Raw genomic sequence first — 72,089 nt, 5'->3', positions numbered from 1 at the left:
ACCCGGTGAGTAGTGTGGAGTTTGTGTTGAGGGGGGGTGTCTCCACATGCTGGTAAGTATGGTCAGAGCTGTCAGTCCTCCTTCCCACCTGGCCAGACATCCCACCATGAAGCGTGCTTCCATTGGAGGGCGTGCAAGTTGTCTTTCAGGATGTCAGTCCGTGGTGTCCTGCTTCTGATTTGCGCACATGCCCTACCAGGGCCTTGTGCTCCCCACAGCAGGACCCAGTGTCAGCCATCTTGTCAGTCATTTTCCATTCCCTGTGATGTGGGCATGTTTCAGAGAGGTCTTGATGGGCCAATCAGGAGGGGGATCATTATCTGTGACTACAAACCCCATCATGCTTTTGGATACACTCACTTCACCTGCATCCCCACTATTCCTTCCTGTCAGTCAGCTGCACTGTGAGGTAGTGTGTTTGTGGTGGCAAACTGTCTGGCAGTGTTTATTTAGCTTTGTGCCACAGCCTTGCTCTATTTGTTTGTAGGTTGGTGCATGTCATGACACAGTTCCAAGTCACTATGAGATGGCAGGTATTGTGTTTGTCTGACTGGCATACACATCTTGGGATGATTATCTATTGGTTACTGTAGCTTTGCTTGCGGTGCATGGTTTCACTGTCCCCTTGCCACACAATCTTGGGTATGTTGTTTGTGTACTCACCAGGCTCTGGTATGACTGTTAGACCATGGACGCTCTCTGGTGGTAGGATGTCCTGCACCTTCTCCTCCCAGGTCCAGAAATAGACTGGTTTGGCAGGAGGGCCACCACCGGTGCACTGACTCAGGGCGTGATCTTTTTCAATGAGTTTCTTGACCCTCCTGCGCACATCATACCACCTGTTCTGGATATCGTCCTTTGTGCACCTTGCTGGTGCTTGAGCGTTCACCTTGTCCACAATCCTCGCCCACATCTTGGTTTTCTGTGACATGGGGGTCCTTTGGACCAATGTACCAAACAAAAGTGGCTCTACTCTGATGATCTTGTCTACCAGCACTTCTAACTCACTATCTGTGAACTTTGGATTCTTCTTTGGGGGCATGGTGATGGGTCGTGGTGGTGAGGGATGTGTCTGTGAGGGTGCAAGTGAGGGTGGGTTGGTGTTTGTTTTACTGGCTGTATGTGTGTGTGCTTTTGGATGAGGTGCTGATGGTGTGTGAGATGTGTGATGGGTGAGTTGTGAGTGTGTCTGTGGTTGCTGTGTAATAGTGTTTGCTGCTGGCTGTGTCTCCTGTTTGCAAGGGATCATGGTAGTGATTGTAGTCCTTTATATATTTGGAGTTATGGGTGTGTCTTTGTCCTGGTTTTTTTTTATTTGATATTTATTGGCTTTGTCATTGCTTGTTTGGTCCTTTTATTGTCTTTTTTCCTTTGGGCTTTGTAGGCATGAAGGAGACGTTCTTCTGACAGAAACGGACGCTGATGTTGGCTCGTGTGGACTTCCCCACCTCGTTCACGCTGCCTATCTTCTGTGTTTCATACGCGTCGGTCGCGGAGATCTCTATTACTTGTGGGCCCGGTTTTCTATGCGTGTCGGTCGTGCGGCTTGGTCTCCGTGCGAGTCGGTCTGGGTTTACAGACATTGCATCGTACTGCGCGGATCGGACATCGCGGGTACGGGTCGGTCGGGTTCAGTCCGGGTTCATGTCGGTCGGTGAAAATCGCGTCGGATTTCTGTCCGGTTCACTATTTTTCCTACGGCTCGGTCGTACAGCTTGTATTCCGTACGTGTCGGTTGTAATTCACACGCTTTGCATCGTACTGCACAGGTCGTATGGCGCTGGTCCGTGTCGGTCGGTATCCGGTCCGGGTCCATGTCGGTCGTTACGATTTGCGACCGGAATCGGAATCGGCCCCTTAATAGTATAAAGTCATCTGCATACAACAAATTGGAGATCTGCTTGTTAGCTAACTTAGGTGGATGTGCATTTACTTCAATCAGCATAGTTGAAAGATCTGCTAAAAACAAATTAAAAAGCAATGGGGCCAAAACGCACCCTTGCTTTAATTCTCCACTCATAGGTATTTCTTTTGTTTGTGTCCGACCATCTCCAATCCTCACCCTGATCCAAGTATCTGTATGCAAAAGTTGAATCAACTATAATAACCAGTCTGGAATTTCTTTCTCTTTTAGTTTTCTCCACAAACGGTGTCTATTCACACAATCGAAAGCTGATTTAAAATCGACAAAACAAAGATACAAGGGCTGTTTTGCTAAAATTGCCTTATCCATTAATACCGATAGGACTAATATATCTGTAGAAGTTCCTAGACCTTTTATAAATCCTGTTTGATTCAGGGGCAATATCTGCTTATCCTTTACTCATCTGTTAAGCTAGACAGTAAAATCCCTGCAAATAATTTTGCATCAGTATCTTGCAGGTTTATCAGACGATAATTATCCGGCAATTGCCAATTTCCTTTCTTAAAAGAGATATTAATGACCCTCTCCAGGATTTTGGAGTCAACCCAGTCTGTACAACTTCATTAAAAACCTCCGTTAGATATACTGACCAAAAGTCCAGTTCTTCTTTAGAGAGTGCAAACGTGATGCCATTAGGACCTGTTGCACCGTCTTTTTGTTTCTTTATTAATTTGGAAACTTGAGTTTTTGTTATGTAAATTTCAATATCACTTTCTGGGGCTGTTTTTACAATCCCTATTTGTTTTCCGTCCTGAATATTTGATTTCGCAACTGGGTTTAAATGTTTTATGAGGAATGTAAACCATTCATCTTCTGTTAGGACGGAAGTTACCACAGATTTGTCAGGCCTTACTAAACCGTTAATTATTTTCCAAAACTCCCTTGAGTTTACTTTATTGCTAGCATAGAAAATGTTTGTCCACAGGTCCTGCCTGGCTTTGTTTTTTTCATTCCCGATCAGTTTCCTCAAATTATGATTTATATTTTTTAATTTTATTAGTATATCTTCATTGTTTGGAAACTTAGTTAACTGTTTCCTGAGGTTATTACAGGACCGTCTAGTTTTCCTAACCGTATATGATAGGTTGATATTATTTTCCCTTCTTTTCTTTTTTGTCACTTGTTTTTTCTTTACGCTTGGAATGGAATAATATGGTTTAACTATTTTCTGTTCAAAGTATTCCCATTGCTCCAGGTCTTGTACATTTTCCTTATTTTCGTCCGTATTATGTGATTTCCATATAAGTTTTCTATAATTGATGGTACCCGTCTGACCTTGCATTGTCAAATACATTAGATGTTTCAAACATGACAACTTTATGTTGGTTATTTGCTGGCTATGGTCGCTGTCAGGCACCTTCCTTGAAGTTATTAAATATATTTAATGATACCAACGTGTAATCAATTCGTGACTTGGAGTTATGTGAGTGAAAGGACCATGCCGGTGGTGTATCCAATGCAAATCTTTCATTTAGTATTCTAAGTCCCAAAGCTTCCATTTCCATCACAAAGTTTCTTCCCATTGAACTTTGTTTGGCGTTTATTAACGGATCCAACATCTGCTCAGGAATTGACCATTCATGGTTTTGAGACTGTATAAATTTGTCTTGTAAGAAAGGTATTAGTAGATTTAAGTTAAAATCACCCGTTAGTATGAAATCTGCAAAAGGTTCATCCATCATTTGCTCCAATAAGAAACTAGTAAGAGCAGCACACATGTCCTTCCTTGAACTCTGCTTTGGTGGAATATATGTATTAATCAGCATTAGAACTTTTGATTTTTCTTGTTCGCTCGATGTATATCTCAACTTTACCATTTGGAAGTTAGAATTATTCGTAGCTAACTGCTCATGTTCAACTTTCAGGTCAATAGATAAGAATATCGCTAGCCCACCACAGGGACGACCAAATTTGTGGTATTTAATTGCCGGCTTAAAATATCCTTTGTATCCATGCAACATAAAAGGGACCATTGCCCACGTTTCCTGTAATATAATAATTTGAAAGGAATTTGATAAAGTATCTATTTGGGCATTATTTATCTTTTTACATATTCCATTTATATTCCATCAGCACATCCTAATTGTTGTACTGTCCATAGTCAATTCTTTTGTTTTATTTTGAATCCGTCATTGTTCTTCATTACCATGTAATGCTGTCAAAATCCATTTTTCGTTTACTCCTTTTACTTTTTCTATTTTTATTTTATTAGAAGCCTTTTCTTCATCGTGATCAGTTTTCCCCAGGGGATTTTTTAATATAGAGAAGACTGAATCATTTTTTTCCCTTTTTCCTTTTTTTATTGGACTATCTTCTTTTATGAGCGGAGTTGGGTAAACCTTTGGGGCTGGTTGACTAATTATTATCCCCAACTAAGAAAGATTTCTTGTTCCTGCATAATCTGTTCCGCTATAGAAGCAGTAGCTACAGTTAATAAGGTTATTAGATGTCTACCTTCAGGATTTTGTAAGAAATCTACACATTCGATATCTTCAGTTGTCACTTTTTCTAATGATGGAACTGATTTCAACAGGCGAAGGATATTTCCTCTGTTCAGAATATCATGATTGCCACGTGAATCATATATTGGTTTAAGAATTATTTGTGCAGTCCTTTTTGGAAACAGTTCTTCTCTCTTTTTTCCTCACCGTTTTGCTGTTCCTTATATATAATTTGTTTATCCTGACAACTTTTTACAATAACTAGCTGATCCCATTCTGGTTTATTCCGCATTTCCTCTTTTTGTTCTAACTTTTCACTTGATATTGTAGCTTTTTTCTTAGGTTCCTCAATCCATTGATCTAAATATTGTATGGTTTGATAATCTATTTGTTGTGGCAAATTTCGGCCTAATCCTGGTGCAGCAGAATAATCACTAACCCTGGGCGTAGTGGGCGTAGTGGGGCTACATGGAGCATCACATAGTGTGGCCAAATCTACGCACACTTGTGCGCTCCGCGTAGCCCCACTACGCGCCGCCCACCTCCCGCCCGCCCTCCTTTTAAAATAAGTTAAACTATGCGAGAAATGCGCAAGCGGGGAGTCCGCGCATGCGCATTTGTGAAAAGAAGTTGTCGTCAACGAGGAAGAGGGAGCCCCGGGACGCCGCGCTGCAGGTAAGGCATTTTATTTTATTTTTTTATCATAGTTTACCTTATTTTAAAAGGAGGGTGGGCGGGAGGCGGGAGACGGGCGGCGGGCGGCAGGCAGCTCTGCTTCGCCCTGGCATGTGCGTAGCGCTGCCTGCTACGCCTACTTCAAAAACCGCAAAGCAGGCAGTGCTACGTACACTCCATGGGCGAAGCAGAGTACTACGCCCGGGGTTAATAATCACCTTGAATTGACCTCTGAACAACCGTACCAATATACATTTGTTCCTTCTTATGGTTGCATAGCGGAGGTTTAAGTTTAAGGGGAGTTAAGGGCCTCTTTACTTGGTCCATATTTTTAATTTGATCACTTTGGATATCTTCAATAAACTCTTCTTTTATTACGCAGCCATTTCCTTGCAGCCTATTTTTTTCTTCTCTTACTAATGGTATATTACCCTCCAGTTCTAATGCGATAGGCATTCGGCCGGTATTATATGTAGTTGAGATTGTCGGGAGAGGTTTTTTGTCAGTAGGATGTTTCCCAGTTTTTGTAAATATATCATAGTATTTTTCGTTCTCATGCAATATTTTTACAGACTGATCCCCAGGTAAGTCACTTTCTTGTTTTACTATTGGTACTTTCTTTTGTTTCTTTCCTTCATTTATCATATCAGTAGCTGTTTCCAATTGGGAATGTGTTGTTACTATATTTTCCTTTTTCGCCTTATTTCTTGCCTTACGTAGTTTTTTTCTTTGTCTTTTTGTTGTTTCAAAGGCTATTGTATCTTCCTTAACCTCTCCTTCTTTATTCAGCTGGGTCGGGAAATCAAGCAATATTTATTTTCCTGTTAACTTATTTTTCTCTTGCTTTGTGCTCTGCGGTATCACCGAGTTAAGTTTACTCTGGACATCACATCGGAATCTATTATGTCACTAAGTTGCACCACCTTTCCTTTTTCTGCCAAAACAGATGTCTTTTTTACTGTATTACACGTTTCCTCTTCTTGCTTAAAGTGTTTGCGCACGATCTCTAGTATGGTATTCACAACATCCGGAATAGTTATCAGTTTATTTATTATAGGTGCACATGTACAATCAAAGTAGGTTGAGGCTGCTTCATTTTGTCCTTTAATTATTAAACTGTTTAACTCAGCTAATTTGTGATCTATTCCAGCGACAGCATTTGCCATTACCCCAAGAATTTCAATTTGAGTGTCCATTTTCTTCGACTGGTATGTCAGTGCTTCAAGAGTTAGTGCTGAAGTTTGATAAAATATATCCCATATGGATCCCAAGTTCTGATTATCTATATCTTTAACTTTTTGTTCAAAATGAGTTTCCCTGTTACAAGTGGGACTTTTAGTATCAGCCTTATGAGTTTCTTGGTTTTCTGGCAGTTTTTTCAAATTATCCATATTGATGTTGTTGTCACTATAGTTGATTTTAAATACAGTTTGTTCAACGGTTTCTAAAGTTTTTTAGTTGTTAACCAATGTTTTTAACTGATTGGGAGTATCACCTTCACGCTCTTTATGAGTCAATTCCATGTTTGTATCTCTACTCGTTCTTATTGGCATCATTGTCTCCAATGTGGAGTTAATATTACCAGTGAGTCTAACTTGGTTTACTTGTGTGAATTCCGCCATATTATTTACACTTTCGTCGCAGTCAAGTTGTTTTATATGAGTTATAAAGTCATTAGTTGTTTCCTTGTTTTTCCTTAGTTCAACCTTAACTTCTAAAGGTAAAGGAGCCCCTGCAGATGTTATACTCATAACCATATAATCCTGTAACATCTCATCCGTTGTTATTTCCATCACATTTATCTCGATGTCTCTTTTTTCCTTTTGAATAGGAAATATTGGGTTTAATAGGTCCAAATCTGTTCTTTGATCAATCGTTTGTCCTCTAGCTATTTCAACACAACTTTTACAAAGCAAACTCTATTACAACGCATGCTATTACAACGCATGCCATCACAACGCTTATGTAATTATACCGCATGCCATTACAACTCTGTATTATTTAATTATACTTTTTAGATTATTAATTGATGTCGTTTTTAAAAAAAAGTTATTGAAAAGCATGTATTAGTATAATTATTTTGGTTTTTTATTTAAAATTAATACAATTAATTTTTAAGAGATTTAACATTTATTGAAAGTTATTAAAAAGCATGTATTAGTAATATTACTTTGGTATGTTAGTTAATGTTAAATAACTTTAATATATAAATATAAAATCATTTGGAAAAAATACTTGGGTATTAATAATAATACTCATTATTTTTTAAATATAGTGGTTGACTTATAAAATTACTCATTTTTATTCATTTGTAAAAATAAATACTCAGGAAAGTTTTTAAAAAGATTTAAAAATCTACATTTCTAACTTAAAAAAATATATATTCTTGGGTATTAAAAATAATACTCTATTTTTAAAATGACGTTAATGAATTTTAATATTACTCATTTTTATTAATGTGTAAAAATTAATACTCAGGAATTTTGTAAAAAAGTTTTAAAAGTTAACATATGTAAATTAATGTTAGAATAGTAATTAGTACCCCTACAGTATCCTGCATTTACTCTACTCTTGTACCCCCATGTAAATACAATAGTAATTTGTACCCTTACACTATACAGCACTTACCCCACTTTTGCTCCCCCCTGGAGTTAGAATAGTAATTAGTACCCCTACACTGTCCAGCACTTACCCAAAACTCTTGCTTCCCGCTGGAGTTAGATTAGTAATTAGTACCCCTACACTATCCTGCACTTAGCCTACTGTTGCACCCCCATGGAGTAAGAATAGTAATAAGTACCCCTACACTATCCAGCACTTACCCTACTCTTGCTCCCCCCTGGAGTTAGAATAGTAATCTTAACACAAAAACACTATCCAGAACTTACCCTACTCATGCACCCCCCTGGAGTTAGAATAGTAAATAGTACCCCTACACTATCCAGCACTTACCCTACTGTTGCACCCACTTGGAGTTAGAATAGTAATTAGTACCCCAACACTATCCAGCACTTAGCCTACTCTTGTACCTCCCTGGAGTTAGAATAGTAGTTACTACCCCAACACTATCCAGCACTTACGCTATTGTTGCACCCTCCCTGGAGTTAGAACAGTAATTACTACCCCAATACTATCCAGCACTTAGCCTACTGTTGCACCCCCCAGGAGTAAGAATAGTAATTAGTACCCCTACACTATCCCGCACTTACCCTACTGTTCCACCCCCCTGAAGTAAGAATAGTAATTTTAACTCCTACACTATCCAGCACTTACTCTAATGTTGCACCCCCCTGGTGTTAGAATAGTAATTAGTACCCCTACACTATCCAGCACTTACCCTACTCTTGCTCCCCCTGGAGTTAGAATAGTAATCTTAACTCAAACACTATCCAGCACTTACCCTACTCATGCACCCCCCTCGAGTCACAATAGCAATTAGTACCCCTACACTGTCCAGCACTTAACCTACTGTTGCACCCCCCTGGAGTAAGAATAGTAATTAGTAAACCCAACACTATCCAGCACTTACCCTACTGTTGCATCCACCTGGAGTTAGAATAGTAATTAGTACCCCAACACTATCCAGCACTTACCCTATTGTTGCACCCCCATTGAGTAAGAATAGTAATTAGTACCTCTACACTATCCTCCACTTACCCTACTGTTGTACCCCCCTGGAGTAGAATAGTAATTGTAACTCCTACACTATCCAGCACTTACCCTAATGTTGCACCCCCCTGGTGTTAGAATAGTAATTAGTACCGCTACACTATCCAGCACTTACCCTACTGTTGCACCCCCCTGGAGTTAGAATACTAATTTTAACTCCTAAACTATCCAACACTTACCCTAATGTTGCACCTCCCTGCTGTTAGAATAGTAATTAGTACCCCTACACTATCCAGCACTTACCCTACTGTTGCACCCCCCTGTAGATACAGTAGTAATTAGTACCCCTAGACTATCTAGCACGTACCCTACTGTTGCACCCCCCTGGAGTTAGAATAGTAATTAGTACCCCTACACTATACAGCACTTACCCTACTCTTGCTCCCCCCTGGAGTTAGAATAGTAATCTTAACCCCTACACTATCCAGCACTTACCCTACTCATGCACCCCCCTGGAGTTAGAATAGTAATTAGGACACCTACACTATACAACACTTACCAAAAACTCTTGCTTCCCCCTTGAGTTAGATTAGTAATTAGTACCCCTACACTATCCTGCACTTAGCCTACTGTTGCACCCCCATGGAGTAAGAATAGTAATTAGTACACCTACACTATCCAGCACTTACCCTACTCTTGCTCCCCCCTGGAGTTAGAATAGTAATCTAAACACAAAAACACTATCCAGAACTCACCCTACTCATGCACCCCCCTGGATTTAGAATGGTAAATAGTACCCCTACACTATCCAGCACTTACCCTGCTGTTGCACATCCCTGGAGTTAGCATAGTAATTTTAAGTCCCACACTATCCCGCACTTACCCTACTCTTGCACCCCCCTGGAGTAAGAATAGTAATTAGTACTCCTACACTATACAGCATTTACCCTACTGGTGCACCCACCTGGAGTTAGAATAGTAACTCTTTAACACCTACACTATACAGCACTAAACCTACTATTGCATTAACCTGGAGTTAGAATAGTAATTAGTACCCCTAAACTTTGCAGCACTTACCCTAATGTAGAACCCCCAAGGAGTTACAATAGCAATTATTACCCCTACACTATCCTACACTTACCCTACTCTTGCAACCCCCTGGTGTTAGAAATCTAATTTTAATCCCTACACTATCCAGCACTTACACTACTATTGAACCATAAAGGATTTCTAAAAGTAATTCAAACAGCTACATTATTTTACACTTACATTACAATACCGGTAATTTAGTGCATGACAAATTTTATGAATTGGATAGTTTTAAATTACAAATATATTGTTAAAAAATTAAAAATATGTATTTAAATATAAAAATATAATAATCCAATAATTATTCAGTCTTATTTTCTTAACAAAAAATATGTTTAAAAAATATATAAATTAATAATTTGCAGATTAAAAGCATTTTAATTTTTATATTAAAATTATTAAGGAAAAAAATGTTTAATTAAAAAGAAATTGAACACATAACATGCTTTTTAATCCTAAAATATTTATAATAATTTGTTTGGTTAATTTAAACAATGATTCAATTTATTTTTAATATTTTTGAATTTAGTTTATTATTAGAAACTGTACTAAAGATATATTTTCCCACGCTTTAACATTGTAGTGAATTGGGAAAAATGTCCTTCATTTATATCTACACTACCCACGGACGATGCCGCATCCACTTCATTCCTGTTAATTTTTTGGGGATCGCGGGACAGAATACAGGTCTGTTGGAGCAGCTAAAAGGTAAGAAATGTTATTAAAGAAATGTAACCTGTAAAAAAAGATTTAGTTTTAATTTAAAATATATTTAACTAATGAGTAAAAAATCAAGCGTATTGCTTTTTTTAAAATTTCAATTTCTTAAACATATCCGTCAAAAATATTGAAATTAAATTTTGCAAATGTACAGAATGCATTATTTTATTTTATTTACATATTAATATTTACAGTTAGGTATATTTTAAGTAGAAAGTAATTGTTCGTTTTTCTTTTTTGTGGCTCCAGGTGACGTCGACGCGTAAACGCGAAACTTGAAGTCAGCCATTTTGAGGATCGTCACCGGACAGAGCAGAAGCAAGGGAGACCTGCGTTCAGGTAAGATACTTTTAAATACAGAAAAACTATAGTGCATGAGTGACATTTATTGCAAGGAGAGACGAGGGAGGTTGATAGATGTTATAAATGTGTTTTATGTGTTTTATGTAATTTTTCACCAACCATGTTGATAGTGTATGCCCCCGTCGGGTCACGTGTTTACCTATTAAAAAGGTGAAAGTAAAAGAAATAGGCTGTAGAAAGGTTATCTATTTGTTATCAATAATATTCTTTTTACAAAATGTATGATTCTTTCAATGCCATGAATGGAAAAGATCGATTTTCGTCACTTGGATTGTTTTTGGATACCGGATGGACATTGTGGATTTTTTTGGATGAGTACATTGCTTTTTTGGAATACTCTTTTTTTGTTTTGGATTATGGTTTCTGAAACTTTGCAATTTTAGCAAAACATTGGAGAACTTTCGTTATCTGGGAACTTTTGGGATTACATCAAATCGATGATGGAGAACAATTACTTATGGATTGTGATTATGGATTTTGACCTTTTACTTTTCTATGGACTTCATTTGGAATGCTTTTTTAAATGGACGTGGTTGATACGAAAAAAAAGACTTATTTTTTTTGAAGTATCAGAGTTTTGGAAAATGGGTAGCTTTGTTTTCACAACTTATTTTGGGGAATTTCGCTTGTGGATTTGTTCTTGGAAAAAGACAGTCTTGGAGTACATATTTTTGGGATCAATCAATCAATCAATCAACGAATTTGTAAAGTGCACTACATACCCGTGAGGGTCTCAAGGTGCAGGGGGGAGGAGCTGCTACTGATCGAAGAGCCAGGTCTTGAGAAGTCTTCTGAAGGCCAGTAGGTCTTGGGTCTGTCGTAGGTTGGTAGGGAGGATGTTCCAGGTCTTGGCGGCAAGGTGGGAGAAGGATCTGCTGCCGGCGGTCGTTTTACGGATGCGGGGGACTGTGGCGAGGGCGAGGCTGGCTGAGCGAGTGGGGGTGTAGAAGTTGAGTCGTCTGTTGAGGTATGCTGGTCCGGTGTTGTGTAGGGCTTTGTGTGTGTGGATGAGGAGTTTGAAGGTTATCCTCCTGTTGACGGGGAGCCAGTGTAGGTCTCTCAGGTGGGGGGTGAAGTGGCTGCATCGGGGGATGTCGAGGATCAGTCGTGCCGAGGCGTTCTGGATGTGTTGCAGCCGTGTCAGGAGCTTGGCTGTTGTTCCTGCATAGAGGGCATTTCCGTAGTCCAGCCTGCTGGTGACGAGGGCCTGGGTGACGGTTTTTCTCATTTCGGAGGGGATCCACTTGAAGATCCTGCGGAGCATTCGGAGGGTGTTGAAGCAGGATGCGGAGACGGCGTTTATCTGCTTGGTCATGGAGAGGGTGGCGTCGAGGATGACCCCCAGGTTGCGTGCATGGTCGGTGGGTGCTGGAGCTGCTTCCAGGGAGGTAGGCCACCAGGAGTCGTCCCAGGCTGAGGGGGTGGAGCCAAGGATGAGGAGCTCCGTCTTGTCAGAGTTTAGCTTCAGCCTGCTGTCCTTCATCCATTTGGCTACGGCCTTCATTCCCCTGTGGAGGTTGGCTTTGGCGGTGAGAGGGTCTTTGATGAGGGAGATGATCAGCTGGGTGTCATCGGCATAGGAGATGATGTTGAGGCTGTGCTGTCGGGCGACGTGGGCGAGTGGTGCCATGTAGATATTGAACAACGTCGGGCTGAGTGAGGATCCTTGTGGTATGCCGCAGATGATCTCGGTGGTCTTGGAGCGGAAGGGTGGGAGGCGGACGCTCTGGGTTCTGCCAGAGAGCAAGGATGTGGTCCAGGCCAGAGCCTTCTCTTGGATTCCGGCGTCGTGGAGGGTGCAGTGGCAGACCATATCGAAGGTGGCTGATAGGTCCAGAAGGAGGAGGGCAGCTGTTTCTCCTTTGTCCACCAGGGTCCTGATGTCGTCAGTGGCGGCGATGAGGGCGGTTTCGGTGCTGTGGTTGCTGCGGAAGCCAGACTGGGATGGTCCAGGATATTGTTGTCTTCGAGGTATCGGGTCAGTTGTCTGTTGTCTGTTGTCTGTTGATGATTTTCTCTGTGGCTTTCGCAGGGAACGGGAGCAGGGAGATAGGACGGAAGTTCTTGAGGTCCTTGGGGTCCGCCTTGGGTTTCTGAAGTAAGGCGTTGATCTCGGCGTGCTTCCAGCTCTCCTGTAAGGTTGCTGTCTCGAAGGAGATGTTGATCGCTTTCCGGAGATGGGGGGCGATGACTGTGCTGGCTGTGTTGAATATGTGGTGTGGGCATGGGTCAGACGGGGATCCGGAGGGGATGGAGTTCATGGTCTTGATGGTGTCTTCGTCTCTGACGTTGGACCAGGAGATCAAGCGGCTGGTGCGGATGGTGGTCGCAGGGGTGGTGGGATCGGCAGTGGATGTGGGGGTCGTGGTGTTGAAGCTGTCGTGGATGTCGGCAATCTTGCGGTGGAAGAAGGTGGCCAGCGAGTCGCACAGGTCTTGAGATGGGGAATGTCGTTGGTGTTGGAGCTGGGGTTGGAGAGTTCTTTCACAATGCTGAAGAGCTCTTTGCTGTTGTGTGCGTTGTTATCCAGGCGGTCCTTGAATGCGGTCCTCTTGGCGGTCCTGATGAGTTGGTGGTGTCTGCGGGTGGCGTTCTTGTGGGCTGTGTAGCTGTCTGGTGATCGTTCGCGGAGCCAGTTCTTCTCCAGTTTTCGACAGGTGCGCTTGGAGGCCTGGAGGTCTTCGGTGAACCATGTGGCTTTCTTGCTGGAGTGGTTGGTGGCGGGGATCCTGAGTGGAGCGAGGGTGTCAGCGCAGTTGTTGATCTACTGTTTGAGGTTGAGGGCGGCGGTGTCGTGGTCGGTGGGGCTGGCGGGTGGTCTCAGGGCGAGGGTGGTGGTCAGCTGGTCTTCGGTGACCTTGCCCCAGCAGCGTCGTGGCATCTGTTGGGTGCTTTGGTGCGTGGTGGGTTTCCTGAAGGTGAAGTGGACGCATCTGTGGTCGGTCCAGTGGGGTTCGGTGGTGTGGTTGAAGGAGATCTGGGGACTTGCGGAGAAGATGGGGTCAAGCGTGTGTCCAGCAGCGTGGGTGGGTGTTGTCACGAGCTGTCTGAGTCCAAGGTTGGCGAGGTTGTCGATCAGGGCGGTGGAGTTGGCATCGTTGTTGTTCTTGAGGTGCAAGTTCAGGTCCCCGAGGAGGATGTAGTCCGTGGAGGCGAGGGCGTGGGTGCTGATGAAGTCGGCGATGGAGTCGCTGAACTGTGGTCGGGGTCCGGGCGGTCTGTAGATGAGGGTTCCTCTGAGGGTGGTGTTGGGGTCAGTGTGGATCTGAAAGTGCAGGTGCTCGGCGGTGTTGAGGGGGTCGTCGGTGTTGGTCGAGACTCTGATGGTGTTCTTGTGGACGATGGCGATTCCACCTCCCACTCCGTTGGTGCGGTCTCTGCGGGAGATCTTGTAGCCTTCTGGGATGGCTATGGCGATGTCTGGTGCTGAGGTGGTGTTCAGCCAGTTCTCCGTCAGGAAGGCGACGTCGGGGGCGGTTGAGTCGAGGAGGTCCCAGAGTTCGATGGCGTGTTTGCAAGCGGAGCGGGTGTTGAGGAGGATGCATCGGAGGAGGTTGGGTTTGATGGTCGACGATTTGGCGGGCTGGATGCTGGTGAAGCTGCAGTTCTGGCAGGTGAAGGGCCCTCGGGTGCGCTTCGCGGTGGCCCGGTAGCAGGTGTGTTCTCGTCCTGGGTTGAGTGCGTGGAGGGTGCTGGCATCGTAGTGCAGTCGGGTGTCGTGGCGTCTCTGGGGTCCAGGGGTTCTGGTGCTGGGCGCGGTCCAGGCGCGGATGGGCGCAGAGGGGCTTGCCAGCGGCGCTGCCGCGCAGCGGCGGACATAAGAAGGGGAGGTGGGAGGGTGGAGCAGCTGAGTGGGAGGAGCGGTCCAATGGGGGTGGGCCGCAGGGGGTGCAGCGGCAGGAAGAGGGATCGGCAAGGGAACGGGCACAAATGAAGGAACAAGCAGAGGCAAAGGCAATAGGCAGCCAAAAACAAGCACTGAAACAGAAAAACAGTCACAAGTAATACAAAAATCACAGTTACAAGGAGAAACAAACCTAAGGCCTACCACTGGCCACCAGGGATGAGGCGCAGGTGGTAGCCTGTGGGTGGAGGCGGGCCTCGAACACCCTTAGAGCAGAGACAGCAGCTGGGCAAGGAGCACAGGCGCAGTCAGGTGGAGCTGCACGGCGTGACGAGCGACCTGCCTGGAAACAGGGTCAAGGGTCGCTCTCACTGCCACGCAGCGGCTGCCATAAGAAGAGGAAGTGGGAGGGAGGAGCAGCTGGGTGGGGGGAGCGGTCCAATGGGGACGGGGGGGCGGGCCACAGGGGACGCAGCGGCGGGAAGAGGGATCGGCGAGGGAACGGGCACAAAGGAAGGAACAAGCACAGGCAAAGGCAACAGGCAGCCAAAAACAAGCACTGAAACAGAAAAACAGTCACAAGTAATACAAAAATCACAGTTACAAGGAGAAATGCGAGCGGGCAACAAACAAACCTAAGGCCTACCACTGGCCACCAGGGATGAGGCGCAGGTGGTAGCCTGCGGGTGGAGGCGGGCCTCGAACACCCTCAGAGCAGAGGCAGCAGCTGGGCAAGGAGCACGGGCGCAGTCAGGTGGAGCTGCGCGGTGTGGGGAACGACCTTCCTGGAAACAGGGTCAAGGGTCGCTCTCACTGCCGCGCAGCGGCCGCCATAAGAAGGGGTGGTGGGAGGGAGGAGCAGCTGGGTGGGGGGAGCGGTCCAATGGGGGCGGGGCCACAGGGGACGCAGCAACAGGAAGAGGGATCGGTGAGGGAACGGGCAGAAAGGAAGGAACAAGCACAGGCAAAGGAAGCCAAAAACAAGTACTGAAACAGAAAAACAGTCACAAGTAATACAAAAATCACAGTTACAAGGAGAAATGCGAGCGGGCAACAAACAAACCTAAGGCCTACCACTGGCCACCAGGGATGAGGCGCAGGTGGTAGCCTGCGGGTGGAGGCGGGCCTCAAACACCCTCAGAGCACTGACAGCAGCTGGGCAAGGGGCACGGGCGCAGTCAGGTGGAGCTGCACGGCGTGGGGAGCGACCTGCCTGGAAACAGGGTCAAGGGTCGCTCCCTATGGAAAGACCAATGCTAGAAAAAAGAAAACATCTAAAGGTAAGGTGACCCGACTTTTACATTTTCAAATGTAAATAAATGCCAAATTCATAAAGTTATACTTTTTTGGGCAAAAAAGGAAAGTAAAAGTGTAGTGTCTATTAGTAATGTAGGATGTGTGCAACATTATCCAGGTAGTCTGAAGCCACACACAATGAAAATTGTTGTAAAGTTCCCAATAGTCTTTCTGACATTTCCTTTGATTTTTTACTAATTTGTGGGTTCAGACTACCTGTTAATGCTTGTGACATTCTCAAAGTTTCCAAAAAATTATAGAAGTTGGGGTGATGTTTGCCAATTGAATGATTGAAGGAGTTGTGCCATACCTCTATGGCATTGTTTGTGTTTGCGCCTCCTTCTAAGCAGCTCGAGTAGCAGTTCCTCTGGCTTCCTCCTGCAACCCGACCTGCTTAGATGCCCAATCCATGTGTCTTCAAAATAATTTAGTAAGAGTGCCAATTTTTCCTCGTTTGTGGCAAAAAAGTCAGAATCTGTAATTGCAGTGTAGTACTCGTCTACACTATCAGGAGGTACAAAGCAAAGTGCAGTTAGTTTTTTTAAGCTCGAATTACAGTTTGCTATTCGATACGTAATCCACAACTAAGGATGTTTTTTTATCTTACGCCAAAATGCCTGGGAAAAGTGGAAAAAACATCCTTGAATTTGGGAATCCGTGTACGTTTTGGTAATAACATTAATCATTGCAAATTCAAAATCAACAATTACTTTTCTAGGACTTTTGTTGGATGTTTTGGATTTTAACACTGTTAAACGTTCAGCGTAAGTTGTGGATTGTTTATCAGGCAGCAAACTGTATACTAAAGGGACTACTGTATTGTTAATTTTTGCATGAATGGTGTATATATGGGTGAAAGGATGGGGCGTGCTATTAAACGTCCCATCCATCATCCAAACATCACTATTCTCCAACCTAACAAGATTACGGGGAGTGCTAAAGATGAGGATTCTTTTCAGAGGGTTTTTGTTGTCATGCAATAGAAAAGGTTTGTTAGAAACTGTTACAGATAGTTCAGGAGGAATAAGTATGTCAGAGAAGGTTTGTGGTGTAACTCGTTGTGGGTTACTTGCCTGTTTTTTGCGTTGTACAATTCGTCTCAGATTGGGTATAATGGGCATACTGCTGGCAACATGAGTTGGGACATGTTGTGCAACCTCCCTCAAAATGGAACCACATGAGTCATTGGAGGTGGATGCAATTTCCTTGATTTCATTAATTGTTTCTCTCACCTCAATCTCCATTGCAGAGGCAGAGTGGTTATGGTCTGTGGTTCTTAAAACAGAGTCACCCAGAGTAACCACTCTGCCTGTGCAATGGGTTGAGTAGTATTGCACACACCTCCAATGACACCTTGGTTCAGATAGTCTATCCTTGCAATAAATGTACCCTGCATGTTTGAGGAGCCGGTATCCCCTGTTTGAGGTTATATAAGTTACTTCCTTATTTGATGGCATTATCTGAAATGAAAAGAAAATGTAGTAAAAAATGTAAGTTTTAATCTATATTTTCAGAATAGTTGTGCATTTTTGGTCCAGTTTTTTAATACTGTTCAAAATACATTTTTGATTGATTAACTGCTTTTTTTGGGAAAAGTACATCTATGTTACATTTTGTCACTTGCATTTGTTGGTTTCTAAATTAATGTAAAAACAATTTATCTCTCTGTGGAATAAAAATTATTAGATTTTGGCAATTGTTTCCGTTGCAATTACCTTTTGAATTGGCTTGATTTTCTTCACGTTGGTCTCTGATCTTTGATTATCTTTTCAATGTTGATTCTTTTGTTCTGGGAAAGAAAAGAATATAGATTAGAATTATTTCCACGGATTTTGAGGTGTGTTGCACGTCTTGGGGAAAAAAGTGTTACTTAATCTTCTGTATTATTTTGGAAATGAACAAACATTTAAATTTATTTTTGACCTTTGAAGCTGGTGTTTCTGTTTTTTTGGATGGTCTTTCCAAGCTGGTTTCCTATGGAATTAGTGTTCTCTATTGTTTGACTGTTGTTATCTGTTGAGAATTTAAATATATTGCATTTCTTATTACAACATTTTAGTGATATTCCTTTTTTAAAAAGTTAATTGCATTTCTTTGTTAATGAAATAATACAATGTTTTGAATATGCCATCATGTAAGCAGTACCTCAATAACAATATGTAATTTGAACCTTTCTACTTTACAGTTTTTACTCTTTTGCATGTAGCCTCACAAATTTTATAAGTAATTATTCACAAGCCTCCCTCATTCACACACTGTCAACTATGTATTTATGAGGAAAGCACTTCTTTAATTAGTAATTACCCCTCCATTATACTGTTGTTTTCCTTCGCCACGGTTATGTATTCTTTGGATTACTAAGTGGTACTCCTTCAGTATCCTGCATTTTATATGAGGCAGAATAACCTTCCTACTTGGTTAATTAATTATTAACCCACCATTGTCTTTCAATTTTGGATGGAGCCAGTCTCACCTTTGTTGTGAAACTGTTTTTTAAAAAAGTACAACTTTATTACATTATAAAAAATTATTTTATTGGAGTAAAACCTTTACTAAAAACAAGTTATGTCCCTGTGGGAAAAAAAATATTTCAATTTGCATTCTTTTTTAGTACTAATTACCTTATAGTATGTTTTCACTTCCTTTTTGTGTCTTTTGGTTTCCGGATTTTTGTTTCAAGAATATTTTTCCTGTGTTGAATCTTCTTTAGATCTGGAAGAGTAAAAAATGTAGTTTAGAAACATTTCTATGGTTAATATGTGTTTTGGTTGCTATGGATAAAGTAATTGTTAGTTTTTTTGAAGAATTTGTTCGAAAATGTACTCACCTTAAAAAGTTGTGTTGAAGATTGAAGCAGCTGTTTTTGTTTTTTGGATGCCTTTTGGAAGGTGGTTCAGTTATGAATTTGTGTTCTGAATTGTCTGTCTGATGGTATCTATATGAATACAAATGGTTTCCATTTTTTAGAAAATATTACGTTTTCATTTTTTTAACAATCACACCTGTTTTCAGCTTTTGTACTGATCCAAGCACCCCTTTTCCGTTTCAATAATTTTAATTACTCTACCACTAACCACCTTTTTCACCTCAGGGACTTCACTGTTGTTTATTTATTCACCACTCTCCTGCATTTCCCTCGTATTAAGGAGATTTTGGAGAATGTTTTTAAAATATTACTAAGCCATTCACCTATTTTGTTTGGCATATTTACTAATTCATAACATAAAAGCCAAACTCTTTTTTCCAACATTTCTGTACCGTTATGTTTTCCCTCACTAATTCTTTTAGCACCAGTTACCTTTTTATCTCTCAGTTAGGTACACCTCGGACTTATCTAAATATTCTTCAGCACACCTCATTCTAAAATTTTGCAAAAACAAGTACCACGTTTAATGGTTATACTTTGCTTGTAAATGTGCTTTACCCCACCACTATGCATTTTATCAGCAAAGGAAGGCTCCTTTTCACTGTTGAATAGTATTTATTAACCCCACACTCTCCAGCCTTTTTAAAAAAAATGTAAGCACTCCTTTAATTGTATCATTTTTCTGTTTCAAACATGCTTTACATTTGTTATATATATCCTTTTTTTTGGTTAAACATATTTCTCTATGAATCTCCTCTTTAAATCAAAATCTGAAGGGAAGAAGTAATATTCTTTTCTATCTGCTCTTTTAATAATTTTACATTCTTTTCAACATTATTTACTAATACTGATTCCTAATTCCTATTTTATACCTTTTATAATTGTAATATATATTTTGACTTACTTTGGAGAAGGTCACGCGAAAACAATTCTTTTCTCTGTTCTCCAAACTCTGCTAAAAGTTATCGTAAAACTGTAAAAAAATTAACATTTCTCAAAATAATGATTTGCTGATTTTAAAATACTAGCGAGTTATTCATTTGTTATTTAAGTTACTTACATGGTGTATTTTTTAGGCTGTTTTGCGATGTCACAGTGACAGTATCTCTGACAGTGAGAGGCAGTCAAATAAGCGTGTGCTCTCGATGGTAGTCAGTTGACCACTGGTTTCAAAATGTTGGACGGCTCCTTTTATATCTTTTTTTGTGTACCACTATTATTTTCACAAAAATATGTACTGTGTTCATGGTTTTTTCTCATTTTTTTCATGTGTAAACGTATAATTTAATTTGCGATTACGTTTATGCCCGTTAATTTGGATTGTGTCTGTTTTCACCTCCATTTTGTGTGCCAGAGGGTTAATATAATGTTATGGAAACTGTTGTAGGACTTCTGGATGAGCTTAGCTCTTAAAATGGTGGTCTGGTTGTTTACTTTTCTGCTGTCTGTGTTTTTGACTTTGTTTTTTGGGGACATTTCATAATTATTGCTATATTCTGTGAATGTCATCATTTTTCCCCAAAATGCAGTATTGTAAAATGTTTCTTTTATTTTTTCATAAATTTAATACTCGATTAATACTTGAGTATTAAAGTTAATACCCGGGTATTCATTTGTTTACCGAGTACTTTTTTTCCGTAAGTGTGTACAGTTGCTGCCCACATTTTAAAACAATTCCCCACTCAAAACCCTTATTTTCCCTGCATCCTGTGCCAGGAGTTATTTGACAACATTTTATTTTTACGACATATGCGTTGTAATGGCATGCGTAGTATTGTCTTGCGTTGTAATGGCTTTTCTAATGCATTTTATACATTTGCGTTGTATTGGTTTGCGTTGTGAAAACATTAGTTGTAAAAGACAATGCGTTGTAAAAAATGCGCTGTAAATGCATGCGTTGTAATAGTATGCGTTGTAACGTCATACAACCACTCCCGCTCTAGACCAGCTGTTTGTATATTTCCTTCCAAGTTGTTAAAAAGCATATTCGGAGTTAGTAACGTGTTTGTTTCTACTTCTAGTTGCATTGACATCAGTGCTCCTGTTGGATCTCTCATAAAATCAAATTTGTGAGGAATTTTAGTAGATTATAGAAACATCCATGCTATTGGTGAAATTAGAGTTTGATTAGCACCCTTTGTCTGTGCTTTAGCTTTTTTGACCACTTTTGGTGCTTGAGTTTTCCGTGCTCATCTTGTAGGGGGGCCCAAGGTCCTTTCTTTCCCTGAGTGCATTCCCAATATTTGGCTAGCTTAATCATATTTGAAGTCAATTGTTGCTTTATACTAGAATAAAACTGAACGTCACACTATAGGATATAATCCCCGTATAGCCCAATGGAGATGATGCAATAATCCGGGAATAATGCTGGGTTGTAAGCAACCTCAGCACCATCGCCCTTCTCCAATCTCCACTGTGGCGTTTCAATACACGTTTCAATACACGGGCAACTTTCCAACCCTGAGCAGAACAGGCAACAAGTTAATTAAATCATTGATTAATCCTTGATTAAAACCTTTATTCCACAGCTCTACTGTGGCTCTACCATGGTTCTGCCACCCACCCCTCCTCCTGACCCCCCGAACCTGGTCTCGAAACTCAGATAACGAGGGACCACCGAACCGCTTCCGCAGTGACAAGGGGGCAAGGGGTAAGAGGGCAAGGAAGGGGGGAGTAGCAGTAACTGTTCAGCCTTTAATTTTTCTCAGGAGTAGTAGTAGCAGTAGTAGCAATGTAGTAGCAATGTCTGTTATTCGTTATTGATCTGCACACACCTGTTTGTTAGCTGTTTTGTTAGCTCTGCGCACTCTGCTCTCTCTGCTCTGCTCCGCTCCACTCCTCACCGTTAAACCCCTGGTCTACCGCCAATCTACCGGCAATCTACCGCTCCAAGCGGGACCTGGCGGGACCAAAATGTGAGAATTGAATGACAAATTGTTTTGCACTTGTGGCTACTGCCGCGTAAGAGAAAGACTTTCGCGGCTCTGGCCGCCGCTGCGTCGCAGCATTGCACTTGCGGCTTCGACCGCTTGAATGCAATTGCAAATGCAGGTGGTGAAAAACAGGTGCTGTTCAGGGGCTTCGAGTATGCTTCCCCCCGACCAGGTCCAGACGCTCGTTTGCTCGCTCCCTTGCTCCCTTGGCTGTGTGCCTGCACGCCTCCCGCTTACTCCCTTAAGGCAATGGGAGAGCAAACATCATGGTTAAGGGTGTAGGTAGATTTTTTGACAAATGCGGGTGTTAATGACACAAGTTATGTGTCCAAAATGTATTATTTTTTGGACCACACACAACATTTGCAAAGACACTGTGAACAGCAAGTGCGGCCCCCCTGTGTAACATAGCTGGTAGTTCGCGAACATAGGGGACCATTTTTTAAAATTATATATATTCTCGCACCCACCCTCAGTTTTACTTAAACACTCACACAACCACTCACAGACACTCATTCACCCAGTGACACATCCATTCTTAAACTCATGCGCCCACCCATAGTCACATTTTGACACCGACACACCCATTTAAAGTCATAGTCAAGGAGTCTCAGAGACCCACTAGAGACTCATGCACCCACTCACTGATGCACTCACTTACTTACAACCCCACTACAAAACTGACGTACCCACTGACTGACTCACTCATACACTGATGCATCCAATCAGATGCACACTCAGAGATTTAGACACCAACTTAGAGTCACACACTGAGACACTCACGCACCCATTCACAGACCCATTAAGATACTCATGAACTCACTCACAGACTGACTGACACACAAATGGAGGCTCTCGCAAACCCACTTAGACACTCTCACACCTACTCACAGACCTACTCAGACACTCACTCCGACAATCATGCACCCACTAAGACACTCACTCACAGACCCACTCATACACTCATGCACCAACTCACATTACAAGCAGGATACTTATCCATCCACTCCTATGTCCACTCAGACACTCACACACTCCCACTAAACACTAATTGAGACACTCAACACTAAACACTAATTGAGACACTCACTCACAGATCCACTGAGACACTGCGGCACTCAGTCATACAGTCACTCTAATAGGTTACAGTACACAGTTAGGAAATAAAATTAAAAACCTTAGAGATTCACTTAAAAAAACAAAGGTTACAGCAACATTATAGTTAGAAAATAGAATTTAAAAAACCTTAGAAATTCACTTAAAAGACCAAAGGTTAAATGGACGTTATAGTTAGGAAATAGAATTTAAAAAACCTTTGAAATTCACTGAAAAAAACAAAGGTCGCAGGGGCATGATAGTTAGGAAAAAGAATTAAAAAATCCTTAGAAATTCACTGAAAAAACTAAATGTTACAGGGACGCTATACTTAGAGATGCCACTGACCATGTCATCAGTGATGTAATATGTGAGGCTCTAAGCAGTGCATTGCAGGAGCATAAGTTATGGTTAGCTCAGCTAACTATAACTGCTGAATTTTTCTGATTTTGTACGAGTCAAAACTGAGCCTAACTATAATGTCACTGTAACCTTTTTTAGTATATATCTCTCTATATATATATATATATATATATATATATATATATATATATAACGATCTCTTCTTGAGAAGTAACCGGAGGGACACAGCGGGGATATCAGGAAAACTAGGTTTTCCCTCCAACCTCCTTTTAAAATGTTCAATCACTCTCGCATTTAATTGCCATTCAGCTGAGCCAAGTTAGTAATCCCTGTCTCTCTGCAGCCCACATCGGTGAACTCCAGTACCCAGCGTGCACTTCTCTGGTTAACTGGGTAAGTATCATCTATCGGCTTGTACATCTCATGGTGAGGGCTGGAAGTGTGTTCTTAAAAGTTCCAGTTGGTAAAAAACAGAGTTGCTGCTGCAATACTTTCTTCTCCCTGGTCCCCAATGCCCAGCCGCATATACAAATCTCCACGGCATTGAGACCTCAATACCGTGATCAGGTCTCTTTGTGCAATCACAGGCTGCCACTGCATCGATGCCTTGCTTTCGCTGGATGCAGCGGTCTGGAGTCATCCAATATCTCAGAAACACTCTTGCTTTTGCCTATGTAGCTCCAAACACATCGTGGACGAGTCCCCCAGCGCGCCAAGGGCAAACACGCAAAATATAGAACGAACGTCCTCTGCTTGTGAATGCAACCGGAGGGACACAGCGGGGATATCAGGAAGAATCATTATTGGAACAATAGCATGACGCGTTTCGGAATGAGTGCCTTTATCAAATGCCTGTAACAACTAGGTTTTCCCTCCAACCTCCTTTTAAAATGTTCAATCACTTTCGCATTTAATTGCCATCCAGCTAATCCCTGTCTCTCTGCAGCCCACATCGGTGAACTCTACTACCCAGCGTGCACCTCTCTGGTTAACTGTGTAAGTATTGTCTATCGGCTTGTACATCTCATGGTGATGGCTGGAAGAGTTTTATTAAAAGCTATATATATAAATACATATTGAAAACAAAGCATCCTCAATTGAAAACTCTAACACAGATTAGTTTTGACAAACCTGCATTTCTTCACTCAGATATTGTCTGCCTTACACGTTCCGAATCCACAAGCCTCTTTATAAAAGGCATTTCAGTAGAACAGCGCAGAAAAACGAAAGAGGCACTTTCCTCAGCATGTAATTTATTTTGCCCTCCAATGAGCAACAGGTGAGTCCAGCCTATGCTGCATGATGGGAAATGTAGTACAGAATTGTTGTCTTTTAATGGAATTTGCAGTGCTTCAAACAAATTATTACCTTGGTAGGTCCTGCGCTTTCACAAACAAATACGTTATTGTTTATGCCCTCGGGTGGGCCTCTGAGATGAGAGATGCCCCATTGTTGTGCCATCTGTTGTTACCACTAGGAGACTCTGAACAGTTCTGTGTCTCCGTGGCCCTCCTTCCAACTTAGGTGGTGGTGCAATCTTTGCGGCTGGACTGCCAATAATTTGTTTGAAGCACTGCAAAGGCCGTTTTGCGGCTGAAAAGCATTGTTGTTTGGTGATTAAATTACCCATATAGAATTTGTGTGCCGCCTCATTCCCACATTATATATTGAACTGTTGTTGTTTGGTGGTAACTGTCGCCACGGCTGGCACTGGCGATTAATGGCAGGCGAACGTCGTTCTTTGGCACTACTTGGTTCTTAAAAGAATAAATAAATATATATATATATATATATATTTTCACTTAAAAAACCATAGGTTTCACACATGTTATAGTTAGCTGGACATTTCACTCGTAAAAAACCAATTAAATTCCCCCGTTATAGTTAGTGCAGGCAACTATAACTCACGCGACCGCAATCCTCTGCTGATGACGTCAGATATTACATCACTGATGACATATGTGTCTTTCTGAAAAATAAATATTTGTAATATATCCTTTTCAGCGCTGCGCGGATTCCCGCGCAGTGCTGAAAGTTCTGAGCGCGGGCGGGGCCATGACGGAACGGTTCCGTCAGAAGCACAGCCCAACCGGCGTGCATGACGGAACCGTTCCGTCATCGGCATCGAAGAGGATATGTATAGCTAAAGATTAATGGAAGAAGACATGGGTAAATAAGTGTCTAAATACAGTGATGTAATATCTGACGTCATCAGCAGAGGATTGCGGTCGCGTGAGTTATAGTTGCCTGCACTAACTATAACGGGGGAATTTCATTTGTTTTTTACGAGTGAAATGTCCAGCTAACTATAACATGTGTGAAACCTATGGTTTTTTAAGTGAATTTGCAAGGTTTTTTAAATGCTAATTCGTAACTATAACGTGTGTGAAACCTATGGTTTTTTCAGTGAATTTGTACGTTTTTTTAAATGCTAAGTTATTATTTTTTTTTTTTTTTTTTTTCAGGTTTTACACCGTGCGCGCACCGTGCGCGGTCTGTGGGCACTCGGTGCGCTTCGCGCACCGAGCACCCGCGGTTTGCAGTGCGCACAGGGTGCGCGCACCTCGCGATTTAAAAAAAAAAATTTTTTTTTTTTTCCCTTGGGGGTCCTTCTGTGACCCCCTGACCAAGGCTAGAGGGTCAGGAACTGTCCACTCTGCCCCCTTTTCACATTCTCCACCTTTGTTTTTCCACCCCCTCAGACCGCGAGAGACAAAATGGGGGCCGACACTTCCTGGTTTCGACCGATTCGAATGTTTACCGACATCTAACAACTAATCAGAATTGCGCTCGCGCACGGCAGGGTGCGCGCACAGTGCGCGCACGGTGCGCGTGTATAGATATTGATATGCTTTTAAATGCTATTTTCTCAGGAAATGCTGAACAGATTTACACCAGACCTGCAAAAGGCACTTCCTTGACCTTATGGCTACCTCTCTGCCAAATTTCAAGTAATTCTGTTCAGCCATTCGGGCTGTAGCTGCGTCTAAAGGTCCTATGGAAAAATGCATGGGGAAAACACGTTTTGGGACCCCCCTTTTTTCTCGGCCCCCGCTTGACGAATCACCCCGAGACTTTCAGGGTAGGAGCTGAACGGAGCGCACCATTAGTTTTGAAAATTTCGTGAGGATTCGTCAACCGGCGCCAAAGTTATTCAAAATAGAATTTTGAGATTTCCTATGGAAACTAGGTTGTTACTATAACTATCTACTGGCGACCGCCAGTAGATAATATATATATATATATATATATATATATATATTATCTACTGGCGGTCGCCAGTAGATAGTTATAGTTAGGACCCTGTTTCCATAGGAAATCCGCAACATTCTATTTGGAATAACTTTGGCGCCGGTCGACGAATCCTCGCGAAATTTTCAAAATAGGTGGGGCGCTACGCTCCGCTCCTACCCTGATATATATATATATATATATATATATATATATATATATCTCCACTCCGGTTCTCCCTAGTGCACCTTCGCACAAACAGGAACACAGACACTTCAATGGGCTGATGCCAGGATAGTTATTTACTTAATATGCTGTGAACAAACGGTGCCGCCTCAGACGTGTTTCAGACACTAGGCTGTGTCCTTGATCACTTAACCAACGGGGAGGCTGAAACATATTTTTAAAGGCACAGGTATGGCGCTTACTGGTGACGTGGATCGGCATACTAATGAACATAGAAAAAATACTTAATCTAGATTGTTCATCTCGCTGAAACCACATTATAATAACAAAAAATACACTGTATTACAGAACTTGCCTAGTTGATCTATAATGTAGGGACATCTACATACAATGCCTTCATCTTGTTTAGCATATGTTTGTACGATCTTTAACATATAGCTAATTTGCACATAGAGCTAATACATTCTGCTCTATCATCTGAACGTCTACTTGTATTCATTTAGGAAAAAATATTTTTCTTTTAAAATGAGTAGACATATAAAATACAGGGCACAATGCAAATTCCATCCTGTATACATAATATGTTATAAATAGATGATAACATAACACATAAAAACCTAATTTAGTAAAGGTAACTACTTATGTGCAAAGAGCGCTTATGTGCAAAAAATGCAAGTAATGTGCAAAATGAGCATTGAATAGAATAAAACTGGTTCAAATACCTAATTATGTGCAAAATATCGCTATACATATGTGCAAACACAGCTGTATTATAGTGCAAAAAAAAGGAATGCAAGATAAGATAAGATGATATACCAGGTTCAAATACCAAGTTGTTTGCAAACCATCATTATACAAATGTGCAAATGCCGCTATACAGATAAGATGAACCAGGCTCTCTATATAAGGATGACCAGTACCGATGTTCATATAGAATGCAAGACTAAATATATATTCAATGTCGACAGGCTGTTCCATTAGTGTTGTTAAATAGTGTAATGGCTAGAGGGTAATTGTCATAAAACCAGAACAGCGCTTACCAAAGTGCAAATGTGCCTATAATGTTGAACAGTGCAATAGTGCTTACGTGCTCTAAAATGTTTGTAAAAGTGGCTGACTCTTGCTACATAATAAATGAGATATGGCGGCCATACTCCTTATATAAAATAAAATAAAGTAAAGTAAAGAAAAAGGAGGAGGAAAAAATTACAATTAAGAATATTCATGTATTCAGCCTCAATATTCTAAGGTGGTGGAATGAAAAATAATAGTTCGGATAAATCCTTATACCATCTTACTCTTAGATAAGGGGCTGTCATAGAAAAACCTTCTACAATCAACATGGAGGTTTGGAAATCAAACCATATCCAGATAAGCGAGTAAAACACAATTCCTCTATCCATATATTATGTCATATTGAATAAAGTGCAAAATATGGAAAAGAGAGAGAAAATACTGAAAAATACCAAAACAAAGCAAAAAAACTACCTACAAAGTACTGCGTGGAAAATCCACAAATAGATCTCCCAGGGGCCAATGCTTCCATGACTGTTATGAAGAAAAAGCTACTCAAAGTAAAAACTATAGATGCCACATGGGATAAGATAAGATGTCTTAAATGGTGTCTTCACACTTATAAAAAATTATTGTTATAAGTAGTTATATAGGTCTTCCCCTATATTTAAACCCGCCGGGGATTTACTGTCAAGATCCACTATATAGCGTGACTCTAACTGGCGTAATGTTTTCTCCCTATTGCCACCCTTCTTACATGGTGCCACGGCATCAATAACAAAGTACTGTAAACAGTTCAAATTGTTATTGTGTACGACTTTAAAATGCCGGGCCACTGGGTAGGTTTGGTCAGAGTTCACTATCGCCTTGAGATGTTGCAAGATCCGCAAATGCACCTGTAGTTTTGTGCTACCTACGTAGCAAAGATTACAACTGCATTTAAGAACGTAGATAGCAAATTCCGTTCTACAGGTGTAGTGGGCCTTCAGAGCTATAGGTATATCTGAGAAAGGTGTCAAGTAAGTGGCAGTATTGGTGCCAAACTTACAAGCTCGACATGAGCAACACCTAAAAAATCCCTTGTGGGGTGATAGTTAGCTAGTTGTAATGTTAGTTTCTGGACTGTTCTTCACTAGTTTGTTACGCATAGAGTGTGCACGCCTAAAGGTTACTGTCGGCGTGATGGGAACAACTTCTTTAAGAGTAAGATCAGTGAGGATAATCTGCACTTCTTTCTTGATGATATTTTTGATGCGTTTAGCTTGCCTGCTATAACCTGTGACTAGTCTAATTTCTGAATTTTCACCGTTCCTCTTGTCACTTAGGTAACCATCTTCTTGCTGAAGATTCCTATTAGGGTCTAGAAGGGCTGTGCGATTGAGGGCATTTGCCTTCCTCATAGCCATTTCTAGCCTACCTGGTTAATAGCCTCTAGCTTCCAATCTTTTCTTAGCCTCTCTCTCTCTCTCTCTCTCTCTCTCTCTCTCTCTCTCTCTCTCTCTCTCTCTCTCTCTATCTATATATATATATATATATATATATATATATATATATATATATACACATATATATTATCTACTGGCGGTCGCCAGTAGGTAATTATAGTTGGAACCTAGTTTCCATAGGAAAAGCGTTTTTTGATTTGCCAATAACTTTGGTGCCGTTTGACGAATCTTCACGTAATTTTCAAAATGAATTGCTCACTCAGGTCAGGCCAGGAGTCGCATTTGCAGAGTGGTGTAAAAAGGGGTGTGGCCTCAGACCACCCTCTGCAACCTCGCTCTGTGGGGTTTACTGGAGGTACCTGGTGGGCTAGTTGGCCCCCAGGGACCCTCAGTATTTATGGAGAATTAATTCCCCAACGTTCAACACACCAGGGAGAGCGTTTGCAGAGTGGTGCAGGGAGGGGGCGGGCCTGGTATGAGAAGTTAGCAATCCTGCTGTGTGGGACTTACTGGAGGTAATAGGAGGAGTAGATGGTCCCCAGGGTTGACGTTGGGGGCTAACTACCCTTCCTGTTATCTCCAGTAAATCCCACACAGTGGGATTGCTTAGAGGTGTTCGGAGGCCACGCTAAACCTTTCTCCACCACTTTGCAAACGCGACTGCTATGTTATAGTTAGAAATTAGCATTTAAAAATCCTTAGAAATTCACTGAAAAAACCATAGGTTTCAGAGACGTTATAGTTAGAAATTAGCATTTACAAAACCTTAGAAATTCACTGAAAAAACCAAAGGCATTATAGTTAGTTGGACATTTCACTCATATAAAACCAGAGAAATTCGGCTGCTTTAGTTAGTAGAGCTAACTATAACTCGCGCCCCTCCAATGCACTGCTGATGATGTCACATATTACATCACTTATGACATGCTCAGTGACATCATTGATGACATCTCAAATGACATCCCTGATGACATCATCCACATGATCATCTGATACACCTCCTCACACACTAATAAAACCTTTCATAAACCAACTCTAAAATACAGACTACCAATATCAAAACCATAGACACACCAATAGCAGTTAGTACATACCTGCTCAGTGATTCATACGTCTACACACACATCCACACACTAACCCACACAGTCACTCATACATGCTGCCATTCATCAATACAGCCACTGATATATTCACTCATACAACCATATAAACACTCACACACTGCCACTCACCCAAAGAGTTATTCAAAAACCTATTCAGTTACCCAAAGGATTAATTACACTGCCATTTACTCACCTATACAGTTATACACACACCACGTGACTTATTTATACAGATATGTATTGTCTTCAACAATTAATGACATAAGCACATACTTATCCATGCAGCCACTGTCACAATCACTCACTGTCACATATTCTCACTTATTTACTCCAACACCCACAATTACTGCCTTTCACATATGTAGTTACTTACACATATACCACTAACATATCCATTCACTCACCAACACAGCTATACGTATACTCACTCACCTATACACTCCATAACACATGCACTCATAAACTCATACACCCAGTAAAGTACCCACTCACACATCTATGCACAGAGTCACACACCCCCTACCCACCCACACAGACACTCAGGCACCCACACAGATACTCAGACAACTAATGAATAACCCATATAGGTACTCATTTAGCTACTTACCATTCCATTCAGCCGCTTACACACCAACTGCCAGACTGATAGACATTTCCACAGTTTACTCACTAACCCATGCATTCAGTAAGTCATGTTTAATCACTCACTTATACAGTCAGTCACGTACCTACTAAATCATCTATTCAGACACTCATACACCCACTCATACTTCAATACACCTTGGCATTTATATGTATAAAACATATTTAAACTTTACCGAAACACACAGTCAATGGATGATGTCATCAGTGATGTCATTTGAGATGTCATCAGTTATGTCATCAGTGATGTCACTGAGCATGTCATGAGTGATGTAATATGTGACGTCATCAGCAGTGCATTGCAGGGGCGCGAGTTATAGTTAGCTCTACTAACTGAGAATTGTGGTGGATATATATATATATATATATATATATATATACATATTCACTGAAAAAAACATAGGTTTCAGGGGCGTTATAGTTAGTTGGACATTTCACTTGTACAAAACCAGAGAAATTCCACTGTTATAGTTAGTTCGGCTAACTATAACTCGCGCCCCGGCAATGCACTGCTGATGATGTCACATATTACATCACTCATGGCATGGTCAGTGACATCACTGATGACATCTCAAATGTCATCACTGATGACATCATCCAGTGACTGTGTATTTCCGTAAAGTTTAAATATGTTTAATATATAAAGGGAAAGGCGTATTGAAGAATGAGTGGGTGTATAAATGTCTGAATGGATGATTTAGCAGGTGCATGACTGACTCTATAAGTGAGTGATTAAACGTATCTTACTGAATGCATGGGTTAGTGACTAAACTGAGTCAATGTCTGTATCCGTCTGTCTGTTGGTGTGTAAGCGACTGCATGGGTTTGTGAATAGCTACAGGAGTGTCTATATGAGTTATTGATTGGTTGTTTGAGTATCTGTATGGGTGCCTGAGTGTTTGTGTGGGTGGGGTGTGGGTGATTCACTGGGTGCATGGTTTCAAGAGTGCATCTGTGATGGACTGTATGGGTGGGTGAGTGTGTGTTTGGGTGTGTTAGTGAGTGAATGTATATCTCAGTGGTACATGTGTGGGTAACTACATATGTGAAAGGCAGTATATATGTGTGTTAGAGTATATAAATGGCTATAAGTGAGAGTGTTTGATTGTGAGAGTGGCTGTATGGATGAGTGTGTACTTGTATCAGTGATTGTAGAAGAACATAAGGAATGTGCTAGTATTTGTTTGAGTATGTGAGCTGGTGTGTGTATAACTATATAGGTGAGTAAATGGGAGTGTAATTAATTATGTGCATGACTGGCTCGGCATGTGAGTACCTCTATGGATGAGTGGCGGTGTGTGAGTGTCTATATAGGTGTATGAGTGCAAATAATAGTCCTGTACTGAGTGACCGTAAGTATGAGTGACTGTACGGGTGAGTGAGTGGATGTGTGTGTAGACCTAAGAATCAGTGAGTGGGTATGTAATTATTGGTGTTGGAGTGTCTATGGTTTTGCGAATGGTAATTTAGAGTGGGTGTATCAAAAGTTATTAGGGTGTGAGAAGATGCATGAAATTATCACATGGATGATGTCATCAGTGATGTCATTTGAGATGTCATCAGTGATTTCATCAGTGATGTCACTGGCCATGTCATGAGTGATGTAATATGTGACATCATCAGCAGTGCATTGCGGCGGCGCGAGTTATAGTTAGCTGAACTAACTATAACAGGGGAATTTCACTGGTTTTGTACGAGTGAAATGTCCAACTAACTATAACGCCCCTGAAACCTATGGTTTTTTCAGTGAATTTCTAAGGTTTTATAAATGCTAATTTCTAACTATAACGTGCCTGAAACCTATGGTTTTTTAAGTGAATTTCTAAGGTTTTTTTAAAGCTAGTTTCTAACTATGCCTACAGAGGTAGGACATGTGAAGAAAGAAGAAAAAACGCACAGAAAGAAGCAAAAGAAATGCCAAAAGAAGCAACAGAAGTCCACAAAGACAAATATTTTGATAACTTAACAGCAAAGTGTATGGGCATTTTTTGAACCATTGAACTCTACATAGATGGTCAAACTGTGGCTACATTTTATCGATAATAATACCTATTTATTAGAACACTGTTGTTCGTGTTTGTTTATCTCACACTTTGTCAAAATCTATCTATCTATCTATCTATCTATCTATCTATCTATCTATCTATCTATCTATCTATCTATCTATCTATCTATCTATCTATCTATCTATCTATCTATCTATCTATCTATCTATCTATCTATCCATCCATCCATCCATCCATCCATCCATCCATCCATCCATCCATCCATCCATCCATCCATCCATCCATCCATCCATCCATCCATCCATCTATCTATCTATCTATCTATCTATCTATCTATCTATCTATCTATCTATCTATCTATCTATCTATCTATCTATCTATCTATCCCTTTCTGTCTCTCTGTCCAGCGATCTGTCCAAATATTGGCACACTTTTAGCTATTTGTGTGTCTAACCTAGCAAGACATACAACCTGTCTGTCTTCCTGCCTCTATTTACCTGCCTCTCTTCCCCTCTCTCGCACATGCATGCAGTTTATGGTCTCTCCCTTTGTCCAGCCCTCGGTATATTTAAATCTCACATGTGTTATATGCGCTCATTTCCTCCTCCTTGCCAGTACAAGAGGCGTGTGTTCCAACTACAGTGTAATTTAGATTCCTGCCCACGGTCACTGACATGATTCTGGGCTCATTTGAGTTTTTTTCGTAGAGAGTGTGTTCCGTGAAAGCCAGGGTTTGGTGAAAGTATCGCAACAGAAGGTGCAGGCAGCTCTTGAAAATATTGTTGCCTTGTACGACACCTGAGAGGAGCCCTGCGCACTCTTTAGAGTACAGCGATGGAATATAAGGCTAGCTTACACCCTAAAGTGACCAATATGTGTCCTCCGTGACCCTCAAGGTTCACTGGTGCCCCCTTCTGGCCGACCCTGGAAGCTGTAAATTGGACGTTAACAACCACAATGAGAGAGGTGAAAAAGTCCGATATTTTGTAGGCTGTGTCTCTTCACACCTTGAGCCGCCTTTCAGAGCGAGTTCAACCTTTGTAGCCCGAACTCTTAGGAGCAGTCACCCGTCCGGATGTTTGTAAATAATTTCAAAATCCATCACGATTACACTGATTAGTGCTTATCCCCACGAAGCCCACACCCAGTCATGCGCACTGTGAGGCCAGGTATAGGGTTTTGTTATGTTGACTAACTGTGAAAGATCTGTGGAAATGTAACGAGGGGTCTTTGCCGCCCCAGAGCACCCCAAGGAGGATGTGACATTAAGGTCAGAGCTGCTGACTTTGGATCTGGGGAGCTAGGTTCGAGTCTCGGCGTCGTTCCAACACTATGTGATTCCGGACAAATTCCGAAGAAATCGCTCACTCTCCCAGTGCCTAAAAAATGAATGTATCCTTGTGTAATGTAAATGGTGCTCAGATAAAGCGCGCCAATACCTTCGGGCCTAGTAAGCGCTATATAAACAACGAAACTGCGAGGAGAGGAGTCCAGTCGTCTGAACTTGGGTAAATAATACGTGCGCTCCCGCACTATGGTAGTGAACAGGAGGAGAGCAGCGCCGGGCCCTCGCGCGGATACTAGGACGAGAGCTTCAGAGGTGCATTTCCAGAGTGCAGCGAGCTTCTTGCACGACTCACTCGCCCATGCCGGGCCCCGGGGGAAGCAGAGTCGCAGACTAGTCTTCCCCCGGGGTCATTCGCGCAGGGGAGGACCAGGTAGGGTCAAGGGGTGGAGTTAGGGGGTGGGTACAAGAGCGCAGGGGAGGAAGGCGACTTCCTCTTCCTGCACTTGGCACCATCGGGAGGGTTTAACAAAGGAGGGGTAGAGTGCTGGGACGTAGTGTAGGGCTAGGGCCTGGTCCGGGGATCGTTGTGTCCGGCGGTTGGGAGTGGCGTCGGGTCGGTGCGGACGGGAATTGCGGAGCGAGCGGCACACGGTGGAAGCGGTGGGATGGAGATCGCTGAGGAGGTGAGGCGGGCTTTGCTGGTCTTGGGGCGTGCCGGGCGGGAGGATCTCCTCCGGCCCGGTGTGCTAGGAGAGGCGTGGGTGGGCTTTGAGCAGGCCCCGCGGGCGGCGTCGGCGGGGGCGGCGGTGGCGGTAATGGCTTGTCAGGAGGAGCCGCTGCCGCCGCCACCACCGTCTCAGTCAGGTCTGCGCGGGAGGGGGCGGGGCACTCGGCGCTCGTGGCAGGCGCGCGGAGTCTGGCGTAGGATCCTGCCTCCGCGTTTGAATTTACCCCGCTGGAATTTCATGCCCTTGGGGCTGAAGGGGGCGTGTCTGCTGCTCTGGCCGCGGAGGAGCTGCTCTCGGGGGAATTTTTGGCAGTCGGTCAGGCTGGTGTGGTGGAAGGGGCGGCAGCCATGGGGGCTATGGGGTCCGGGGATGCTCTGCTGGTTGCTGGGGAGGGCGGGGAGGCGGAGGCGGTTTTGGGAGGGGGAGGTTTGGTGGCTCCTGGGGGCGTAGAGTGCGCGGTGGTTGGCGCGGGGGGGCAGGGGGTTGCGCGGGGGCGGCGGATGATGGGCCTCTTGATCTGTCTCGGGGGTCTAGGGCTTCTACCCCTGTTTGGCAGGGACTGGCGCGGGGGGCTAGGGAGGGGGGGTTGTCTCGGGACCGTCCGGAGGTGTTTTGACGCAGGTGGTGACCACACAGTCTGCTTTTTGGCAGCCTGGAGGGGGGTTTCAGGGATCCTGCCCCCCCTCCGCTCCTGGGTTAGGGCGCTGGGACGTGGGAGGACAGGCTCCAGGAGCAGCGCATTTTGGCGCAAGTGGCTGCAGCGAGGCGGGCGGACCAGAGGGTGGGGGCGGTGTGGGAAGAGGAAGTCGAGGGGCCCTCATCGCCCACATCCGAGGAAGAGAGGTGGGCGGAGCAGGAGGAGTTGCTGAGAGCGGAGAGGGTGAGGTCGCGGGTGGGGGGGAGTGTCAGGGGGCCGCAGGGGCAGGCAGGGACGGCCGGGACGGCTTTGAGGCCCGATGGTGCCGGGGCCCACTCAGGTTCGAGCGGCCTGAGGGGTAGGGGGGATCCAAGCCGGCGGCTGTCGGCGGAGTCCGGGGGAGTATGGCGGGGCGCAAGACGGCCCCATGTCCCCGTCACGAAACAGTAGGGCGGTCCGCGGCGGCCATCCCTCTGGCGCGGGAGCGGGCTATGGAGGCGGGGGTGACAGGGTCATGGGTGTCTGGCACTGTGAGTGGCAAGGGTGTGAAGAGAGCGGTGAGAGAGGTGTTGTGGATGCCGGGAGGTGTGGAGGCAGAGGTGGAGTTGGATTATGGTGAGGAGAGTGAGGAGCTTGAGGACGGGGAGGTGAGGGATGACTGTGACCTGACGGGCGCGGGCAAGGACAACAGAGAGGTTGGTGTGTTACAGGTGCCCCAGAGAGCGGCGGACAAAGAGACGGCAGTGACACGACGGGCGGCCCCTTCCGGAGGACAGCCCAGCGTGCGACATCCGACATTGGCAGGTGAGCAGGCTTGGTGGTCTGTGTGGGATGGTGGCCCAAAAGGTGGGAGGAAGAAGGCTTGTAGGTCGATTGGGGTGGGAGAAGGTTCAGTGAGGGAAGTTGGGGAGGCTCCGAAGGGCGGGCTCGCGAAAAGGGACAAGTCGGTCGAGGGCAAGGCGGTGACTTCGGCGGGGGTGCAGACGGAGAAGGATGACGGGCCTGGGGACAAGGGGGACAAGTCAGGGGTTAAGCTCCCGAAAAAGCTGCCCTACATGGGTTTAGCTATGCCCTTGGGGTCGCATCTGTCCGAGAAGATTAGGGGTAAGATCTGGAAACACGAATACGTGGACGTGTTTAAATTGTTGCATAGGGAGGTGCAGGCCAAGGAGGGCTCAAAGGAGGAGGAGTGGGAGCTGACTAGGCGGCCGAGGGTACCCGTGACCATGGAGAATTGGACCTCGGCATTTCTTATTTATGCAAGCATATATTGTGAGAAACATCCCGACAGGGCGATCGCATTATGGAAGTATATGGACATAATTAGGAAGGCTCAAATGCATTTTGGGGGTTTCGCCTGGCTGAGTTATGATGAGGAGTTCAGTGCGCGGGTTAGCGCGAACCTCGAGAAGCATTGGGGTGAGGTGGACCAGGAATTATGGATGCAATGGATGGCGTCAACGCATTCCTCAGCATCGACGCACACGGCTTTTCAGTCGCGTCCCGCTCACAGTGGGGCGGGAGGGAACGCAACAAGTACAGGGGGCGCAGGACAGGCCATCAAGCCCGGCACTTACAATACTGGGGCCTGTTGGAGCTACAATCGGGGATATTGTTCCAGGTATCCGTGCAAGTTCAAGCACGAGTGTTCTAAGTGCGGGGGGAAGCACCCCCTTACGCAATGTTTTACGCTCACCACTCCTTCCGAACAATGGAGGAATTCCAAGGGTCAGAGACAAGCTGGACAGAAGGGCTCCTACACCGGTTAAGGTGGAGGCGATGGCCCTGTGGCTCTCCCTTTACCCGGATAGGGAGGCCGCCTTGAAGATTCAGTGGGGCTTTACGGAAGGGTTTTGGGTCGGTTATCAAGGTCCCAGATCACGGAGATGGGCCGACAATCTCAGATCAGTGAAGGAATTGCCGGGGGTGGTGGCGGCCAAACTCTTGAAGGAAGTGGAGGAAGGGAGGATTGCGGGCCCCTTTTAGGCCTGGCCGATGGAGGATTTGATTATTTCTCCATTGGGGGTGGTGCCGACAAAGGAGGAGGGTGAGTTTCGCATGATTCATCACCTTTCGTGGCCAGAGGGACAGTCTGTGAACGATTTCATCGCGGAGGAGGATGCACGGGTGCTTTATGCGTCGGTGGATGATGCGATCCACCTTGTGCGGTTGTGTGGGCCGGGGGCGGAATTGGCGAAATGTGATGTGAAGTCGGCTTTCCGCCTGCTGCCTATACACCCTGCGGATTTTGCGCTCCTCGGAATGCAGTTCGGGGGGGCCATCTTCGTGGACAAAGTCCTGCCAATGGGGTGTGCGATTTCATGTGCATTGTTCGAAATGTTTAGCACTTTCCTGCAGTGGGCATTTACGCAGCTGAGTGGGCATCGGGATGTCACGCACTATCTGGACGATTTCCTGTTCCTCGGGAGGGCGTGTTCGGGGGACTGTGGCAGGGCTCTGACGGGTTTCCAGGAGTTGGCGAGGCAATTTGGGGTCCCTTTGGCACCTGAAAAGACGAGTGGGCCGTGTTGCGTGTTGACATTCTTGGGCATTGAGCTGGATTCCTTTTCAGTGGACAGCGAGGCTCCCGGCCGCAAAGGTAGTGGAAATTCAGGAGTGTCTCCAATGGGCGATTGGTGAGAAGAGGATCGCGTTGAGGGCGGTGCAGCGGCTGTTGGGGTTCTTGAACTTTGCGTGCAGGGTGGTCAGGGCGGGACGGACGTTCTGCAGGCGGCTCGGCATGGCCATGTCGGGGGCAGTGCTTCCACACCACAGGGTCAGGATCTCCATGGGAGTGAGGGCGGATCTGCGGACATGGCTGTTGTTCTTGATGGATTTCAATGGGGTGTCTTTGGACTTTGCGGAGGAAAGAACGGTTTGGCAAATCCAAATTTACTCTGATGCGGTTGGGGCGGCTGGTTTTGGCATTTTCTGGGATGGGAGGTGGTGCGCAGAGACCTGGCCGGATCACTGGATGAAGCAGGGGAGCAGCATTGCGTTTTTGGAATTCTTCCCTTTGTTGGTGGCTCTTGAAGTGTGGGGTCCCGAGTTTCGGAACAGGGCGGTGTTGTTCAATGTGGACAAAATGACGGTGGTCGAGTTGGTCAACCGACAGAGGGCAAGGGATCTGAGGGTGTTGCGTTTGTTGAGAAGTTTCATGCTGAAGTGTTTGCGTCTGAATGTGATTTTTCGAGCCAAGCATGTTCCGGGGGCGAATAATGACATTGCGGATGCTTTGTCTCGTTTGCAGTGGCAGCAATTCCGGCGATTGGCACCTGGAGCGGATCTGTGCAAGACGGGGATGCCGGATGGCATTTGGGCCCTGGGGGAGTGAGGGTGGTAGGCCTAGTGGAGAATTCTGTTGCTGCTACCACCAGGCGGACCTACAGACTGGTGTGGGCGGAGTTTGGAGCTTTTATGGGCTGGAGCAGGGATTCTGCCTCTGGGGAACAGGCGACAGTGGAGCGAGGAGTGTTACAGTTTGTACTGCACTGCATGGACAAGGGGTTGTCGGCTGCAACCATTTCAGGGAAGTTGGCAGGAGTGTCATTTTATTGTTGTTTGTTTTTTGGTTTTGACCCTACAAAGAGTGTAATTGTGAGTAGGGTGCTACGGGGTTGGAGCAGGGAGAGAGCGGGGGGACTGTTCCGAGGGAGGCTATAACGTTTGAGGTGTTGGTCCGGTTGGTTGCGGTGTTACCGCTCTGTTGTTATGAGGAGTTTGAGGTTCGGATCTTTCGCTTGTGTATGATTTGGAAGTTTTTTGGGGCGTTTCGGGTGTCGGAATTGTTGGACACGCGTGCAGGGGAGGGGCGGAGGTATGAGGAGATCAGATTGGATGAGGGGCGCCTGGGCATTTGGCTGGGGCAGTCCAAGACAGATCAGTTGGGACGGGGCAAGTGGGTGTGGTTGAATGAGAATGGTGGTGGGAGTGTATGCCCGGTGGCTGAATGGTGGTCATTTGTACTGGCTACACAGGTAGGGGAAGGAGAGATTTTCTGTCACAGGTCAGGGGTACGGGTGACGGCGGGGCAGTTGTTGGCAGTGCTGCGCATGGCATTGGTGCGTTTGGGTTTGGAGCCGGCGGGGTTTGGAACTCACTCGTTTCGGATTGGGGCGGCGACGGCGGCGGCCCGGCTGGGGTGGTCCTGGGATAGGATTCGGCAGATTGGGAGATGGAGGTCGCGGTGCTGTGAGCGGTATGTGAGGAAGTGATGGGGCTGGTTGTGGAGAGATGGAGACTGTGGGGGATGGGGGTGGCTTCTTCTTTTCTGTGTGTATCTAACATCTGTTTCTCCCTTAGGTTGCGTGGGAGGACCTGGGGCCAAGACGGTCACATGGATTGTGGGGCATTCCTTTGTGCACTGGGCATCGAAATATGCGGAGCAACAGGTGTACGGCCGTAACCTGGGACTCAAAGGACAACATCACGAGGTGCACTGGTGGGGCAAAGGGGGAATGCGATGGGGGGCACTACTGCCCTGGCTCGCGAAGATGGTCCCACAGAAGGGTTGCCCGGATCTGTTGATCGTCCATTTGGGGGAGAATGATTTGGTTCGGCTGTCGGGTTTGGCGCTCTTACAGCTGATGCAAAGAGACTTGGAGGTACTGAAGCACAGGCTGGCAGGGACTTGCATTGCCTGGACTGAATTTGTTCCGAGGAGAATCTGGAGAGGCGCTGTTAAGCATGGGGCAATTGAAAAGGCGAGATGGAAACTTAACAGGGCAATGCGCGTTTTTTGTGGGGAACAAGACATTAAGGTGATCAGTCACCCGGGACTGCGACTGGAGGAGCCTCTACTTTTTAGGGATGATGGGGTGCATCTTTCCAGAATGGGGAACGCGTACTACATGATGGAAATGAGAGATGTAGTCAGCAAGCTCTGGAATGAGGCAATCTGGTGTCGCAGGGATGTGTGAGCGGGGGGGAGGTGTCTGCGTGGTCCCGGCCTAGGGGGTGGGGCAGGTATCCGCCCTAAAGGGGGCTACCTGGTTGGCGGTACATTGGAGGGGTGGGGGAGTCATTAGCGGGCACACCCATCCCTCGGGGGGGAAGAGTGAACGAGGTGGGGGTAATGGAGGCATGAGTGAAATGGCCGATGAGAGCGGGGAGGATGCAAGGAGGTTTGTGGAATGGTTGTAGGAGAGTAGGGTCTGCTTTCTATGTTCACCCCCACTTTTTGCTTTTGCTTTACTGGTTTTCAACTTAGATGTGGCTGTGGGCCTGCTTATCAGACCCACAGCCCTGCTGTTCTCTCTCTAAATTGATACTATGTACTTTAGGTGCATAACCTATTTGGATAGGATCACCTTATTGGCCCCTGTACAGTGTACCTTAGGTACCCAGGGCATAGGTGTACCCTAGGCCTACCAGGGGCTGCAGCATGTATTATGCCACCCCTGGCCTGGCCTTCCATTATGACACAACTGGCTGATCCCTCAGCTGGGACAAGGTTGTGTAATCACTCCTTGCTTAGGTGTAGTATTCCTATACCTAACTTACATATAGACACATGTTTACCTATCAGCCACTCCTATGGCAGGCCTTAACAATCCTGGAGGCAGAGTGCTTGGTAACATGTGAGATGGTGCTCTAGCATGAGCTGAGCCTGTCTGCAGCTTTCGGAACCATGTCCTTATAGCTGTTCTATGATATACCCTACCATATACTCTTAAAGTGCCTTATAATCTTAAACGGTTATGGTAACTATGGTTTGGCTTTATCAAAACATGTCGTGTAAGGTGTCTAACACTTTGGAATAATACCCCCATCCCATTTCTGGGGATGAGGATATTATCCCTCCCTTCTAGAGGGAGAAGACATGTTGTAACCTACTTACCCGGTTAAAGTTAACCAGAGCCCCAGCATCACAAAATGGATGCTGCTGCCACAGACACAAGTCTGACCTCCTGCTGCTGGGAGTGATCCCGGCAAGGAAGGCTTGGACAATAGGTTTCCTGCCTTGGGAGGTGCGAGCACCACCCCAGACAGGCCTTAGTGTATTGGGGCAGGGAGGGATGAAAAGAATGAGACATGCCTGGGGCACACAAGGTGTCCCGTGCATAGTCCAGTTCAAACCGGTGCTGGGGCACTCCAGCCCCAGTCCTGGCGTGAAACTGGACAATGGGAAGGGGGTGTAACCACCCCCCTCCCAGGTCCCACCCATAAGGCGTGACCTAGCAGGCAACCCAGCCCCCCAGATTAGTATAAGAGTGGTAGCTGGGCCCCAGGAGATTAGATTATCCTGAACCTGCAACTTGAACAGAAACTCTGGACCTTCGACATTCGACGAAAGAAGAAGACTGAAGAATCTCCCTTGTGGCCAAGGAGTGGCTACCCTGTGCAAACAGGCACCATCAAGAGACTACCCTTTGCTTTGCTGAAGTTCTACGAGGGACCGACTGCAGAGCCCGACCAGAGCCTTGACTTCCAGACTTCTCCGACCCTGATCCACATCCCCCGCCGAGCTGAGATCCGTGGAGGCGACGAGAGACGTGGGACCGGCTACCTGGGAAAAGTGGCTAGTATCTTCCAGTGCAACTTCTGAGGCACCCTCGAAGTTGTGCACCGGGGATTGAGAAGCCCCAACCCCAAGCACCATCTGCACCAAAGATCAGCCCCCCACACTCCACGAGTCCTGCGTGGGGCCCTTCTGCATTTTCCTGCTTGCCGCGTCTGTCCGGTTGCTTGCCCGTTGGCTAGTGGCCTTTGTGATGACGCATCCAGAATTCTTCACTGCTGGTTTGGCTCCTCCAGACTGGCTCCCGCTTCCTTGCAAAAGAGAAGCACCCCAGACCTTCCTGGTCTGCACCAGAAGCAAGTCCTCCGTTCTTCGTGGGTTCCGCTTGCCAAGGCTTGGTGAGTCCTAGTTCAACTTCGACGCCGCCGACAGCAAGAGCCTTCGTGGGACAGCTCGCCTCCTGGTCCTGGTCATCCTCGACGTCTCCTGGTCCCCGTGGCTGCAGCGACAAGCTTCACCTTCACCTGCAATCTTCACGACATCGCCTGGTTCCTTCCTGGTTCCACGTGGTCACTGGCTAGTGACCTTGACTCTGTCCCTTCTGCTTGCAGGTCTCCTCTCTTCTTGATCCCAGCCTTGGGATCCACCGGACACTCTTCACTGACTGCCTGTCAGCAACTTTCCTTCAGGCATCCGTAGAAGTCCACGACAAAACCCGACGCAAGTTCACACCTATGCACCCGCAGCCCGTGGGCTAGGTAACTTGAGTACTTCGGTGCTCACAAGGGTAGTGACTATCCTAGGGTCTAGTTTCCGAGTCTCAACTCTCTAGCTGCTTCAGAAGTGTCCTTAAACTGTTAATTTCTAACTGCTAGTAATTCTATCGACTTTTACGCATTACGCGTGAGTGTTTCCACTCTGCACCTGAATCCCGTGGGCCTCCCACTTCCTAACTGTTGCTAGTGTAGTGTAGCCCCAGCGATTCCCTAGGCCTATCCTATTTCCGTGACAGTGGTCCTTATACCACTTCTTTAGTATATGGTTTGCGTGGCCCCTAGGGCCTAACTGTATTACTTACCTGTGTGACTTAATGTATGCTTAAATAAGACTGTGTTGTACTTACCTCTAATCTCATAAAGAGTGCTGAGGGTTTGACTAGAATAAATACACTTTATTTTATATATATATCTGTTGTGGTGTCCTTTCATTTGGTATTCAAGGGATTATATATGGTATCACAGCTGGCTTCACATGCCATTCAGAGTTTAGCCTAAGACTGCTCTTGTCCATGCTACCACTAGGATAGCTGGTCTATTAGGTTGACTTTACAACCAATCACCATAAGGGTTGTTTGGACTGGTATAAGGTGTACACTAGAACTAGTGACATCATACATCAGGCCAACTTCTCACATTGGTGAGAAGCGGTTGGGATCTGAGCTTGCTGTTGTAATACCATTGTAATCTTGAGATACTAAATTGAAAGATCACACAGATATTGTTTAGGTACATATAACATAGATTATAATACTTAAGTCCTACTGGACTTAGTAGTTGTAGGTTGAAGGGAGTAACACACCCTGACTACAACTACCAGAGAGGTTTAGTAGAAACAACTAGTGTAGGTAGGTGCACACACCACACCCTCACTAGATCATGTCTCTGGGAGGAGATCAAGTAGATGCTCTCTCAGGAGGGGCAGGTCTGAAGAAGACCCCCTCTAGATATGATACCCTAACTTTTCAGGAGATGAGACAATTGTGTACCTCCAGAAAGTTAAAACAGGGTGCAAACCCTAACCTCCTTCAGTTAGTACAGCTCCTAGAGGAGTATGATGCTTTGAGGGCCTTACAGGCCAGTACCCTAGGTACAAAGGAGGGTCAACCCACCACAGATGAGTCAGATGGGACTTCAGATGAAGAGGTAGACAGCCAGGGCCAAGTAGGAAGACTTAGCCAGGCTAACCTAAGCTTACATGGGAGTTTGCATGGGGTCCCCCCATACAGACCCCCAAGTGGGCTTACACAGAGAAGCAGGAGGGACAGATCCCCTTCAAGGGAATCCATCCACTCCCATGTCTCTAGCATCTCTAATGCTTCATCTCAAAGGGGAATGACTTCCCCTGAGAGAAAGGAGCATGAAGCCAGAATGAGGGAAGCTAATCTGAGGATTCAGAGGGAAGAACTTGCCCTTGCCAAGGAGAAGCTTGCTCTGGCTAGAGAGCAAAAGTTAAGTGGGTCAGAACCCACTGGTGGCAGCAATATCCCTAAGGATAGAGACAGGCACTATGATAATAGAAACCTGAGCAAGATTGTCCCTCCCTACAAGTGTGGGGATGACATCCACAAATGGATAACTGCTTTGGAGAGAGCTTGCAAAGTACAGCAGGTACCCCAAAGTCAGTGGGCAGCTATCTTGTGGCTCTCCTTCTCTGAGAAAGGTAGAGACAAGCTCCTCACAGTTAGTGATGAGGATGCAAATAATTACACTGTCCTGAAGAGTGCTCTAATTGATGAGTTTGGCCTAACCACTGAACAATACAGGTTGTTGTTCAGGGATACCCAGAAGACACAGACTCAGGACTGGACTGACTTTGTAGATTGTGCCACTAAGGCTCTGGAAGGCTGGCTAGTGGGAAGTAAGGTTAAGGACTATACAGGATTGTATAATTTGATCATGAGAGAGCGAATCCTTAACAACTGTCAAAACCAGCTACTGCATCAACACCTGATTGATTCTGATCTGACTTCTCCCCAAGAATTGGGAAAGAAGGCAGATAGATGGGTCAGGACTAGAGTTAAGCAGAAAAACCAGAACCAGGGCGGTGATCAGAAAAAGGCAGACCAGAAGGGTAATGATCAGAAACAAAAAGACCAGAAGTCTTCACCAGGCCCCCAAAAGGCTCAGGGGGAGGTTGGTCCCAAAAAGGATAAAAAAGAAAGATGGCCAAAAGAAACCATGGTGCAACTATTGTAAGTCCAACTCACATTGGTTTAGTGAGTGCACCAAAAAGGATAAGCCCCCAGCCACCATTGCCCCTAAGGCAACTGTACCCCCTAGTCCAGCTGTAAGTGGTGGTTCCCAGCAAAAGGGTGTAGTAGGGTTAACCCTGGGAACTAAGGAGGATTCTGGCCTAGTCAGAATACCTACTCAGGCTGTTCTGATCTGTGATGGGGACTTAGCTTTGTCCTCTACTGTAGGCCCCAGTAACCTGGGCAAGTACAGACAGACTCCTTTTATCAACCAAAGAATGGCTCAGGCCTACAGGGACACTGGGGCTAGTGTCACAATGGTGACACCTGCCTTTGTGGACCCTGGACAGATCATACTAGGTGAGAATTACCTAGTGACCAACGCTAGCAATGCCACTACCTCCCATAGTGTGGCTATTGTTAACTTCTCCTGGGGAGGGGTAACTGGCCTCAAGAAAGTTGTTGTTAGTTCAGACCTTCCTGTAGAGTGTTTACTGGGCAATGATCTTGAAACTTCAGTTTGGTCTGAAGTGGAGTATAGGACCCATGCAGAAATGCTGGGGATAGATGCACATGTCCTTGCTGTGACCAGGTCACAGGCCAAAAAGTGCACCACTGAACAAGTGCTGGATCCTGAAACTATGGACCAGTCACAATCCAAGAGAAAGAGCAGTAGGGTTAAGGCTGTGCCTTCCCCCCTGCCTCAGGTGGTGGATCAGCCCTCCCAGGAGGAGGATTCTGAGAGCCCTGAGGGAACTGTCCTAGAAGAACTTGAACCTGATCAGGTTGAGTTTCTTGGGACAGGGGGACCTTCAAGGGCAGATCTGAGGCAGGCTCAATTAGACTGCCCCTCTCTTGAACCCCTCAGACAGCTGGCTGCTGCTGAGGCTGCAGGGAATGCTCAAGGTACCCATAGAGTGTATTGGGATGAAGGGCTACTGTATTCAGAGGCTAGAGACCCCAAGCCTGGTGCATCCAGGAGGTTGGTCATACCACTGAAGTTCAGAGGCTTCCTTCTTACCTTGGCCCATGATATTCCCCTTGCAGGACATTTAGGCCAGAACAAGACTTGGGACAGGCTTGTCCCTCACTTTCACTGGCCCCATATGTCAGAAGATACTAAGGAGTTTTGTCGCTCCTGTGTCACCTGCCAAGCCAGTGGCAAATCAGGTGGCACCACAAAGGCCCCCCTCATACCACTACCTGTGGTGGGGGTTCCCTTTGAAAGAGTGGGCATAGATATTGTAGGACCAATGGACCCACAAACAGCATCTGGGCACAGATTCATACTGGTGATAGTGGACCATGCCACCAGGTATCCAGAAGCTATTCCCCTGAGGACCACAACAGCTCCTGTTGTGGCAAGGGCCCTGCTTGGAGTATTCTCCAGAGTGGGCTTTCCAAAGGAGGTCATTTCTGACAGAGGTGCCAACTTCATGTCAGGATACTTGACTGCAATGTGGAAGGAGTGTGGTGTGAACTACAAGTTCACCACACCCTATCACCCACAGTACAATGGGCTTGTTCAGAGATTCAACAAGACCCTAAAGGGAATGATAAAAGGTTTACCAGACAAGCTTAGGCGAAGATGGGACATCCTTTTACCCTGCCTTCTGTTTGCTTACAGAGAGGTCCCACAAAAGGGGGTTGGCTACAGCCCTTTTGAGCTTTTGTTTGGGCATCCTGTAAGAGGACCCCTATGTTTAGTAAGGGAAGGATGGGAGAGACCTCTCAGACAACCCAAACTTGATATAGTGGATTATGTACTTGGTCTCCGCTCCAGTATGGCAGAGTATATGAAGAAGGCTTCTACAAACCTTGAGGCAAGCCAAGAACTCCAAAAAGCTTGGCATGACCAAAAGGCTGTGCTGACTGTTTACCAGCCAGGGCAGAAAGTGTGGGTGTTGGAGCCAGTGGCCCCAGGAGCACTCTAAGACAAATGGTCTGGACCCCACACTATTGTTGAGAAAAAGGGAGAAGTCACCTACTTGGTGGACCTTGGGACTCCCAGAAGCCCCCACAGGGTGCTTCATGTCAACAGATTGAAGGCATATGTTGACAGGGCAGACATGGGCTTACTCATGGCTACAGATGAGGGGCAGGAGGAAGAGAGTGACCCTCTCCCAGACCTGTTGACTCAGAACCCTGATGATGGCTCAGTTGATGGTGTGGTCTTTTCTGACAGCCTCACTGTCCATCAGCAACAGGACTGCAGACAGGTTCTGCAATCCTACAGACATATGTTCTCTCTGACTCCAAGTCAGACAAACTGGTGCACCCATGAGGTGGACACTGGTGACAGTCTGCCTGTGAAGAGTAAAATCTACAGGCAACCTGACCATGTCAGGGACTGCATAAAAGTTGAGGTACAAAAGATGTTGGAGCTGGGAGTCATTGAACCTTCAGAGAGCCCTTGGGCTAGTCCTGTAGTCCTTGTGCCAAAACCTCACACCCAAGATGGTAAGAGAGAGATGAGGTTTTGCGTGGATTACAGAGGTCTCAATGCTGTCACTAGGACAGATGCCCACCCAATACCTAGGGCAGATGAGCTCATTGACAGACTGGCAGCTGCTAAGTTTTTGAGCACATTTGACCTGACAGCAGGCTACTGGCAAATCAGACTAGCTGAGAATGCAAAGGCCAAAACTGCTTTCTCGACCCCAGGAGGACATTATCAATTTGTGGTAATGCCCTTTGGTTTGAAGAATGCACCTGCCACTTTCCAAAGGTTGGTGAATCAAGTCCTTACTGGGTTGGATGAATATTGTGCAGCTTATCTTGATGATATTGCTGTCTTTAGCTCCACCTGGGAGGATCACCTGGTCCACCTGAGGAATGTTTTAGAGGCACTGCAAAAGGCAGGCCTCACTATCAAGGCCACTAAGTGCCAGATAGCGCAGAGCAAGGTTGTATACCTGGGCCACCTAGTTGGTGGGGGTCAGGTTCAACCACTGGAGAGCAAGATCCAGACCATAAAGGACTGGACTCCTCCAACTACCCAGACTCAGGTCAGAGCTTTCTTGGGCCTGACTGGGTACTACAGAAAGTTTGTTAAGAACTATGGGTCCATTGTGACACCACTTAATGACTTGACCTCCAAGAATATGCCAAAGAAAGTTCAGTGGACAGTAAGCTGTCAAAAAGCATTTGATGACCTGAAGCAGGCCATGTGCGGTGCACCTATTCTGAAAAGTCCAGACTACTCCAAAGAGTTCATTGTCCAGACAGATGCTTCTGAGTTAGGTGTGGGAGCTGTTCTTTCACAACTGAATGTAGATGGTCAAGACCAGCCCATTGCTTTTATAAGTAGAAGGCTGACCCCTAGAGAGAAACGTTGGTCAGCAATTGAGAGGGAGGCCTTTGCTGTGGTTTGGGCCCTGAAGAAGCTGAGGCCATACTTGTTTGGCACTCACTTCAAGATTCAGACAGACCATAAGCCCCTCTTGTGGCTAAATCAGATGAAGGGTGAAAATCCCAAACTTCTTAGGTGGTCCATTTCCCTACAGGGGATGGACTTCACAGTGGAACATAGACCTGGGACTTACCATGCCAATGCAGATGGACTCTCCAGATATTTCCACTTAGAACATGAAGACTCAACTGGTCAAGGTTAGTTTAATGTCCCTAAGTTTGGGGGGGGGGGGGTTGTGTAGGAGAGTAGGGTCTGCTTTCTATGTTCACCCCCACTTTTTGCTTTTGCTTTACTGGTTTTCGACTTAGATGTGGCTGTGGGCCTGCTGATCAGACCCACAGCCCTGCTGTTCTCTCTCTAAATTGATACTATGTACTTTAGGTGCATAACCCATTTGGATAGGATCACCTTATTGGCCCCTGTACAGTGTACCTTAGGTACCCAGGGCATAGGTGTACCCTAGGCCTACCAGGGGCTGCAGCATGTATTATGCCACCCCTGGCCTGGCCTTCCATTATGACACAACTGGCTGATCACTCAGCTGGGGCAAGGTTGTGTAATCACTCCTTGCTTAGGTGTAGTATTCCTATACCTAACTTACATATAGACACATGTGTACCTATCAGCCACTCCTATGGCAGGCCTTAACAATCCTGGAGGCAGAGTGCTTGGTAACATGTGAGATGGTGCTCTAGCATGAGCTGAGCCTGTCTGCAGCTTTCGGAACCATGTCCTTATAGCTGTTCTATGATATAGCCTACCATATACTCTTAAAGTGCCTTATAATCTTAAACGGTTATGGTAACTATGGTTTGGCTTTATCAAAACATGTCGTGTAAGGTGTCTAACACTTTGGAATAATACCCCCATCCCATTTCTGGGGATGAGGATATTATCCCTCCCTTCTAGAGGGAGAAGACATGTTGTAACCTACTTACCCGGTTAAAGTTAACCAGAGCCCCAGCATCACAAAATGGATGCTGCTGCCACAGACACGAGTCTGACCTCCTGCTGCTGGGAGTGATCCCGGCAAGGGAGGCTTGGACAATAGGTTTCCTGCCTTGGGAGGTGCGAGCACCACCCCAGACAGGCCTTAGTGTATTGGGGCAGGGAGGGATGAAAAGAATGAGACATGCCTGGGGCACACAAGGTGTCCCGTGCATAGTCCAGTTCAAACCGGTGCTGGGGCACTCCAGCCCCAGTCCTGGCGCGAAACTGGACAAAGGGAAGGGGGTGTAACCACCCCCCTCCCAGGTCCCACCCATAAGGCGTGACCTAGCAGGCAACCCAGCCCCCCAGATTAGTATGAGAGTGGTAGCTGGGCCCCAGGAGATTAGATTATCCTGAACCTGCAACTTGAACAGAAACTCTGGACCTTCGACATTCGCCGAAAGAAGAAGACTGAAGAATCTCCCTTGTGGCCAAGGAGTGGCTACCCTGTGCAAACAGGCACCATCAAGAGACTACCCTTTGCTTTGCTGAAGTTCTACGAGGGACCGACTGCAGAACCCGACCAAAGCCTTGACTTCCAGACTTTTCCGACCCTGATCCACATCCACAGCCGAGCTGAGATCCGTGGAGGCGACGAGAGACGTGGGACCGGCTACCTGGGAAAAGTGGCTAGTATCTTCCAGCACAGCTTCTGAGGCACCCTCGAAGTTGTGCACCGGGGATTGAGAAGCCCCAACCCCAAGGACCATCTGCACCGAAGATCAGCCCCCCACACTCCACGAGTCCTGCGTGGGGCCCATCTGCATTTTCCTGCTTGCCGCGTCTGTCTGGTTGCTTGCCCGTTGGCTAGTGGCCTTTGTGACGACGCATCCAGAAATCTTCACTGCTGGTTTGGCTTCTCCAGACTGGCTCCCGCTTCCTTGCAAAAGAGAAGCACCCCAGACCTTCCTGGTCTGCACCAGAAGCAAGTCCTCCGTTCTTCGTGGGTTCCGCTTGCCAAGGCTTGGTGAGTCCTAGTTCAACTTCGACGCCGCCGACAGCAAGAGCCTTCGTGGGACAGCTCGCCTCCTGGTCCTGGTTGTCCTCGACATCTCCTGGTCCCTGTGGCTGCAGCGACAAGCTTCACCTTCACCTGCAATCTTCACGACATCGCCTGGTTCCTTCCTGGTTCCACGTGGTCACTGGCTAGTGACCTTGACTCTGTCCCTTCTGCTTGCAGGTCTCCTCTCTTCTTGATCCCAGCCTTGGGATCCACCGGACACTCTTCACTGACTGCCTGTCAGCAACTTTCCTTCAGGCATCCATAGAAGTCCACGACGAAACCCAACGCAAGTTCACACCTATGCACCCGCAGCCCGTGGGCTAGGTAACTTGGGTACTTCGGTGCTCACAAGGGTAGTGACTATCCTAGGGTCTAGTTTCCGAGTCTCGACTCTCTAGCTGCTTCAGAAGTGTCCTTCAACTGTTAATTTCTAACTGCTAGTAATTCTATCGACTTTTACGCATTACGCGTGAGTGTTTCCACTCTGCACCTGAATCCCGTGGGCCTCCCACTTCCTAACTGTTGCTAGTGTAGTGTAGCCCCAGCGATTCCCTAGGCCTAGGCCTATCCTATTTCCATGACAGTGGTCCTTATACCACTTCTTTAGTATATGGTTTGCGTGGCCCCTAGGGCCTAACTGTATTACTTACCTGTGTGACTTAATGTATGCTTAAATAAGACTGTGTTGTACTTACCTCTAATCTCATAAAGAGTGCTGAGGGTTTGACTAGAATAAATACACTTTATTTTATATATATATCTGTTGTGGTGTCCTTTCATTTGGTATTCAAGGGATTATATATGGTATCACAGCTGGCTTCACATGCCATTCAGAGTTTAGCCTAAGACTGCTCTTGTCCATGCTACCACTAGGATAGCTGGTCTATAAGGTTGACTTTACAACCAATCACCATAAGTGTTGTTTGGACTGGTATAAGGTGTACACTAGAACTAGTGACATCATACATCAGGCCAACTTCTCACAATGGTGAGGAACGGAAGGGGCATGGAGTGGTGTTAAAGAGGAGTGTGGAGTGGGTGAAAGGAGTGAAGGATTATAGAGTGTTGTGGGGAAGTTGTTATTCAGGGAATGTTTGGTTATTGTTTATTGTTGTGCAGCCTGGTCCTAATAAATGGCCTTTTACGCTTAAGACACGGTGTGGTCTGTTTATTGCGCGATGCCGGGCCCCGGGGGAAGCAGAGTCGCAGACTAGTCTTCCCCCGGGGTCATTCGCGCAGGGGAGGACCAGGTAGGGTCAAGGGGTGGAGTTAGGGGGTGGGTATAAGAGCGCAGGGGAGGAAGGCGACTTCCTCTTCCTGCGCTCGGCACCATAGGGAGGGTTTAGCGAAGGCCACCCACCCACCCTGCAGTTGGGGTTTAGGGTTGGCTAAAGCGTGCCAGTTTAGGACAGGCTGCGAGGGCTGGCGGTACTTTGGAGGGGTGGGGGGAGTCATTAGCGGGCACACCCATCCCTCGGGGGGAAGAGTGAACGAGGTGGGGGTAATGGAGGCATGAGTGAAATGGCCGATGAGAGCGGGGAGGATGCAAGGAGGTTTGTGGAATGGTGAGGAATGGAAGGGGCATGGAGTGGTGTAAAAGTGGAGTGTGGAGTGGGTGAAAGGAGTGAAGGATTATAGAGTGTTGTGGGGAAGTTGTTATTCAGGGAATGTTTGGTTATTGTTTATTGTTGTGCAGCCTGGTCCTAATAAATGGCCTTTTACGCTTAAGACACGGTGTGGTCTGTTTATTGCGCGAGGACAGCCGCACGGGGCTCTCCTTTCTCCCAGGCGTTTGAAGTAAAAAGCAGAAATGTATCAAGGAGATGCCAAAAGCTAAAACCCGCTGGAGCTTCCCTGATCCCGCTTTGTTTGGCGTAACATTTACTTTATTTCTTACCTACTTTTTAATCACTCGTTCTTTCTTCGACGAAATTCCCGTCCTTCACCTCCCCTTTCTTCTGCTGCTTTCTCGATATGATTTTTGCGGTTCTTCGAGTTCATTACTTGCCGTAAAGGCGCAGACCTCACTGAGGGGAATGAGGGTGTAAACGCGACACGGCAAACCTTCAGGGCCCATTCTTGGCAGGATGGGCTTTTGGGCAGACTGAGTGTATGCTGCAGTCTGGGCCTTCATGCACCCCCCCCAGGCCGTCGGGCCCATTCCCCAGATATGTGAGGCCACTGTCCTGACCTGGGGGGAGGGGGGCTGTGAGGCAACAGCACTGAGCACTCTCGGCCAAAATGCAAACCTATCACCCACATCAGCAAAATATCGGGCAAACTATGAAATATGACGACGGGGTGCGACCCGCAAACTCGGCTTCTGCTAACAGTCTTGGGCTTAGCTCCTATGAAGCTGTTAGCTGCTAAGGGTGCGAGGAGCCCATTTTATGTAGAAATCCACTTTGGCTAATCACGAAACGTGAATGTACACTCTCAAATGGGTTTACTCACATATAAAAGTTCTCTATACATCGGAACCTCAAGACATGGCTCTTCCAGATGAAACTGGCATGATCTCCCCCCCAGGCCTGCCCTTCTCAGCGTCTGTATACCCTTGCGGGTGATTAGACACACTCTACAAATTCACGTAACCATGAAGTTTTGCATGTGAGATGGTCTTTTCACAGGGGTAAAATAGGGTGTCCAGGGGCTAGGACGCCACAAAAAGATGAACATCTTTCGTCTCAGCAATTTTACAAATCTGCAGTCGTTCACAAACCAGCCACAAAGCACAGTCCCACCCTCGTATTGGAGATTTAGGACAGGAGAAAATCTACAGCAAAGGTGGGACTGGGGAAGCTGCAATCCCAAAAATGGTGTGTGTGTGGGGGGGGGGGGAGGGGGGTAGAGAAGGCCTTTCTTCTCTTTTCACAAGGAAAAAGTGTGTGTGTATGTGTATATATCTATATATGGAAATCAGCAAAATAGTAAATATGCATGACACTAATTCATTCAGACAGCTTTCAATCAAGTTTACCTATAGTACAGTGCAATTAAATGTGAACCATTTTGAGATCAAAATGTGTTTTAGCGAACAAATTATACATATCTAAATGCACACCTGTTATAAGTGCAAAAATATGTAGGTGTAGTAGTACTACATTTATGAGTACAGGAAGTCGCACTACAGGAGTACTCTTTTGCATACCTTCTTCTGCCTTTATGAATAATCATTGACATGTCAAACTCAGAATCAGCAAAGTGGAAAGAGGACACACTCTTTTCTACTTGTGCTAAATTTTTATTAGAATTGCCTGAATATTCCCATTTTTCCCTGTATAATACCTTTAGGGCCAATTCATTAAGGCATTTAATAATATGTAAAAGTGTCAACAGGAGCACTTTTATGTCCTCTTACACCTTTGCGAGGTTCGCAAATGAATTCCTACACTTGCAGTTGGGTCGCTCCGACTATTTTAGCTTCCCAGCCATAGTCATGCAGCCTTCAGTAAATTCCTAAAAAGTTGCAAATGTACTTGAAACAGAAGCGGAAGTGGGGAGGGATCAACTTCTTTTAATTTGTTTTGTAAAAAATTTTTCTAGTAATTGCTTTGTGAAATTTAGGGGCACAATCAGTCATTAATGACTGCAAATCAATGCTTGTCTTTTTGTGGAAAGGATGTAGAGTAAGAGCCAGAGCTGCCGACTTTAGAGCTGGGGCGCCAGGTTACACTCTTGGCCTCAGCTCAACATTCTGTGATTCTGGGCAAATAACATGATCTCCTTGCGCTCGCCCAAAATCAATGTGATCTTGTGTAATGCAACTGTGCTCATGTAAAGCGCTTCAGTACCTTCAGTTGGAGTTCGCGCTATATAAAGCTGCAAAAAACGAAACAATCCTCTGAAACTGGTGGAGGTATGAGGAGAGGGGATAGCAGTTTCCCAGGGAGAAGCAAAGGAAAATTATTTAGTGGATTGATGGGTTACATGTCCACATTTGCAAATCTACACCTGCCGCATTCCCGTATTGGTGAATATTTACACATGTCCAACTCCCAGAGGGGCATATTATCAAGAAACGGCGTTAAAATTATCGCCGCTTTAGCGGCAGAAAACTGCCACTAAAGCGGCGATAATGGGCTTGATAATGTGCCGCAGAGAATTTCCATAGAAGCCCATGTTCTGGTGTCAACGCAGTGATAATTTTAACGCCGTGCTTGATAATATGCCCCAGAGTTTGTGACAGTCTCAAGTCTGAGTAGTAACCATTAAATTCCGCCTTGATTCTAGAAAAATGTGAACTTTGCTCCAAACTCTAGCAAAAGTCTACCAGAGAAGCATAAAACGCTTAAAAGTATTGTCTGACACCGATCTTTAGTTTTGAATAACAGACAAATTAATTGGACAGCAGGGCTGGGGGATCACAGTGCTCACCTTAGACAGCGCAGAATACACACTCTACAGCAGCCCTGCCGCTTTTATATTTCACAGGTTCTGGTCTCAGCAGTGATACAAGCCTTGTGAGCAGGGTTTAGTGAAAGGAGAAGTACCACGCGGGCCGTAGTGACAGTAATGCTGACCTGACATCTAGCCACATGGTTTGCACAATCCATGCTGAATAAAGCGTGCGCTCTCACTAAGACACGTATTTTTCTTTCATATTTTCGTACATTTAAATCATGGAACTGTTCTTCTTTCCTTCCTGACTTTGCTGATTTTCCTTTCGTTTATTACTTTCTTTCCGCCTTTCTTTCTTCTTGGCTTATTTTTGTCCTTTTTCTTTCCTTCTTTTGTTTTTTTTATTCCACACTTTCTTGACGTTTCTTTTTTTAAATATTTTCCTTTGCTGTCTCTTTCACACTTTGCTCTTTCATTTCTTGTTCTTTTATAAATTTTGCTTTTGTTCCTTCTTCCCTTCTCTCTTTCATTCCTTTTTCCATTTCTTTATGCTCTTTTATACAGTTCTATATTTCATTACCCTTCGCCCTCTTCCATTTGTCATCATTGATTGACGTCTTTAGTTTTTCTTTCTTGTCGAGTCAATTCAAAATGAGCAATTATTCGCTTTCCGTGATTTTTGAACATTTACTTTCATAGGGGCATATTATCAAGAAACGGCGTTAAAATTATCGCCCCTTTAGAGGCAGAAAACTGCCGCTAAAGCGGCGATAATGGGCTTGATAATAAGCCCATGAGAATTCCCATAGAAGCCGATGTTCTGGTGTCAACATGAGCTTCTATTGGAATTCTCTGCGGCATATTATCAAGCCCATTATCGCCGCTTTAGCGGCAGTTTTCTGCCGCTAAAGCGGCGATAATTTTAACGCCGTGCTTGATAATATGCCCCATAGTTTTCTTTTCTCTGTGTCAGTCCGAGACAGACCTCTGTGTGTCAGAGTTTGGGGGCCACCCTGTCTGTCCGACAAAACCAACTCGGAAATGGAAACTATTTTTTTTTCAAAATACTTACCTCAGATGAACATCCAGTTTCGCCAACACCCACAACACACAGAAGAGAAAGCAGCTGAATCGTTAATATGTGTTAGTAAAATGCTATTTATAAATATGGGTCGGGAGGACAATATCTGCGAAATTACAAATATAAAAAAGTGGGAAACAAATTGCATCGTCCCATCTCTGAGTTATCTCGAAATCGATGCATGCTGTTTTAAAAGGTCTCTTGCGATTGGCGCTTCTGTATTTTAAAAGTGTTAAAAGTGCACAACCTGTTCTATGTGACTTTAGATGCTAGCCTTGCCCGGTTCCTCTGTTTAATCACGTCCGGGCACAGGAGGGACCAAGATAACAAAACGCCCTATGGCCTGCCCCGAACCCCCACCATCAGCCCTTCATTCAGTGGCGCCCCCTTTAGCACACCACTGGCATTTATTGTTTATTGTCAGATGCAACCCCACAGTCTTATCCTCTTTATTAACTGCACACTTCTTGTCTGTAACGTTGCCACAGGCTGCTTTGACGGTTCTCTCTAGCACCAAGAAGTCTTGAGGCATACGAGGAGCTTTACAAATCAAGTACTTGACTGGCGTACCGTCGTTGTACAACCAGCACTGGACTCCATCCACTATAGACTACGGGAAGGAGCCCCCTTCAATGTCCCGCATTTAGACACAGACCCCGGAAATAATGAATAGAAATCTAGGGCCGATAGTCGGAATACGAAATTTAATAAAAACGAAAAAACCCTACATTTTGTCCTAAATCCACCCATCGACTGATGTGTTCTAATGTGCACGCGTCCTGGAAGGGCCAACGCGATTTCTGAATGATTAATCTGTCTGCTTCTTTGCAACAAATTAGAATTTGGCTGCACAGCCGTCGGAAAGCAACCGATAAGGAACATGATGATGGTTTCAAAACAGATGCGTGTTAGTTTTATACTGCTCACTCTTCACATGGGGAAGCAACCTTACGGAGCACGTCTGGCCCACATCTATCGCTACTGTTTTATTTTATTGTGTATCATTTTAATTTTGCAGCTTCACCTGCACTACATTCCTGTCTGCGGCAGTGCTTAATTTGTAAAATATGAAGTGCAGGTGCTCAATTATTCCCGGAGGCCACACCCACTTTCCTTGGCTCCACCCACTTCCGCCAGTGTTTCCACCCACTTACTCTAGTTGCTCCACCCCAGTGCTTAATTTGTAAAAAACATAAGTGCCAGGGTTCTTTTCGGGAGCTCACAACAGCTTGCACCACCCATTGCCCCTACAGAGCTGTCAATGACAGTACCAACACAACTACATACTATCTCACACCTAAAAATGATACAATTCCGACTAATTTTATGTATTTTGACTTAAACACAGTTGTTGTGCTCTTGTGGGCAATATTTTACAGGCATGTTTGGGATTTTAATCTTAAGGTAAATAAAAATTAAGAAAAAAAAGAGAGAGAAAGAAAAAAAACTACTGAGGAAGTCATCCAAAACCGGCATTTTCCCTTTTGAAACATAAACTTAAAAAAAAAAATACAAGAATAATACACTTCAAATCTGTTTTAGACCGGTCTCATCTATCCATAAATAATTAGTAATGCAAATAAAGACAGACCAGACTTGTTAAAAAGGTGATACAGAGGACCTTCCAGAATCACAAATTAAGATCAAGTAAAGGAATATTTATTTCACAGAGAATGGGGCAGCGCTTGCCTCAAAATAGCAATAGAAGGGCAGAATAGGGAGAAAGAAGGGGGGAGAGATGATTGGAAAAGGACGACGAAGAATAGAGCACCTGCAAGAGCGAGAAATTCGAACAGAAGTGGATCAAGGTGCAAAATAGGAATGAGGGAAATTAAGCAACATTGCCATTAGGATGCGCCGACAGGCCCCAGAAATCCTTGAGGCCCCTGCGCTTAATATTTTACAAGATAAGCATTGTGCACAATGCACCTCAATCATGTCCAGCAGCAAAACATGACACCCATGCGCAGCTTCTCTGCTAATGCACCTCAACAGTAAACTTGCTTTACTCTGATAACAAAAGCATAGACCTCCCACTGTTAATGCACGGCAGAATAGAATGGTAAAGAAACACAAGAATGATGCGAAATCCACCACAAACACCACCTGCCCAGTATAGCAGCATACACTTTTTTAATCTAATGAAAAGCATCCCGTTCCATCCCAAATTCAGCCTGCACCCGTACATGCAAGGGCTTGGGGGGGGGTGGGAGATATGGCAACTCTACACGGGCCTCCCATGAAACCGAAGACCAATTAATTTTTGTGAGATACAAGAGAGTAGCGTAGCCAGTGTGTCGAAGGCCCTAGTGCAAGGAAGGAAACGGGCCCATCACTGCTATTCAAATTTTAAAATACATCATTAAAGTGCAGTGGCCCCTTGCACCTCTGGGCCCGCTGCACCAATGGAAGCTACGCCCCCGAAATGATAGTCTCCACGCCCCTTTGTCAGATTTTGAGAGAGAACCCGACTTTTAAACAACCCATCACAAACACAACTCATGTCCCCGCCGTAATGAGGAGCGATTTGTTGAAAATGAAAGAAACCACAAAGGCCAGTCTCCTTACCTTCAGGGAGTCTCCCGAGACCACCTCCATGGCTGAGGCTGACACTGGTGAGGGAATAAAAACAAACTAAACCAGGAGAATAAGTACCCGCAGGCAGGAACCCCGGGCATTCTCAAAGACAGACCGCTGGAGCCAAAGAGAGACGAGGCGAGCGCTGCCAAACCGAGAGCACTGAAAGTTTCGGACTAAACCAGGGTTTCTGAGCCCAAAAGTGTGTCTGGGATTCAGGTGAAAGTGGCAGAGAGGGTTCAGTGGGAGCAGGATGGGAGCCACAGCCACTGTATTTTTTATTTTCAAATGTTCTTACAGGAGATGCTGCTACCTCTACATAGCTGTCAAGATTTCAGATTGCTTATGTGTGACATGTTCATAATTTCAGTGTACTTATGAGTGACATTCAACGACCATGAGAGACACTTTCTCGCAAGCAAACTCAAGCAATAAAGACAAAGAAAACACATATATCAGAAATGATACCCATTTGAGCAAAACAAAACGTATATCTTAAAACTGCTGCAAATCACCAGAAATGGAAGGGCACTAACCTAGTGTCTAGTTTACTTGGGCTCATGATCATGACGCGTTAAAAGTAAATTAAATAAGGACTGGAGAAGGTACCAGTGACACTTATTCCTCTGTAGCGAGCAGCACATGGCTGGACAGACAATAAACTAATCAAACACTCCAGTGAGTGTGTTTAATTCTTATATCACCATGACTATCATAGCTGCCAGGTTTTTTAGACTGCTTATGTGGAACATTTTGGTGGTTTCAGTGTGTGTGTATAGGTGGCATTCACTACGTATCGAGTGACACTTTCTCGCAAGTAGATCTAAGCATTAACTAGTATTTTTGTGATCCTCTGTGAATTTTCGCTATGCACGGTAAAAACCCAGCTTCTGTAGTGAACAAGGCCAGACAAATGGAAAACCTTGCAATACAAACAACTCCTCAACGTTTCCCAGATGACAAGTACATGAAGATGTGCCCCTACATTAGCTATACCTGAAATAGCCTTCTCGTAAAATGCACCTAAGTTACATATTTTCCTCACTAGAAAAACCCAGAAGTTCCTGCCACATTGAAATAAATAAAGGGTACTGCTGAAAACAAAACTGCCCACCCGACGACCTACCAGCTGTGAGACGCCAGCGCAGATCTCAGCTGCTATGAATCAATAAAGATTAAAAACCATCTGAAGTTTGGTAAAGCTCATCAATCGATCCTAATAACACATCCAAAGTACCACAATCAACACCCTATCAACCATGTACCCAAAGGGCGCCCAGAAACCTCCTTGTGAGTATAAGCGCTATATCATCGACTAACACGAAATGGCACCTGTGTACTAAACACTTCAAAAGTGTCTCAATCCTATAATTTGGAGCATGCTACATAAATACTAAGACAGTACTTTAAAAAAAATCCATATTAATATCTGCTCCACGTGTTACCTCTTTAAGAGGCCGAAATCATGCCTGAACTACCAGTGCAAAGCTGCCCTCTTCAGTTTGAATGTTTCCACCTCTACTGGGCCTCCCTCGGACCCCGCTTTTGTAATTATATGATGCTGCTCAGAGCATCACTACAGGCCTCTCTGTCCCAGGTGGGACCCAGCCCGATTCTAAATGGAATGTGAGGCCCCAACAACACTCTTCTCACTGCCACTTGTGCCTAGAGTTGGCAGGTGACGCAGTAGAAAAACATATTAAAAGAGATTGCCCGCCTTTGTCTAGTCACTGGGCAGGCGCCATCCCTGCCGGAATCAATCAGGAGGGCATCAGTATTCCAGAGCCTCGCTCCGTCCATGTGGGACCCGGCCCTACAGGAAGGGCGTGTGAGGCCCAAACATGAAGTTGCAGACCGATCCAGGCATCTCAGCTGCCGAAGTGTGAGATTCTCAGCTGACTCGCACCATTTTATTAGTTTCACAAGCTGACTGAGACCTGCGCAGTAATCTCACATACAAAGTTGTCAGCTAATACTGTGAGAAACTAGCTTTTAAACACCCCCGGATCTTTTGAGATATAAGCCAAAAAGATATTAAGGGGACCAGAAACACACAGTTGTTCTGAGCCCGGGCCGCGGCCTCTCCAGGGCAGAACTTGTGAGATACAGCAAATTCTGTAACACGGTGGCCCCACTGACTGCAGGCAGCTGCCCAAAGGAAATATTTGCAGTTTGTGTGTACAATACAAATAATTTAACACACACACACACACATAATCACTCCAGTGGCTCTACTGCACCCCTCTGTCTCACTTACTACAACTTCACAACAGGTTTCTTCCTTGCATTCAGCTATTCATGCAGACCGCAAACCAGCAAGCACGAAGCCGCGCCTTCCTCAATACTTTCTTCCTGTCAGCAGGAAGTGACATCCCCTGCGGCGTAATTAGCAGCAACCTGTCTGGTCATTAGATACTACCTTGAATCTCATGACGGCAGGCTGCCATTCAGCCACCAGTCACGCTATGGGGAATCTGATCTGACTGAATCCATATTACGTCTGGCATGTAGTTCAGGTGTTACTTTAGCTCTAGAAAAGAAAATACCTGTCTTTTTCCACTATTAAAGTGGCGTCAGGACCATGACAGGAGCAGTAAGAGCAAAGCGGAGAGGTGGGCGGAAGTTAGAGAGTGGGGGGAGGTGCTTGGTCGAGAAGGCTGAGTCTGCCCTGGGGGCTGTGGTGTTTTTGAAGCAGGAGGGACGTGTTTACAGCTGGGGAGAATGATGTTCAATCATCAGCCCTTACGTAGGAGCATGGGCAGGCACTGCTCCGCTGTGTGCTCTCAGGCAGTCCATCCCCAGAGAGGCTGAAATGGGCCTCGTAATAAAGCATGCTGCATTCAATTTGAAATATTTTACGGCGTTCACCGGGAAGACCCGTGTGAACTTAAGTGAGTCAATGTGGAGTCTAGACCCGGCCCTGAGAAATAAGTGCCAGTGCTAAGCACCGGAAAGCACCGGCACAAATTAAGCACTGGTCTGCGGTGCTGGCAAAATAAGGCTTTGGCACTAATGTGCAAAATCCATGTGTACAAGTTGAAATAAATTGTGCTGAATGGTCCCACTAAATATCATTTTAGTTCCCGCCATGTCCCCCAACACAGGATCCTGTCCGTGAGCTGTATCCGGCTTACAGCGTGATTCATTACTGCCCTTGGGGCACACTAGATTCCTCTGAGTAGGGTGTGAAGGTGCAGAGAGTATACGAGACCACCACAATCAGCTGTCAGCGCTGCTGTCCCTGTGGTATGCTGGACAGTGTGCTGGGTATGCGTGAGGTCGGCAGTGCTGCATGACATGCAGCGGGCCTTGCAATGCTGATGACTAGACAGTGTGGTGGGTTTCCTACTGTCTCTGCAGTGAGCTGGGCAGTAATTCCGATGGTTGCACAATGAGGCGGGTATCCAGCTGGTCCTGCAGTGTGCTTGAAAGCGATGCCGCTGGCTTCACAGTGAGGAGAGTATGTTACCGACTTTCCTATGCGTTGGGCAGTAATGCTGCTGGCTCCGAGTGTGGTGGCTGTCCTGCTGGCTGTGCACTTTGCTGTGCAGAAATGTTGTTAGTTCTTCAGTGTGAATATAGGTATCTGGATGTTCAGAAACACATACTCAATGGATGATGTCATCAGTGATGTCATCAGTGATGTCATTTGAGATGTCATCAGTGATGTCATCAGTGATGTCACTGACCATGTCATGAGTGATGTAATATGTGACGTCATCAGCAGTGCATTGCGGGGGCACGAGCTGTAGTTAGCTGAACTAACTATAACAGGAGAATTTCTAGGGTTTTGTACGAGGGAAATGTCCAGCTAACTATAACACCCCTGAAACCTATGGTTTTTTCAGTGAATTTCTAAGGTTTTTTAAATGCCAATTCCTAACTATAACGTGCATGAAACCTATGGTTTTTTCAGTGAATTTCAAAGGTTTTTTAAATGCTAATTCCTATCTATAACTTATCTCTGAAGATATCATGAAAAGCATTATTTTTTAAAAGTAGGGTGCACATTAGTTTTGTGGAAAAGCATCTTTGTGATTGGTTAAGAAAAAGCAGTTTCAACGTGGAGTACATATCATAGAATAAAATTTGCTCAGCTCAACCACACCTGCTACTTGCATTTGGAAGGCACTGTTCGAACTTAAAACAATCGTCAACTTTTAACCTGCACGTGTCGTTAAATGTTCAAGAAAATGTTTAAAAAAAAATCGTAAAGTTTAAAAAAATTGATGAACTTTTAACCTGCACGTATTGTAGAATGTTCTAGAAAGTGTGTTGATAGAATACGTTGCACTTCTGACTTCTATGTGTTGTTGAATATTAAAAAAAACTGTTCATATGGAAAATTAAAAAGAAACCAATAGAGAAGTTTTGAAACCTATAAGAATCAAGGAACTATTCTAATTTATTCTTTACATGTATTTATGTGTGCAGCAACAAAATTATAGACTCAACAGCACTAGGAAGAGGAAGAAGCAGGGGTGGGGGGAGGGGGGAGATGGGCAGAATGGCACACATGCACAATTAAGTACAACACACATATAGACTAACAATGGCCAAAATGAAACACACCAACAAGGAGCACAAGTCACACAACCTACCAATATCACACCACTGAACGAGCATAGAAGTGGAAACCACGCTGCATTCATACAGGATGTGTAGAAAGGCCAGTCGTTGGTGTTGTGGGATGTCTGCGACCGTGGTCATCATGGATGAGATGCCCAGCATGTGGCACCTGGTCGAGTTCACTGTGTGTTATGTTGCCAAACGGCTGCTCCTCCCTCCCATGAGACCCCACACTTTTGTACGGTGAGCTGTTGTATCTCGTGCACTCGTACGGCACGCCATTGTAATGCCTATTTGCGCATGTCCTGCTACATTCAAACTACAACATCACAGTGCCATTTGGAGGTGGTGCATGCCACTTTACAACATCGACTGCTGCGGCTCTTGTAACAGGCCACACCAGAACACAGAGACACACTTACCGCACTTCCTGTACATGGACATGTCCGAGACACCCCGTTCCCCTTGCCGGATAGGCACACCCCTTCACTGACCTGTGAACGAAAGACCAGCACACGCCAGTTGTGCATGCAGGAGGATGCGTACATAGCTACACATCCAGGCTCACTGCCAACGCTGAGGTGACAGCACACTGTGATGTTACAGGGCTCGTACCTATCATGCTAATACAATGACCACAGGGACACACTTACTAAGATGTGGGTTTGGGGGGCATTGGTGGTCCTGGAGTTGTTGAGATGAGTCTTCTGGCACTCATGGGTATCCCTGTATCATGCTCATTGACTCTATGGCACCTGTGGGTGTTCTGGTGTGGCTCTTGGCTGTGTTCCCTTTCATGGTGCAGGTAGTTGTCCTGCTTAACACCAGCAGAAAGCAGGTGTAAAATCCCTGGTGCTAACGTGTCTTATCGCCGGAATTTGTTTCGCATTGCAATTGGTGTGAAAGTTGTGATGTGATTTTTTTCGTGTGCACAACAATATGCAAACTGAGCAGTGTATCTCGTCAAGATCCAGCACCTGACGCACTATTCACAATCAATATAAATACAATGAGATTTCTTAATAGATTTTGTGTGTACACTGTAAGTGCAGCCAATACCTCAGTGCAATACAATACAGGATTTTAGTATTTAGAATAAATCGCAAAGGTGCACCTCGTGTCTTTTTGCACGGGAACGGCTACTCTCCATTTCATTATCAGCACTTTAACGGAAGTAAAGTTGAGATAAATCTAACACACTATTCAGAAGTTGGTGCAAACTGCAGATATCACCAGTATTCCAGCGATAAGTGCCCCAAAATTTAACACCATGGTGGACTCCATCAAATAACAGTAATAAGAACAAGAAAGAGTCACACAGCAGTTAAGAGAACAACCAAAAACATTATTAATATTTTCAAACTTTATTTTTTATAATGATAAATATATAAACGATAAACTATTTTCAAACTTTATTTTTTTATTAACATAAATATAAACAATAAACTAATAAACAAAATGTAACAACAATAATACAAAACAACAAGGCGGAAAACTCCTGCGGGAACCACGGATATCGACGACAGACCTGGAAAATCAGAAAGATTGTTAAAAAAACAACAACATGGTATTCTCAACAAAATACCACAAGAAACAAATCACAGATATATAAAATGTATACATCTAACAAAATTTTATAAGTTTAACGTACAAAAACTGTAAATGTTGCCGCTTTAAAATATTTACCGAATCTGAGGAATTGTTTTTGCAGAAGGCACCACGCCCACACCGTTTTTCTTCAGTGGTAAAGAAATTTTTAACTTTTTCCAAGGGGCAAACAAAGACCAATGCCACCTTCTTCATTCGCAAGATTTGCCAAAGAGTTCTGTTACGAGGGGATCCTAACAAAAAATACTCGTGCGGCACAGCAAGTATGATGAAACACCTAAGGACCCTTCATCCAAACAATCTTGCACGAGAAGAGTGCAAACAGATGAGAAACACTCCTGTTCTGTATCTGTAAAAAAGAATCACAAATAAATGTATATTAATAACTTTCAAATTTATACTATTCCATTACTGTACAAACACATTTTATATAAAAACTATAGCCCCGAACCACAAGTGTGACGATCGTTAAAACACTACATGCATAGTGCATACTACTTTGAAGCAGTTCATGCCCTAAAGCCTACCTCACTAAACGACCACATGCTAACTGACTAAATGATTACAGTACTATAAGGAGACACACTGGGTGAGTGACAGGGTGTTTGCTAGAAGAGTATGAATACTAACTAGGGAATTGAAGGTGTGAAACACAACTGCTGTGTAGGTGATTAGAGGACTGCATCCATACTGCATAGGCATTTAAAGCAGTCCATGTGCTAAGGCCTGGCTCACTGCATGACTACTTGGGTACTGACTGAATGATTAGAGTACAGCAAGGAGAGTGCCTAGGTGAATTTATAAGTGCTAGGCTTTTCGCACAGGGAATGGATTAGTACTTGGTACTGAATGGGTCACTAGAGGAGTGCAAAGGCAGTCACAAGTGCTGGACTGTATGTATACTGACTAGGAAATTGAAAGTGTGAAAGACAAGTGTCTAGGTGGTTAGAAGACTGCATGCATAGTGCATAGGGTTTTGAAGCAGTCCATGTGCTAAGGCCTGGCTCAATGTATGAATACTTAGGCACTGACTGAATGATTAGAGTACTGCAAAGATAGTATCTTGATGAATTTATAAGTTTTTGGGTTTTAGCACAGTGAATGGATTAGTACATGGTGCTGAATGGGTCACTAGAGGACTGCAAAGGGAGTGACAGGGTATTTCCTGGAAGTTTATGGATACTGACTAGGGAATTGAAGGTGAGAAAGACAATTGTGTAGGTGGTTAGAGGACTGCATGCATAGTGGATAAGGGTTTGTAGCAGTCCATATACTAAGGCCTGGGTCCCTGGATGAGTACTTGGGTACTGACTGAATGATTAGAGTACTGCAAGGAGAGTGCCTGGGTGAATTTATTAGGGTTTGGCGCAGTGAATGGATTAGTAAATGATGCTGAATGGGTCACTAGAGGAGTGCAAATGGAGTGACAGGGTGTTTGCTGGAAGTGAACGGATACTGACTGGGGAATTGAAGGTGTGAACGACAAGTGTGTAGGTGCTTAGAGGACTGCATGTATAGTGGATAGGGGTTTGAAGAAGTCCATGTGCTAAGACCTGGCTCAGTGCATGAATACTTAGGCAGTGACTGAATCATTAGAGTACTGGAAAGAGAGTGTCTTGGTGAATTTATAAGTGTTTGGGTTTTGGCACAGTGAATGGATTAGTACATGCTGTTGAATGGGTCTCTAGAGGACTGCAAAGGAAGTGACAGGATGTTTCCTGGAAGTGTATGGATACTGACTAGGGAATTGAAGGTGTAAAAGACAAGTGTATAGTATGTTAGAACACTGCATGCATACTGCATAGACATTTGAAGCAGTCTATTTGGTACTTAGAAACTGACTAAATAATCAGACTACTTCTAGGACAGTGCTTAGGTAAAACTTTTAAATTTTCAGTTTTGCCACAGTGAACAGAATAGTACATGGTACTGCACCTTAGTGTCAAACCCTGACTCATTTTATCAATGCATAAGCAAAGACTAGCTTCTAATGCTACTAAAACTTGACAACATGAGAGGTTTTAAATTAGTTATCTGTCAGCAAATACACGATGTTACCAAATGCTTCTCTCACAGTGGTTCTCAAATGCACACAGACTGACAGTGTAATTCTAGACAACAACCACTATACCTAGGAGTTTACCAAAAATCATTTACTACTGTGGAAGTGGTAAGCGAACTGCACACAATCTTCATATTTCAGGACTGCACTTTTATGTCAAAGCCTGACTCATATAATCAAAGCATAAGCAAAGACCGGCTTCTAATGCTACTAAAACTTCACAACATGACCGGTTTTAAAACAGGAATATGTCAGCAAATACACGATGTTACCAAATGCTTCTCTCACAATCCTTACCCAAATGCACACAGACTCACAGTGTGATTTTAGACAAGCAACACTATCCTAGGAGTTTACCAAAACTCATTCACTACTCTGGAAGAGTTAATGGTACTGCACACAATCTACATATTTAAGTACACCACATCAGTGTCAAAGCATGACTCATTTAATCAACGCATAAGCAAAGACTGGATTCTAATCCTACTAAAACTTCACAACATGACAGGTTTTAAAACAGTTATCTGTCAGCAAATACATGATGTTACCAAATGCTTCTCTCACAGTGATCCCAAATACACACTAACTCACAGTGTGATTCTAGACAAGCACCACTATCCCTATGAGTTTACCAAAACTCATTCACTACAGTGCAAGTGGTAAGGGAACTGCACACAATCTACATATTTCACAACTGCAATTTACTCTCAATGCCTGACTCATATAATGAAAGCATAAGCCATAACTGTCTTCTAATGCTACTAAAACTTGACAACATGACATGTTTTACAACACTTATCTGTCAGCAAATACACGATGTTACCAAACACTTCTCTCACAGTGGTTCCCAAATGCACACAGACTCACAGTGTGATTCTAGACAAACAACACTATCCCTAGGAGTTTACCAAAACTCATTCACTACAGTGGAAGTGGTAAAGGAACTACACACAATCTACATATTTCACGACTACACTTTAATGTCAATGCCTGACTAATTTAATCAACGCATAAGCAAAGACTGGCTTCTAATGCTACTAAAACTTGACAACATCACAGGTTTTAAAACAGTTATCTGTCAGTAAATACACGATGTTACCAAATGCTTCTCTCACAATCCTTACCCAAATGCACACAGACTCACAGCGTGATTTTAGACAATCAACACTATCCTAGGACTTTACCAAAACTCATTCACTACTGTGGAAGGGTTAAGGGGACTGCACACAATCTACATATTTAAGTACAGCACATCAGTGTCAAAGCATGACTCATTTAATCAACATATAAGCAAAGACTGGATTCTAATGCTACTAAAACTTCACAACATGACAGATTTTAAAACAGTTATCTGTCAGCAAATACATGATGTTACCAAATGATTCTCTCACACTGATCCCAAATACACACTAACTCACAGTGTGATTCTAGACAAGCACCACTATCCCTATGAGTTTACCAAAACTCTTTCACTACAGTGCAAGTGAACTGCACACAATCTACATATTTCACGAATGCAATTTACTGTCAATGCCTGAATCATTTAATGAAAGCATAAGCCATAACTGTCTTCTAATGCTACTAAACTTGACAACCTGACTGGTTTTAAAACAGTTATCTGTCAGCAAATACACGATGTTACCAAATGCGTCTCTCACAATCCTTACGCAAATACACACAGACTCACAGTATGATTTTAGACAATCAACACTATCCTCCGAGTTTACCAAAACTCATTCACTAGTCTGGAAGAGTTAATGGTACTGAAAACAATCTACATATTTAAGTATAGCACATCAGTGTCAAAGCATGACTCATTTAATCAACGCATAAGCAAAGACTGGATTCTAATGCTACTAAAACTTCACAACATGACAGGTTTAAAAAAAGTTATCTGTAAGCAAATACATGATATCACCAAATGCTTCTCTCACACTGATCCCAAATACACACTAACTCACACTGTGATTCTAGACATGCACCACTATCCCTAGGAGTTTACCAAAACTCCTTCACTACAGTGCAACTGGTAAGGGAACTGCACACAATCTATATATTTCAGGACTGCACTTTTCTGTCAAAGCCTGACTCATTTAATCAAATCATAAGCCATAACTGTCTTCTAATGCTACTAAAACTTCACAACATGACAAGTTAAAACAGTTATCTGTCAGCAAACACACGGTGTCACCAAATGCTTCTCTCACAGTGGTTCCCAAATGCACACAGACTCACTGTGTGATTCTAGACAAACAACACTATCCCTTGCACTATACCAAAACACATTTCTTCATCTAGAAGTAGTACTACATCTTAGTATAGAAACATAACATAACTCATTTCACAAATTCATAAACAATGACTGGTTTTTAATTCTACCAAAATATAAAAACTGCACAGTTATCTGTTTACAAACACATGAAAAACACAAATGCTTATCACAGAATGGTTTCTACATGCACACACATTGTAGAGAAAAAAAGTACTCCCTACACTTTAGCAGGAAAAATACATTAGTCTGATTAAAATCAAAATAGTCTACATACATCCCCTCACAATTAAATAACTCATCTTTTAAGTTCTTTTGTAGATTAAGAAGTATATCAATCACTCACCATATTTTCTTTTACAGAATCTCTGCACTGTGCACCTCTCAGCAAAAGCAAAGAATGAAAAAGTTTCCCTTTCATTTTCCACACATATACATGTAAACATCAAATCACAATCCTTCGCACATAAACTCAAAAGCAAAAACACATTTCTATTGGTTAAACATTTCAACCCTTTCCAACTGAAATACATTTCAACCCTTCCCCCAATCTGCCTTCTGCCTGTTACCATAGAAACAGGTCATGGGACACTGAACTGAGCTCACAGGTCACAAGTTCAGCACACAATGTTCCTACACAAGACAGGAAGTGTGCTTGACTTTTCAACATATCAGCTTATCATATATAATGTTCCTTACAATCCGTTTTTGTTAACCAAAAACAATCATACCTTTAAAAAACAGAAATATACACCCTACCTTTCAGTGTAGAAAGTTGTGATACAACCAATGATTTCTTGTCGTTTTTCCAAAAACGTTGCCGTGGATCCGCGCACCCACCGCAAGAGAATCCGTGCATCCAATGCGATAGGATGCACGCACCGTGCACGCATTTCCCTGTGTTTTTTTTTTAAAAAGGGGGCCCCAGGGGGTCCTTCTGGGACCCCCTAAGCACCTCTAGAGGGTCAGAGTATTTCCACTCTGTCCCCTTTATATGTTTTACACACTTATTCCCCTTGCATCTTCAGCCTCGCTTCTACCGAGGCAGAAAATGGCCGCCAACAGTTCTTGGTTTCGAATGTAGAGAGACACTCGACAGCCAATTAGCATTCAGCTCGCGATCGGGAAGGTGCGCGCTCGGTTCGGGGAGGGTGCAGGTACAGTCCGCGGATCCTCCGCGGCCCTAGATATCACTAACTTTTTTACCCATATTTTCTCAGGAACTACTGAACAGATTCACACCATATATGCAAAAGGCATGAGTCCGAACTGAGGACTACCTCTTTGCCAAATTTGGTGTCATTCCGTTCAGCGGTTCGGGCTGTAGCCGCAACAACAGATCCTATGGGAAATTGCATGGGGAAAACGCGTTGAAGGACCCCCCTTTTTTCTCGGCCCCCACTTGACAGATCACCGCAAAACTTTCAGCGTAGGAGCGGGATGGAGTTGGCCAAAAGTTTGGAAAATTTCGCGAGGATTCGTCAACCGGCGCCAACGTTATTCCAAATAGAATGTTGCGGATTTCCTATGGAAATGTACGCTGGGATACGTAGTGTTTGCCCTTCATTTTAATACCCTCTAGTGGGTTTGGATGCCTTTGAAATAAAGGAAAGTGGATACTTTACCTGATGTGGAGTGCGGTCTCAATACCTAGGAAACCTTTGAAGAATTTATAAGTGGCAGTTTTCAGGCCGCATTGGACGACGCACCGCCAATAAAGGAACAACGGACCTGCATGAGTGAACAATTTGCTTGTGAAAGGGCACACCAGGTACATTATTATAGTCATGCAGAGTTCTATTCTAAAGCCCAATGGAGGGTGATTAAGTGTGTCCCAAATTTCGTTTCAGCAGCCAAACCCACTGGAGGGTATTAAAATGAAGGGCAAACACTATGTATCCCAGCATACATTGTGAAATGAAAAATCTCATTATGAAGGCACACCGGAAGCCAAGTACTTTTAAATCACGCAGGGGATGGTGGTAGTAACCGACTTGAAAGGGCTGCAGACACAGGCCTCTGAGGAGAAGCTAAACGCTTTGAAACGTCAGGCCCGGGCTGATATGCAGGGATGGGAAGCTGCATGCCTTTGAAATAGAGGAAAGTGGATACTTTACCTGATGTGGAGTGCGGTCTCAATACTTGGGAAACCTTTGAAGAATATATATATATATATATATATATATATATATATATATATATATATATATATATATATATATATACATATATATTATCTACTGGCGGTCGCCAGTAGATAGTTATAGTTAGGACCGCGTTTCCATAGGAAATCTGCAACATTCTATTTCGAATAACTTTGGCGCTGATTGACGAATCCTCGCGAAATTTTCAAAATAGGTGGGGCGCTCCGCTCCTTCCCTGAAAGTCTCGGGGGGATTCGTCAAGCGGGGGCTGAGAAAAAGGGGGGGTCCCAAAACGCGTTTTCCCCATGCATTTTTCCATAGGACCTTTAGTCCAAGCTACAGCCCGAACGGCTGAACAGAATTACTTGAAATTTGGCAGAGAGGTAGTCCTCAGGTCAGGGATGTGCCTTTTGCAGGTCTGGTGTAAATCTGTTCAGTATTTCCTGAAAAAATAGCATTTAAATCAATATATATATCTATAGGCGCGCTCCGTGCGCGTACGGTAAAATGTACCGTACGCGCACGCTGCCGTGCGCGAGCGCGATTCTGATTGGTTGTTAGATCTTAGTAAACATTCGAATCGGTCGAAACCAGGAAGTGTCGGCCGCCATTTTGTCTCTCGCAGTCTGAGGGGGTGAAAACATAGGTGGAGAACGTGAAAAGGGGGCAGGGTGGACAGTTCCTGACCCCCTAGCCTTTGTCAGGGGGTCCCAGAAGGACTCCCAAGGGACAAAATTTCTTTTAATTTTTTTTTAAAAATCGCGGAGTGCGCTTAGCGTGCACATACAGTAGAAACGGAAAAATTCCGCGAACTGCGTAACGTGGGCGCACGGTGCGTGAAGCGCACCGTGCGCGTACGGTACGCGCACGGTGAAAAACCTTAAAAAAATAAATAAATAAATACAGAACTTAGCATTTAAAAAACCGTACAAATTCACTGAAAAAATCATAGGTTTCACACACGTTATAGTTAGGAATTAGCATTTAAAAAACCTTGCAAATTCACTTAAAAAAACAGAGGTTTCACACATGTTATAGTTAGCTGGACATTTCACTCGTGAAAAACCATTGAAATTCCCCTGTTATAGTTAGTGCAGGCAACTA

Source organism: Triturus cristatus, chromosome 6 (assembly GCF_964204655.1).
Source record: "Triturus cristatus chromosome 6, aTriCri1.1, whole genome shotgun sequence".
Taxonomy (NCBI): domain Eukaryota; kingdom Metazoa; phylum Chordata; class Amphibia; order Caudata; family Salamandridae; genus Triturus; species Triturus cristatus.
The sequence above is the reverse complement of the archived record's forward strand: the minus strand, read 5'-3'. Positions refer to the sequence as shown.